Source organism: Pipra filicauda, unplaced genomic scaffold (assembly GCF_003945595.2).
Source record: "Pipra filicauda isolate LSUMZ 115617 unplaced genomic scaffold, ASM394559v2 scaffold515_size390069_pilon, whole genome shotgun sequence".
Taxonomy (NCBI): Eukaryota; Metazoa; Chordata; class Aves; order Passeriformes; family Pipridae; genus Pipra; species Pipra filicauda.
Window position 1 is genome coordinate 144,217 of NW_024104660.1, and position 72,089 is coordinate 216,305.

Sequence of the window (72,089 nt, forward strand, 5' to 3'; positions counted from 1 at the left end):
TGCTTTAGCAGTAACAAGAAATATTTATTTTAAACAAAAATATTTTGGAGATGGGGGGGATTATGTTAATTTCTTCTATACATACCAACCCTTTGCAAAGGTGCTGGAACAAGTTGCAGATTAAAACCATGGGAATAATTTCATCAGTGAAGAGATGTATCTTAAGCTGCACAAAACCTAATTTGCATCCTTTCTTTACAGGACAACAACTACAGAAAGAGTCAGCCTTTATTTGTATGAGGTGCTTGCAGACACTCAGAAAAGCCTTACTGCTGGCTGTTTGGGTTAAAACATACAATAAGATCGTGGAATTGTGGAATCAAAGAATTGTGGAATATCCTGAGTTGGAAGTGTACCACTGAGACCATCAAGTCCAACCTGTCCCTGCACAGGACACCCTAAAATCCACTACGTGCCTGAGAACATTGTATAAACATCCCTCAAACTCCAACAGCCTTAGTGCCATGACCACTTCTGTGGGGAGGCTTTTCCAGTGCTCAGTCACCTTCTGAATGAAAAACCTTTTCCTGATATCCAACCTAAGCCTTCCCTGACTCAGCTTCACGCTGTTTTCTCGAGTCTTGTCACTAATAAACTTGCAACATGCTTGACTAAAGTATGGAGTTAAAAGTGAAAAATTGTCACAATAAAGGGTCACACGGAACCAGAAATGACAAAAACATACTAAAAAACCCAAACCCACTCTTGAAAACTCTGTCCTGCAGAGGGGAAGCAAGCCGATGCTCTTGGCCACAGGAGCACTGAGGAATGGGTCTGGGAAGAGACATAAATCCAGCCTGGCTTCCTCCAGTGGCTCTAGTCACAAACATACTGCAGAATGCCCAGCTCCATGTGCCAGGCACAGGACTGAGCCACCTCCAGATACATCCCAGCCTCTCTGACTCTGCAGATGTGCCTTGTCAGCCTATCAGCCACATTTTCAAATTCTTTCCTCCCATCCAGCCTGCCTTGGAGATTGCCTTAAAGACTAGTGTGGGAATAGCAAAAGAGAGGTCCTGACATGGACTCTCATATTCATGGGTTATTGTTCCACTCAAGCTAGAAATTGCAGTAATACAATGATACAAATGAAAGATGGTTCCTTAATAAATGTTTAGTTTTTAGTCCACACTTCTTGTCAGTGAATTCTTTAGTACTAGTATAGGTGGTAAAAAATTATCTGAGATAGACAATCTTTCTGTTGCGGGCTTGTACTTATGAAATTATCTGCTTATTAATGATACTCTGTAGAATAAAACTCTATAGACATTAAAAACCCCGCAAAAAGACCAAAAGCTTTGTCTTTTGTCTAAATGATGTATAATCACACTCATCAGAAATATTATTATTCACTGCTGAAAGTGTACTTAATTTGAAAATGTGTTTCACATGCTGCCCTTTCCAAAAAAAATTTCATAATAGTTTTCAGCAAAATATTCTTTCTTTGTGATATATAGTTTCATTTTATTGAAAACCTGGGATTGTTTCTATTTTTTTTTTTTAAGAGAAACATTCTATATCATGAGTTAATATTTTATGATTCTGCTTTGAAATCACCTTTTTTCCTTGCTAATTTGACCTTATATTTAGAAAATCCCTTGGGCCTTTATTTATTGTCACTCTATGAAAAATATGGGAAAAAAAGGAAGACAGAACATACTTCAGTGGACTGTTTCCTTACTGCTAAGCCTGTGCTTAAGTTATGCTGAAATGGACCTAAGATTAATTCCAGCAGAAAAGTAAAAAATCGTGAATTACAAATGTGTAATAAATTATTTAATAAATTATTTTGTTCATCAGATCATTCTTATTGAGATGAGCACAAGTATCTCTGAAAGGTACATTCTGCAAGAGTTTGTACGAGTAGAGTTTGCACAAGAGTTTAGAACTACCAGAGAGAAATGAACTCAAGTCCAAAATGGAAATTTATTGAAAACTTAGGTTTAGTTCATATTTATAAGCACTTAACAAGAATCTACAGATTTTAAGATCTGCCCAAGCATGTTATTGCTGTGAGAAACTATCCCAAAACTTGGTGAACACTCTGTTATTTAACTCATCGCTTTGTTCTTTAATTGGAAAGCTCTTAAACATACAATATGTCAAATTAAAATAAAATAATCTGTTATTTTTCATATTAATAACATAATTATATTGTAGCATTATAAAATTGCTTTCAGTCTAATTATGTCTAGGCAGAGATTACAGGTAATTAATATAACAAATAATTTTGACTACAACTAGCAATAATTGCTTTCTTGAAGAATTTTCTAAAACCTTTAAGCAATTTTGTTACTTCTACACACAGTATTGCAATAATTCTTTAACAGTTTGTAATTAATTACTTAAATAGGTAATTAATTGTTACATTGAATTGCATGTTTGAAACAGAACAAGAACATTTGCAGTCAGAACTGTTGGTGAGTGGCTCCTTTGGTCACTGGGTCTGGAGCCCCAGAGACTCAGCCAGGGCAAGAGCTCACATTTGCTGTTCTGGGAACAGGGAACCCATCCCACACTGCTGCCCTGCCCCATCCCAGGGGCCACAGGAACCAGGGAGGGAGTGAGACTGAGTGTGAGGGGGTGTGTGCACAGCCATGCACTAAAGGGTGTTGGGCAGCTGTGAGCAGAAATGTCATTCCAAGGGAAAGGGTCCAAGAACATGCTCTTTCACTTACAAGATCATTAGTTCTGTGAAATAATATGGGAACCTCTGATATACTGTATTATCTCAGGGTATGGCACATTAAAATACAGGTCTGTGAATGGCTGTCATTTGAAAGCCCATCTAGTGGCATGTTTTATACCCATCTTATCAGTAAATCTCTTTTTTTAAAAGATACGTGATCTAAAATTTAAAAGTAAAATTTAATTTCCTCTCCTTACCAAATACTATGCCTCAGTACCAGTCTCATGCTTCAAGATCCATTTCACTAAGGGATCATTTTCATCTTTTGTACTCTGTGTTGCCTCTTTATGTCAGATATTTTTGCATGTTTTATGTTTTTGCCTGACCTTATTTCAGCTAACACTGAAATACCAATTGCTGATGCAGCTACCAGTCATGTCTATCCCTTCCCTAAAGTCTTTGTGACCTACTAATCAAGGTGAAAAGGATTTCATAAGTCTGAGAAAGAAAGACCCCTTTAAAGTCAGGGTAAATTAGGCAACGTAAATTAATTTAAAAAAATCGTGATTCTCTTCCTGAAATGAAATTTCTGGTACTCTGTAATAGATGTACAAGACAATATCATGTTACTAAAACATCTCTAACAAAGCAGTACAGGCCAACATGTCAGCTGAGCATCATCCAGAGATGTTTATAAAGTGAACTAAAACTGTTTTCATTTCTTTTTCTCTAAAATTTCAGTTTTATGGTTTTGTAACACCACTGGCTTTATTGGATGTGGAGGTGTTTCACAAAAGGCAAGGTTTATTTTGGGACCTTAGCATGATTTTGGACTCCTATACTTAAACCATTATATAGATTGTTATTGTTAATATTATTACTAAGCTAAACAAAATCTAAAACGGCTCTCAATTCTCTCCACAAACACTAGAATTAGAAAATCAAAATGTTCCTTTCAAAACATCCTACAAATTTTGAGAAAAATACACAAGATTTACCAGAATAAAACTCATAATCCTCTTTCCCTATGCTGTTGTATTAGTGCACTAAGCCAAAAATATCCTCTACATTCTAAAAAGAGTAAGTATATTCTGAATCCCAGCCTGAAGGTTTAATGTGGAGATACTGTTTGAGATCTTATTCCTGTGGAAATTGGGTCCAAGTTACAACAGCTTTGATATTGGAAAGTGTTCCTCAAGTTCTTACTTGCAGGCTAAATTGGGTTTAAGAAAAACCTTCTTGGGGAATTTATTATTACATATTGCTTATAAAACAACATCCCATAGTTTTATTTCACTAGCTTGTGACATAGAGAAATCAGGCAAGGATTAGCTGACTATAATACCAAACATATTAGAACAATCCCTTTGTACCTGACAGCAAATTGCAAACAGCAGCTCTGATTCTCTAAGCTGTGGAGTTCATATTTCAGAAGTGCTGAAATATTCAACAGCTTATTAAGACTTGATGCTTATTGTTGCCTCTGATGGAAAATGCAGTATTCCTCCAAATATTAGAAGTCCCAGCAAGGGCTTGGTGATCTGAGAACAGAAATCTTGGGAATTTTGAAGTGACCTTATTAAATTAATAAGCATAACCAATGAACTAATGAAAACTCTACTGTCCTCATAGACATGCACATACCACCATCTCCATGTAATCCCTATTTTGGCACTCAGTACAGGAATACTTGCAGTTTTGTATGCATAGCAATGTTTGGAAGAAGTGCTTAAAAACTTAATAGCATCTTTTATCCTTTGACTTGTGCAAAAGGCTTTTGCACAGGGTGTAAAATACCATACAATATAAGTAAATGTAGTGCAACTAAATCAGTTGCAATGATTTACACGATAATTTAATAATCTAGAAGTCAAATATCTTGAATGTAAAGCTAATAAATGTTAAAATTGTGATGAGAAGCAGCTTCATTTCTAGCATTATCTCGTAGACAGAGATGAACAAAGCCTGAAAAGGCAAGGGATTTCAGAAAGAGAGAAATAATATTCTATTTTGATTTGTTCTTCATTCATTTTCAAGAAAGTGAGTGTTGCTATATTGAACAAAGAACAGGAAAAAACAGGCATTTTTCAGAATACCTGCACAAGTTATATAAAAATTTAACATATATCTAAAGATTGAACAGAGAATTATGCAAATATAGGGAAGATTCTCCTACTTTTTTGAGGATGTCATATGGCTGCCTGTGCACCAGGCTTCACAGGCTGCCCTTGCCAAAAATGTGCAAAGGCAGAAACACTTTATTTCTGTTCACATTATCAAAATTTAGTGGAGTTGAACCCTTCAGGAAGGAGTCCTGACAGCTTCCAGGACCACACTTCAAGCAGTGCAATACTGCTGAACACAGCTGATAAGCAACATCACAAGCCTCCCTGGCAATGCTGCTTTTCTGTGGAGATTCTGCTTTATGTACATTCACTATCTTACAACACCTGCATCTTGTGCTACTATGCTGCCATTTGTGTTCAGGTAAAAAGGAGGAGTTTGCTTTTTAGAGAGGAAACTGTGCTTTGAGTCAGTCTGGGCTATAAATCCAGCCACAACTACAGATGCATTTTGCCTCAGTGTGAATATTAGAAAGGTTATGAAATTATAGAAATATTATGAAATGCCCATGTAACGAGACACATAAACAATGTAATATGGAAACTTTTCTTAATACAGACATTCATTTATTCCTAAATGCCATTGAAAGAGGCTGCAGAAACATTTGAATTATTTTTTAATGCATCAATGTATTACAGTACCTTTTCTTCTTTTGTTTCATTTAGCTAAAAACTACTTAAAGACTGTTTAGAAAGAGAAACACGATGTTAGAAGTTGAAATGAAGCCAAGGTGTGCCCTTGTTTACAGATCTAACTGCCATATGAAGAGTACCAGGCACCTGTTGCCTTGAGCTTCATTGAGATTCATTGTGTTTATTTTGTTTTTAATACCAGAGGCAAAAGAACGGCTTCATTTTATAATAAATCAGAACATTTTTTCACACAGTTTGAATGTCAGTATTGCAAAGGACGACCTGCTGTGCTCTTCCCAGCTCCCAGATGCTTTCTTGTTACATTCACGGATAAGTGGATGTTTCTTCCTCGTGGGTCTGAAGAGAATTTCATAAGAAATCTATCCTCTGTTTTAAGAAGTTGGTTAATGTTCCTTTCAGTATAGGATGGAGATCTCCCCCCCAAAAAATATCACTTGGGGGAATATTGTGTTCTCCACATCCTGCTAGATCCATTATCATTAGTTAGAGCAGGTAAGCAGATGTGCAGGTTGCATAAGCTCAGGACAACATTTGTAAAGGAAAATACAGACTAGACTATACCATTCTTATTAATTTGCACACATGCTAGACTTGTCCAAACACATTAGGTGTAATTGTCTCCCTTCCCAAAGATCTCTGAAGCAACTGTGGTGGACCATAAGGTCTGGAGAAGAGGTAATTGCCAGAGCAGCTGTCATCGAGCAAATGACTTAGCTGAAAAGTTTGTAAAGGCCTCTTGCCTTTCCTAATAGCCCTCTACAAACTGCAGCACTCAGCTCCACGGTCAGACTGCTGGTCCTGGGTGAGCTACAAACGTTGCTCAGGTGGGATTAAATTTTTACATTCAGCAGTGGCTAATCATAATGGCCAGTCCTTGGCTGTTGTATTTCTGTTCAACATAACCATGTCTATTTTGAGTGGCTGGTGAGCTAACACTAGGCAGGCCATAGCACAGTGTAAAAGATCATTCTTTTGTGTAAATTCAGAACAGTTATAATGCAGTTATTGGGCTCAGTCTAATTTTGATTTTTTTGGCAAAGCAATTAGATTTAGGCCAACTGTGGTGTTTAAAAAAGGATCAAATCTGGGGAACCACAATCAGTTTAAATGACAAGGCAATTTGCAATCAAGCCTTAGGTGTAGAGAAACTGTTCTTACATGCCTTTAAATGCTAATTTGAAAACAGAGGCATCAATTTCAATTTTGAGAATGGAATGTCAGAAATAACTTATAACTGGACAATCTGACTAACAATTTAGTCAGATGAGGTGGGTTTGAGATTAGAAATTTAACTGGTTTCTGGAATTCCAGTTTTTCCACTTTCAGGACAACCTGTTCCTAGTGACCAAAGGACTCTGTAAACATTTGCTGAGAGTATCCCTGGCACTATTGTCCCTTGATCCATATTAGTCATTAGATCTATTCCAGCTGTTTTATAGGCCAACATTTCAGTGTTCTAGAGCTCTTGAAATGAATTGGTGCACAAGTGAAGCCCCTCTAGTCTACAGGGTCATTGGAGAATGCCTGGGAATGAAAAACCCTGAGGTCAATAATCCCAGCCTACAGAGGGTAGGTCCAGTTCACCAAACCACTGGAGAAAGGGCTTGCTTAAAGAATATCTTCCACATCATCAGAAAATCACCTCAACACGAAGCAGCAACATCAGCTCTCTTATTTACTTGTATGTGGTATTACCAACAGCAGCATGTCTTTATTTAGGCAGGTGTAAGTAATTAAGACGGAAATCCTGAATTGATGTAATAGACTAGACAGGATTATTTTTTTCTGGGAGATACACTCAGCCTGGAAGTTTACATGCTGGATTTGTAGCTTTTTTTCCCCCTACATTCTCCCACAGCCCCCTGTCTTTGCTTGGTTAGTTTTGCTGCTGTTTCCCTTTCTTTTGGAAGTCCAGAGGTTGAATAATGTCTGTCTGTTTTGTCATTGAAGACCAGCAAGATACAGATGATTCCCTACAGCGACTATCTTCATGTCTTTTTTTTTTCTTGTTCCTCATAAAAACCCCACAATTATCTATCTGGATCACAGACTAGTTATTAGTTGTTGTAACATCTCTCTATCAGGAGTATAGAAGACTTTTTAGTCATGGCACCTGTTTGATTACAGAAACACACAACTGAGAAAGGCTTGTTTTTATTCTGGCAACCTTCTGTTGTCCCAAAATCAGTAGGGACGTCTGTTTTAAAACACACATAATATACTACTATTTTGTAGTTACTTACTTTCTTGCTTCTATCAAATGTTTCACAATGTTTGGTATTTCCTCAAGTCCCATTTCCTGGGGTAATGTGATTATGTGAGACTCCTGGGCATCATTTAAGAAAAATTAATTTCTTTTTCTTTTAGCTTAACAGACAAGTGTAAAAACATGACCCAAGTGCATGGTAAAAGCTGGAAAGCCAAAGGCAATTAAAAAGAACTCAATGTTTACTATTTAAAAAATAAGGTTCTTTAAATGCAATATTAATGATTTTTGGAAGGACAAGAACATTTTTTTTCAACACCTGGGACAATCAGTTTGACGTGGGTATAATTGGAGTCTTACAGTGTGTATATGCAGAAATAGATCTAAAATTAACAGATAGTGTCCTTCCATGTTTGTCTGTTTTCTTAGCTTCCTATATAAAAAATCAGTTATTTCTGTTTGCTCAGGGAAATGATGTAATTGCTTTGTACTTGTAAAATTAAAACCCTTGGAAGTTGAACTTTTTACAGTATTAGCAAACTCTTTTTAAGTTATGAGATTTTAAGATGGCAGGTAATACATCAAAATTAGCAATTATGTTAACATAAATTTTTTAAACTTTCTTTAAATTCATAGGGGAAATAATTATCACTATTCACTAATAACTTCATTTATTCTTACTTTATCTACCCTTGAAAGGGCATCTGCTTTTTCAAGGCAGATAAAGTCTGCCCACAGTCTTTTCCTCACCTATGCATAACAAATACAGTGAAAGTAGGATGAAAATAGCCTTCTCCTGAGTCCTGTGGACTACTTTAGCAAACATTTAACAAATATTTTTGATTGAATCTGTAGCCAGTGTCCTCAAATAGACAAAGATATCAGATTAAGGTAGCCAGGATGCAATAATTAATATCAGAGGCAAAAGAAAAAAAAAAAAAGGAAGCTCATCTCAATTCCTTTATAAAGTACCAAAACATCAATTCATATTATTTGTGGTTAAGGTTGTTATCTTTATTTCAGTAGTATATGAAAGTAGCCAAATATTCAGTTTCATAAGCATGTCAAAACGCAGACTTCACTCCTAACTTAAACCATCATGACCATCTGCAATAAAAATCATTCTCCCTTTGGTTTGCTGCACCATTTTTAAGCTTGTAGACTAAACATTCAACCATTGCAAGCAGTCAGCAGCTTTATTACTTCTCCTGCCCCTGCAGAGGCATCCTGGATTCAATTTGTCTAAGTACATCAAAGTATTTTAATTCTGAAGTACCCCAAGCATTTTGGAAAGTTTAAAGGCTATTTGTCTTCTGAAATGTTTGAATGTAAGTTAAAATGAAAATTGTCTTGATGATTTTTTTCTAGTTTAAATGACTGTCACATTTCTGTTCTGAAAAAGCCCCTGAAGCTCCAATGTACAGTTTCCTCTACCTTTTTTCCTCCCGAGTAATTGTAAGTGAGCCAGTTTTAAGTTACGTGGTCAGCTTGGCTTCCTTCATTCTGAGAGTCCTCTATTCCTGTGGAGTTCAATGAATTCAGCACTTACTAATGCCATCAATTTGTCTCCTCTTCAAGCTTTTTTCCTCCCCCTTTCTTTAGCACTAAATTGTAAATAAATACACAGTCAATGGATCCATCAGGCTAAGATTGCACGTAGCTAGTCCTGGGCTAAAAGTGACAGGAATATCTGAACTGGTTAAACAGTATTCAGCAAGCAGAAAACTAGATGAAATAGGGTTATCTGGCCAAAACAGTCACAAATCAATTTTATTTGAAAATACATTAAGTACTTTGAAATATTTAAAAAATTGTGCAACTAAATAATTGGTAATATGGTAGAAATTTACTGACATTTTTACCTGTGTGGTTTTTTTTTTTGTTGTTGTTGTTGTTTTTTTGTTTTGGTTTGGTTTGGTTTTTTTACATTTATTTTGATTATTACATGTAGTATTAAGTCAACACCTGGATAGGCTTCCTGATAGCATCTTTGTCCATTCAAAACTCCTCCAAAGTCACAAAATTCTCATGATTACACACATATGTTTTTGCAACTGGGTGTATGATTTAGATATCATAAATATGTATGCATTCAAATTTACTTATAAAATCATTAGACTGAAAAGGTCTTGTGAGGTCAGCTTAGTCCATTCCCCACACTCAGGACAGAACAAGCTGGGCCCGTGTCATTCCTACCAACGTCAGTCCTACCAGATGTTTGTCAAGAAAGAGACATCGGCAGGATCAGAAGGTCACCACTAAAATTGGGTGTTCCAGTGAGGCCTTCTCTCTAAATTGGGATTTTTTTTCTCCTAATGTGAATTATCCTAAAATGTAAACCCTGTTACTTTTAGTTTTATTAATTAATAGCATGCATAACAAGTTATGAGTTTCCATTTTTGAGCACCTTTCTGTGTACTTGAAGACAGTTCTTACATTCCCTGTCATCCTTTTCTTCTATGTTGCCAATGCCCTGTTTGATCAATCATTATTTCCAGCTCATGTGTTGCAGTACTTTGAATTCACTGTTCTCCTATGCATCTGAGTTTTTTATACCTTCTCCCCTCACTCTGTCTCTCTCTTGAACGTGTCATCCAGAGCTGAAGCTCAAGGGGAAGGACACAGGGATACCTCTGAAGAGTGTACTGATTTCTGCTGAGCTTTTCTCTTTGTCTTACAAGGGATGCCACAGCAGCATGGATTATACTGCAGCCTACAGTCATTTAAGCAAATGGAAATACTGAAATATGTAAGTCCTAATTAGAGCCAGTGAATAAACTTATTATAAACTTCTGTTTTATGTGCCTTAGAATGAAAAGTTCTATTAAGATGAAATCTCACTTCTGTAATTTTTATTTTTTTAAGAGGAAAAGGACAGGGTATTTAAAATTGTAGTGCCATTTTCCCTCCCAGGCTGGTAAAGGGTGCATAGTGTTTCAGTCCCACAATATTAGTTACCACAAAATTACAGACTTATGAGAAGAAAAATGTAGCACAATAAGTTAAGGGATGTTTAAATATAGCTCTTATTTTATAACTTGGTACTATATTCCCATTTTAAAACTGCCAATGAATCACTAGGAATTTTCTTTTTCTTGCTGATCCTCTTCAAGACCTCTATGAATAGCAGAGAAAACAACTTCACTGTAATAAAAACAGGGGTTTGTTTTCTTTTTTTAATATCGAGGCATTGGGTAAAATGAAGGTCATTGCCACAACCTTTGAAAGAATAGAAAGAGTAATTTTCCCCCTTTTTCTTCTTTACTGGTTTTCAATGCAATGTGAAAAATCATTTTTAAGTTTGCCCATCTGTTTTACATAAAACCTTAGCTGACCTTACACAAAGTGAAACAAATGCACAAAAAGCTTTGCTGTTGGGCTCTTGCCAGTAAGACAGAGCAAAAAGAAAAGAATGAGTAAAGTTAGATCCTGCTCTGGTGTAAATTAGCCTAGTTCCAGTGGGGACTTAGGTTGATTTATACCAGCAGAGGCCGAGGCTTGTACTTATAAAAGCCAGACTTAGACCCAGCCCTGCTACCATTGAAATCACCTGAAGCTTTGCTGTGGATTTCTGTGGCAGAAGGACCCTCCCTGAAGGAGGCACATTTGGTACAGACAAACTGTCCACCTCCATCTAAGCAGCTGGTGGCATTCAGCAAGTTGAGGAGAAAGGTTGCAGTGTAAATAACTGGGATTGGGAATGTGCAGGTGTGAAGTGAGGCTTGAGCTGCACCCTGACTTTGTGCTGCTGCTGGACCGGGTGAGCTCGAGCACATCCCGGGCTGAAGAGATGCTCTGCCATCAGACTGGAAGCAAAGAGATTCTCAGCACACAGCAATGAGTGCTGTGCCCATGTCCTGCTGCATTCCTCCTGTTAGTCTAACCCAGCTCATGCAGCGTCATCATATGGAGCAAAGAGAATCCCAAGGAAAGGAGAGAGTGCCATGTATGGAATTAGACGAGGCGTGCAGAGGCAGAGCACACCAGAAAAAATACCATCTTATCCTGCACTTCAGTAACACTTCTGTTAATGTGTCTGAGGGGGGAACTATGGCCATTATATCAACACTCCAATCTAATATGATTAATGAGGATAAAGTAAGGTTCAAGCTTTTAATTAAAAAGGCAATCATAAGTTACTGAACAGTGAAGGTCTAGCTAAGTTTCTCAGAAGTAGGTTATTTAATAGAATGAGATGCCCCAAAGAGGCAATGGGCCAAAAATCTCTCCTGAGTTATATTTTATATTCAGGTACTGACTTTGATTTATAACAGAGAGCAGAACTGGATCTATACAGAAATGAGCACATGTATATGTGTGTTACAGCATGCACGTAGGGTGAGGTCTACATTTAAAGATTGCCTAAACTTCCCATTAATGGCCAGTTTTTCCTGTTGCTTGTTAAATTGCCATACTTCTCAGAATGAAAATTCTTTGTAGAATAACTGTCACACTTTTCACAATTTTTCTTGTGCAAAAAAAAAAACCCAAGAAACATTGTTTTGACAAGGTCAAGAACAGACTTTAGGAAAGACTGTCTGCAGACTATAGACTTCTCAGTGAGTTTTAACATTGGGATTGAAAGTGGTTGCTGTGTACTTATCAGAGATCTGCCTCTTTCCTCGTTCTTATTGAAAATAGTCCAAGTTTGACTCTGTCATGGATTTCAGTTCACCCATGTCCAATATAGATTTGACAGAGGTTGACACATTCTGTAATTTTGTCACTTTATGTTTCAATTAACTTATAATGAAATGTACAGTATAGCTTATCCCATACATTTTTCTCTGGCCTCTGAACAGAGTATCCTCTGTCTATCTTTGCAATGTTAGAATAAGATGGAGTATTTGCAATTAATGGCCGGGGGTTTTTAGGAAAAAAAATTACTTTAATCATCTACATTCTTGAATACAATGAGTGTACCATAAAGTATATGAATACAATTGTTTTACCTGAATGAATAGTCCCTCAACTACAGTGGTTTTTTGACTAATAGTGTCAAGAAAAGTGAAAAAGGTAAGCAAAACATCCAAAAAATAATTACAATTGGACCTCTGGAGAAACAAAATTTTGGGGGCAATAAAAGTTCCCTTCTCTGTGAACCTGCAGGTTTTATATTCTTATCCATTTCTATTCTATCTAAAATAAGTATGTTAATCATTAAAAGGGAAAACAACTGCTGTAAAAGACCTTCCACTTTGTTTGGAATGATAAGATTTGTCTGTAAATTAATCTCAAGACTGAGTGAAATGCCTGGCTTTCTTTTGTACTATTATGGTGCTATTTAAATTGGGAAAAGTCACTCATTTCCATACTGAAAACATTTTAGCAATCAGAAAATATGGGGCTGGAGGAGTGGAGAATTCATGGCAAGAGTTAGAGACTTGAAATCACTCCATTTAGGACCATTTTTCATATATGAACACACTTTCCCAGAGAGCTTCCTATCAAGCAGAGTAATTATTCACCTAGAAAAAAGTCACATATGGTAGAAACAATGAATATAAGGAAGGAGAAAATGCAATGGATTTCTGTCACCTACCAGACTGTGGAAGCTTTACCTTACCATTTCATGTCTGCTCCCCTAATTCAGCAAAAGGGTTTTTGGTTCTCTTAGCAAAAGAAATAAACATTTGAGATAAGAAATGGTTTATAGAACCATGGAGCGGTCAGCTCGTCTTCTAACCTGCCTAAGGTAGGTAACCTGGGGAGCTGGGCCTTCTTCAGACACATCTAATACCATGTATCAGCAGGCTTCCAAAGGTATTAAATCTTCTCTCCTAAATTAGGGGATGAGCCTGTAACAGCTGCCTGTAGTAATAGTTACAGGGGTGGCAATGGCAAATTTTGCAACACCGGGAGATGCTGTTTCTCAAAAAGCCAAGCTGTTATGGAGGAGCTGATGTTGGCTGCTGCCCCACCGAGGGGCAGGGATTGTTGTCTCCTGCTAAATTTGTACCCCAGTGTGAGTGGGGATTTACAGCTTCATACAGCTTTTGTGTGAGCTGATGCAGCTCTGACCAGATGATGCCTTAGGAAAGGATTCCTGCCGGGCTCTTCTGGCTGCCGGCCAAGCCCTGCTCCTCTGGGTGTCTGTGAAATCTTCGGAGTGGCTCTTGCAACTCTGCTTCAGCAGCTTGTCCTAGATATTCCTGTTGTGCTCCTGAGCTAGTTTGTGATTTGGTGTGAGAGAAGACAGAAAACATGAAAAGCTAGCAGTTCTGGAACTGCTCTCTAACAGCATTTAAGTATTTGATAATACTTACTGGAGCCATTCTCTGCTATCTGTTCTTTTTTTTCTCCATAAAAACTATGAATAACCAGAGCAATAAATTGTATTCCTGAATTATTACACAGGACCTTCAGGTTTAGTTATAGCATTTCAGAAAATACCATTTGGAGGATATTTCTTCCCCTCTTGGCCCAGTTCAAGTCTCTTCAAGAAGCATTTGACTATCTTTTTTGAAAAGCATTGTGGTACTCCCCTCTTTTTTTTTTTCTTTTTGTTGGGTTTTTTTTTAATGGAAAAATGGAAGATCTAAATAAATACATTATTCCATTTTAGTTAATTTAAAGGATGCTCCAGCCACTCTATCCCTGCAATAAAAAGGGGAAACACCATACCCTGAGAAAATTTGTTGAATCTTTGTCTCTCATGACCTCCACCCTTTTTCTCCTTTGTTCCCAATTTACTGGTGAGCTACAAGTACCACAACATGTTACAATCTCACAGCCAATTTCAGTTTATTCAGCTGTCATAGGTAAAGTTATTTTTTCTTCCTACTCAGTCCTTATCCACCAGCTTGGGAAAACATTGTTTAATACATGATTAGCAGACTACCTGTAGACTGTGGCCATAGGATTCACGGTCAAGTCATTCTGAGTGACTCCTCCCTCAAAGTCTTTGGACTGTGTTGTATGATCCGTTTCACTATTGTTGTCCTAGTTTTTCTGAAGAATCCACTTTGCTAAATCAATTGAATTCTCCTATAAATATGTGAGTGATCAAATTCTTAAGGAAAGATTGTTCCAAGTGTAGCAGATCTTGCAGCAGACAAGCAGACAAGACACATTTCACAGAAATGACAAATACTGTACTAAATTAGACCATTGCACACACATTTGGTCACTGAATGAAACATCATGTACTGACAGATATTCCCAGACAGTTGTCACATAAAGGTAATCAACAAATCCAATCACTGGCTGAACACCAAAGAAGTCCTTAAGGGTCATTTGCATATATATAAAAATAATTAAAGGCAATAGTTTTCCTGTTATTTTTGTTCATCTTTATGATGAACAAATTTTACCTGAGTAGCTTTGATCTTAGCTAGAAAATTTAGGTCTCTGGAATACAGACAATAAATAGCTGACTGCTGAAGCATGCATATGAGTTGAATCCCTGTGGTCTCTACAGGTGTCCCTACGAGGCAGATGAAAATGACTAAAGTTAAAATAACAGAAAAATCAGAAACCTAGTGTAAATGAAAGAGATTTCTATTTGTTTTGCCAAAATTTGCTTAAATTGCAAGTGACAGTGCTTTAAAAGCATGCTGAGATGGAGCAAGGTGCTATTTTTTTAAGTGCTGTAGGGCATTCTTCCAGTCATTTGAGGAGAATGCACTACATACTCTAAAAAAGAATATTGTATCCATTCTTGTAATGCAGGTTCATTAAGCATCAGATTGATTTATTGTATTGTTTCCTTTATAAATTATTTTCATTATGTTTTATCACAGTACATGACTACTGCCCTAAGGGAATATGCAGGAATGAGCTGAATGGCAAGCGTAATAGACTGCTTTAATTAAAATAGTGTAATGCATATTTCAGTGCTATTAACAAAAACAAAATTGATTTTGTTTTCTGGGTAATTGAATATATTAAAGCCCAGGTGCTGTTCTTCTATAGCTTAACCCTCTGAGTTCAACTTCATTTGATGCTTTGGGCAGGAATTTCAGAAGGGGACTTTTTCTCTGACAGTGATATTTCCTTCCTTTTTTTTTTTCCCACCTGGTCCCCTACTTCATGTGTGCATACTGTTACTGAAGAAAAGGAAAGCACAAACATGAATTGCAACAGTGAAAACCCTTTGATCCTTTCCAGGGTCTTTGAGTGAGCTCCAGACATTGAGGACACTGATCCATGATAGAGAAAAGCCTATTATTCCTCTGCACTTTTTAACCCGATGTTCTGTGGAGACAGCAGTCATCTGCTACCATAATTCCATTAGTTAATGAACACTCCAAGAATTTGTCCATCATAAGAAAGACCCTTTAAAATTACAGTCAATCAATGACACCTACTCTTCTAAGTGGTTTCCTTTTCCCCTTTTTCTCTTGATTTATATCGACTATGAGTCTTTTTTATTTCCTTTACCCTCCAGATACCAAAAGTTTACCTTTTATCAAGAAGATGCATTGTGCTAGACAATGACAGACGCAGGCAAAATCACGTTAATGATTTCTGAGTAGAGCAGTCAAATGACACCAACCACCCAACCTAAAAAAATGAACACAGGGCTGTGCTAAATGACCTATCTGTCCACGAAAAAATCCATTTCGCCTAATGTTTTTTTCTACCACACCCTAAATACCAGAGCCTCCCTCACTTACATGAATGGTGTTTTCAAAGGAAACAGCTACTTTGCAATAAATATTGTAAAGAGTGAGGTGTTTCTTATTCAGCTATTATGGTTCCCTGGACTTTTATTGCTTGTCAGGATGGCAAGTTGTATCATCAGATCTGAGGTGTCTATTGTTTACAGCAGAGATGCTTTGGGTATGGTAGATCTTATCTCCCATTTTATGGGGTGAAAGATTGTGGTTTTCCAAGGAAATAGTAAAAGTCTCAAAAGAACCACAAGAGGTGGTTCAGCATTTATAAAGCCTGTCCTATTTCCCAGGTATATGCAATTTTCTAGAAAGGAATGGTATTGCGAAATTAAGAAATAGTAACTGTAATTTAAGCCACTCCTTTTAAATGGAAAAAAAACCCCCCACAAAAACACTCCAACCATTCTGAAGCAGTATGAACTATGGTAATGTCTGCCTGGGATATATATATAATTTAAGAATAAATCAAATGGCTGAACTGAAAAATAAGTCACAAATTCAAAGTAAAGAAAAGCCAGACTGCACAAAAAGAGTTACTGCTTCTCCATCCAGTTACTCTGGGGATACTCAGACAACACTAATCATTGTAGCAGTCTGAAGATGTTCCCTATAAATCCTATACCTCTTAAAATAAAATATGGGTATCTTCTTTTCCCTGTAAAAGATTTTCTGTTCAAACTCATTTACTGAACAAGAACCTTTTACAAATGATGGTCCTGCTTTTACAACAGAAGAGTAGGCCATAATTAAACTGGTGAGTCATCAGTCCACTGGGTTTCATAGGAAATCCCTTATTACTTTAAAGCACCTGCTGTAGCTCTTCGACTCATTTCCCATAGAAGAGTTGCAGATACAGATTGATTCCAAATAGTTCCCATAAAAGAATAGACCAGTGAACTGGTTTTACATAAATTTCAGACTTTATAGTTTCTCTTCCTCTGCAATTAATGAGATCTGGCTGAATCCCCAGTTACTTCTGAGTCGTGATTTATAAAGCACAAGTCTGGATTCAGACTTTTCGAAAATGATTTCCCACATTTTAATGCTATTAGCTCATTTCTTACAGGGCATCTCTCCATGTTTCTTCTTCTAGGAACTGGTCACCTTTAATCATATACAAGATGTGCTTGATTATTAACAGGAATGTGTTGAACTGTAATGAAAAGTATTTAATACTGCAACATGACAAAATTACATGTACATTGCCTATTTCTCTATTTTGATAAATAGCTATAAACTATTTAACTTTTCAATATTCAATATTAAATTTAATCAATACATTAAAACCAATCTAAACTATAACATTCTAAGATTGACATATAATATACTGTAGATATCAGCATTAGATAGACAAAAACTATTGTTTGCTCATTTACTATATAAAATTTTCAGAAAAATATATATAAGAGAAGAGAAATCACAGTGATTAATTTAGATTCAGTGAAGAGATTACATCAGAACAAAATAGAGAAGATATTTTGAAATAGGCCCAAATATTGCAAATATGTGAGAGGTTTTAGAAACTAATTTTAAGTGCTGCTCTAAATAAACAATAATAATTAAATAATCCTAAACAAACTGACAATTTAGGCAGATTAGAAATATTTCAGAATAATGAAAATAATATTTTCATAGATAAGAATATCATAGAGCCAGGATGTAGACAGTTTATCTTTGGAAGAAGAAACAAGTCTTCATTATTCATGACCAAACACAGTTTGTATCATTTAGATTGAGGTATTTTTGTTCAATACAAATGTCCTGTATTAAAAGAATAAGGTCCAAATTTTAAAGCAATTGCTTAAAAAGTAACATGTTCTTACTGTGCAAATAAATGCAAGTAAAAAAGGAATCGAGAGTTTCATGGAAAGAGGTGAGTTTAGAATTAATAAAAATCTAAACAGCAAGCAACTTGCAGGGCTAATGCTCTGCATTTACAAAACTCAGGGTTGAAGACAGTTTTTATTTTGAGTATACATTTCACAGCAGCTTGGAAGTAAAATAGAAGGGGTTTTTTTTTAAGGAATAACATGAAATAGTTTCATTCGAACATGTGGGCTGGGAGCTAAACTTTTGCACTTTTTTTTAGGTGCCCCATGTTTGTGAAGCACAAAAGATAATTCAGTTTGTTCAGAAACACACTCGAACCTTTCTGGGTCAAATCTTCACCTTCGGCAGGGAACATTCCCATTGAAGTCAACCTTTAGCACTTTCTCTTCTCAGCCATCCAGCTCTGGTGTATTCTGTGAGAAATAAAAGTCCTCAGATGTCTGTCTACAGTGTGTTCCACGAAAAACTGCTGCAAAGAATAAAAATGGAAGCAAATATACTGAGCAACCCAGGTTGCTTTAGCAGGCTCCCAGTTTTTTTCACCACTGAAAAGAAGTCAGAATTCACTCAGGAGTAGCCAGACTTTAATGTGCTTCACCAGTAGTAAGTCATATAATAAAACTTCATATTTACCTTAGATTTTTTTCATTTGAAATGTTACACTCTTGTCATTTATCTTTTGTTTACATTTTTATATGTCAGTCTTGAAAACGGTTGTCCATTGGCAAAGTTCACGTAGGAGTAACCGTGCTTGTCACACAGTCACCAAGGAAGAATGTGGACAGTGGCCAACAGACAATATGTGCTATTAGGTATCTGTTCAAGTCTTTGTAGTCTCCTTAGAGGGTAAAGTCTTCAAGATTCAGTTTCAAACTTGTATTTGCACAAGTTGTTCAGTGCCCAGCATAGTGTGTGTCATTCTTTTGAAATCATTAACTCTTCTCACAATATATTACATTTCCACCACAAAGAACAGTAATCAAAGATTAATAATGTTACAGTTAAAGTTTCTGCTACTGGATGGGACATTTTCTTCTATTCTGTGCCATTACTGAACCTTGTCCTGCCTTATTTTTGTTCTTAAAAGTCATCCAGCCTTGCTTCTCTCAAGTCAAAATGTCTGGCAAATATAAACTATCTGCTGCTCTCAGACAAGCTACTAATGTAACTTAATTTTCCTTAAATAGCTTCTGCATCATCTAAGTTCAGCTATTTCTGTCTGCTAATACTGTCTGTGTGCACTGACGTGTTCATTTATAGCTTCTCTGAAGTCCAATCCATGCCAGCTAAATATGATTTTGAAGGCTGAGGTTTATGCAGCAGTTTTGGCTCTGAACCAGAGCTGGGACTGGACAGCTGGACAAGAACTGATCTTGCAACACATTCAAACATAACTGCTGCAAAAACCTTAAAGATTTTCCTGTATCAAATGAACACAGAACTGAAAAATAATCATAATAAACTATCTTTCAGAGAACTGCATGAAAAGTACTGATTTTTTTAATTAGCCTTCTCAGTCAGCCAAGGATGCACATTCTTTTCCTCCACCTCTCTTTTTTTAAGGAAAGTGAATTCCAAATTTGTCTGTACCATTATGGATCAGGCCCTCATTAAGTTAGAGCGCTGAAATTAATTTACCCGATATTGTGGTAATCCAGTAAACCTCTGATCCTTATTGTAGCGGTACTTATGAAGGAAATTAGGTCACAAGCAAGATCCTAAGTCCTTGTATTACATTTTACCAATAAGATCAATTTTAAATCTTAGGCAATGAGTCTAGGAAAGACTTGGAGGATTCATCTCTAGGCTAAGGTCAGGCCAACCCTGTGAATGTCTGACATTGGCAGTATTTCTGACACATTTGCCTAAGCTATTCTTAAAGCAATGGTCTCATAACCACCTTTTTGGTGGAGTTAAATACCTATTAGCCTTTCAGATGAAATATTTTCCTAGGCTGGCCTGCATCTTGCATATTGAAGTATTCACTATTATTTTTATCCCATTCCCAGTACAGGGAACAGCATATATTATTTTCTCCACTAAGGCAAACTGCTACGTATGTATGTGAGTTGTTATGACTGTCCCTTCTTGTAGACAAGCCCAAATCTTTAACTCTTGCATCTGTTCATATATTTTTCACTTTGCTTTTAAATCTCTCTACTTGCTTTAACACTCCCATGAGAGAGCTTGTGCTCCTGGTCAAGAAATCAGAATCAGTCCAAAGACTCTATCACAACACCTTTGCAACCATACATTTTGTGTCTGGAAATAGTAAAAAAAAAAAAAAAAAGAGATGCAAAACTTAATGAAGAGCAAAAGTAATAAAAAATAGAATCCTTCATTCCCTTCTTCCTCAAACAAGGTCCATTCCTTATATGCTGGGGCAAAAAATAATTCTGATTATCTCTTAATCACTTTTTTCCACAATTTTATATTTTTCATCACTGTTGTGATGCTTTTACCCCTATTTCAGGCTTTTATCAATCAAAAAGGCCTGCAACAGTTTTAAATGCCCAGATGAAACCAGCAAACAGAAGGAATTTGGGATAAACAAACTGACACAGGTCTCCTTGCAGCCACCTCAAGAAGTGTGAGGGATTTATGGTGCTTTCTGTGTGGTCTGAATGGTGCTGTGTCAAGTGCTCCCCTGAAGAGCAGAAGCAGACAGGGAAGAAAAGATGTGTAAATCTGTCCCCTCTTCACTATCTTGGCTATTAGTTATCTCATTGTTTTCAAGAAACACAGTCCAACATCTCAGCTAAGGTATTCTAATGCGTAGACAAAAAAAGAAGTTATACAGCTTCAGAAGGATGAACCATAAGGTTGATTCCTCATCCAAACTAGAAATTCATGTGGAAAACTAATATTTAGTGGATTAAATTAAATTCTTGGTAGCATAAGGTACAGAAAGAACTATTTATTTGTCCATACATTTAGAATAACCCATTCCTTTTTGTCTGACTGTGTTCTCAGGAAAAGCAATTTGTTGTGTTCTTAATGCCCCAACAAAATTTCCAAAAATTTTTTTCCTTTTTTTTCCTTTTTTTTTTTTTTTTTTTTTTTTGTTAATTTTGCATATAGTTCTTGTTTTTGTGTTTTGATTTTGGGCTGGGTTTGGTGGTGGTTTTCTGTGTTTTTGTATAATTTATATATTTATATTAGTTTATATATTTTTTTGGAGTGTGGTGGAACAAGTAACTATTTCACAACTGAAGAAAAAGCAGGAGGCATTTAAAAATGGAAAGGTATGTCTTAGCAATGTATTATCTGGAGGTTTAGAGAATGGATTCAATTTAAATGAAATGACAGAAAGCAAATCTGTCAACATATCTGTGTTCTAGTGCTTCTCTGAGTCATGCAACTCCCAAGCTATAAAGAAAAGTTACAATGAGACACTGAGGGATAAAACACAAATAGTTCTTTAAAAGACACAAATTCAAATTTTACTTCTTGATAAAATTACTACCCACAATAACAAAGGACAATTATCACTATTGTGGCCAATTACAGGGAGAGAATTGTACTTCAGGTTACACCCACTCCTTCTGTATTTAATGTACAAATATATGAAAACAATTGCACACTAATAAGTTATAAAATATTAAATTGAATGCAATAATTCATAATCCAAGATAAGATACCAGGCACATGAAGGAGTTTGATGAACTGGCAAGTACCTGTATCTACAGCTAATGCCCATTTGTCTGTGAGCCCAACGTGACGTGACATGATTCCCAAGAGCACTGGCTTTGTTTCCTCAATTTTCTCAGCTTGACCTTCAGCAGATTAACATGGCATCACTCTAAGAAAGCTGAAGGAATGTAAAGAGGGGGTGTATGTGTACATTAGAGTAAAATAACGTATTGTACGTGGATTAAAAGTAATAGATTGTGCTCAAGTGTATTTACATGATGTTTTATCACTTCTTGAAGGGCTGGAATACTCACAGATTTTAATCCTTTTGTTTTGGACCACGTGGTTACAAGAAATTTGCATTTCATCCGAGATTAACCAGGTTTGTGCTAATTCACCTTCAGTAATAGGACAGTTAGACAAAAGTCAGAAGAAAAAAGTCCTAGTCTTGGACCATCTCACCCCTGGACAGATCCCTCTCAAAAGGCAGAAAAGCACAGTGGAGATTACTTTCTGGAACTGTGATGTTCCTCCTGGTTTCAACTGGAAGTTGTTTTCTACTCATACAGATGAACACATTATTTCCTTCCCACTTTACCCACATCTTTCTGTGACTTATGAGAGTAAATTTTTCTCATGTTTACATACCAGATTCTTATAAATGTACACTTATATCATGTAAAATACAGTCTTCATAGGAATGGCATTAAACCAAAAAGAATCTCTTTGCAACTTTATTTCCCTTCACTGATGTGGGATGCTCAGAGCTGGCTGCTTTACTACAGAATATTACCTTGCATCCATTTTATCGCTTTTAAAGTCATTTGAGTAAACACAGACGCTTTACATGTATAGGATTGTAATTTTCTTTTTATTTTAAAAGCACTCCCTGTCAGAGGTAGGACAGAAAAACTCAAACATTCTGAAAAGCCAGTATCTGTTCAGAAGACATCAAGTATTAACGAGAAGTATTAACACACCAACACAGACAGGTGATTTTCCTTACCCTCTTTTTGCAAAGTGTGTTGCTTTGATTAAGATGATATGTAAACTTATGATCAAAGAAAATGGAACTTGCCCTGTACCCTACCAATATGTGCCAAACTCTGTTCTTTAACTGGAGAGGGGTAGTTTCCTCTAGCATCTCACTGACATCTGTACAGGGTAGATAAGTCTAGAAATGTCTTCCTCACAGCTCAGATGGATAAGTGTCATGGTTCTACATGAATAGAAACAGGCCTACCAGGATCAGGCATTTAAGAAGTGGACTTTTGTCCTCTGGAACAAATTTATACCAAATTTTTGCTCAGAGTTTAGTGAAAAACATCTCAGTAACACGTATCTCTCCTGCACTCCCAGACACAGGAAGATTCTCAATTTGAACAGTTTTGGAGGTAGTGGTGTATGTTATACACTAAGTGATAGTTCAGCTATTTTTGCAGGGCAGAAGTCTCTCTGGCACTTTTAAAAGTTCTTCTGCATAAGGCTCAAATCAACAGACATCTTAGTTCTTCAAAAACAGGATGACAAAGACTGCAGCTCTGGCTTGATGCAGAAGGCATGCAGCTCTGTGGGAATTCCACCTCTCCTGCTGCTCTGTGTATTTGAAAATAAGGGTCTCAATCTTGCCCAGAATGGTATGGATATTGTTAGCTTTCACCTCTAAACCTCTGAGCTTGAAGACTGAGTTTTCAGTTGCTTGAATGACAGTCGAATTACTGTATAGGCTTATTGTAATATTTATAAACAGAGCATTTATTCTAAGCTGTAAAATAACTACTGAATCATTTAATGCAATGGTAGAAATAAAAGATGGTAAACTGTATTCCAAGCACATAAAACACAATTAGAGATGCAGATTAGCATTGAGGAACAAGTTCAACGAGAAACCAAATGAATCAACTTCAGACAAGTTTCACTAAGGGCTTTGTGATATTCAAACTTCAGCAGTGTTGTTCTTCAGAAGAGATAATTAAAGAATTAAGTCATGGTATCTATTTGCCAACTCACTCTGGCACGTCTTGGTCTGGTATCATGCTACTCACATACCCATTTCTGTTCTAAGTATGTCAGCTAATTTGTCTTTCACTTCTCCAAAGAAAATAAGGTGAATTAGGAATCATGGTATAGGGATAATTGTAGCTTATACATCTTGCAGAAACAGTTTCTATGAGTTAGAAGTAGTCATATCCTAAGCTGATATCTATCTGTGATAAAACTGCAATGGTTTATTCCAAATAAGGATTCTAATCTTTGCTTGTAAATGTCTTTGCCATGTGTGCAGGCTGAGTTGCTATGCAGGCTCATGCACTGCTAAAAGGCAGAAAAGAGGACTGAAGATTATTTTGTTCACTTTTAAAATTGTGCAAAATAAAAGTGGAAAGAATCAACAACATTTTCATCAACACCTGACATTTTGTTGTATGCAAATTCCATTTCAGGATAAGGATCTATCTGATCCTGGTCTATCTGATCTTTCTTGATACCCTGTTGTGAAACAATATGTCATTGGAATGAGTGAAATTCAAAAGAGGCAGGATGGAAGTTCTGTCATTTCCACAAAAAAAGAAAGAAAAAATAACAAGCTAAAAAATGAAACAAAAAAATGAAACAAAAACCCAAACCAAAGCAAACAAAGAAACAAACAAAATGCCCCCAACAAACCACAGTAAGACAGATTTCACAGACCGAAACCTTTAAATTCAATTTAACAATGCATTTAAGTAAGGGGTAATGCAGGAGCATATCGAATATAGTGATTCAGCAGAGCTGTTGTCTGGAAGTATAGATAACTATTCCCACTGTGCTGTCACTTCCTGTTAAGCTACAAAGATGCTACTGAAAAATTATATAAGCAGTTTTATTGGTAATAGCCTCAGTGAAAATAGAGTAGAAACAAATTTCTTTATGCAAGTGTTCAGCAAATGGGCATGAGTACTGAAGAGTACTGAATTAAAGACACTTGACTCAGGTCTCTGTGTTGTACTGGCTATTCTTTCTGATAGAGCCCAGCAATAACACCCATGGAAAACTGACCCCAGGCAGTCCCTGATGGCACCTCAACCTCTTCCGTTGGGTCAAGGATGAATGTGTAAAAGAGAGAAGGATGAATGTGAGCACCAGTTTTGAGTATCACTCTGAACCCATCAGTTGAGATGAATAGTTTGTTGAAACTGGAGTATAACAAGGTCACGAAACATAAGTCCATCTTTTTGGTCTTGATTCATTTGTGAAAGATAAGAATGTTAGGACTCAGGACCAAAAAATTGTTCATAGTTTAAAACAGACAGAATACCTGGAATTTCCTTCTGTGGAATTGTCTAAATTATCTTAAAAAAAAAATATTTCTTTAATAAGTACTTGGCATGCTCTAAGCCTGCTCTCATTGCTGTCATGTAATGTTTTTTTATCAGATATAAGGTTTTTTTATCAGCTTTGGTGATTTTTTTGGAATTAAAACAAATACATTCAAAGAAAACCAGAACAGAATCTTTTACTCAGCAGTAGCTTTGTCAGGTACAGTTTAATTCCCTAATCTTTCCGAGGTAATTGCTTGTTAAATGAGTCACTGTACCCCCGGGTCCCTCAGGTTGCTGTGCATTGCTTAGACAGGATGTATCTGTTTACAAATGTAATATAAATTACATAAATGAAAATAAAGTATATTTTATGTGTAACAAATCATAAATATAATGACAATTTTTTCTCCTGCAAGGCCAAGGGGAAAATGTGAAGTGTGCAGACAGATTATGTTATGAATAAAGAACGTATTAGACTATGAGACATTATTTCACTCTTTGAACTTCTGATATTCTAGTTCAGAAGAATAACAATCTTCTGCCTCCTCTCCACATTATCTGGCAGTTGTTTTCTTCAGCTCCTTACTCCACAACAAAAAAATCACTGTTAAAACTACTAAACTACTTAAGTTTAAAGTTAAACAAAACTAAGGTCTTTGTGGCCTAGGAAAATATCAACTCTTTGCATTCATGTTTTAGGCTAGAACATATAGCTAAAATCTGAAAATATCCCAAAGGAAAAAAACAAAAGAAAAATTGCAGTAATTGTTATTTGAAATAGGATAGGAAAAAATGTAGGTATCTTCACATTAGCCTGAAATATCTGGTGTACACACACACACACACACACACACTCTCACACTATCCTGTCATTTCAATTCAATATTAAAATACCTTTGCTATTTATTTTCACAAAGCCTCCTGGAACTTAAGGTCAAGCCCTGATGCCTTTTTTTTTTTTCTTTTTTTTTCTGTAATAAACACTACCTAAAACAGAATAGATTTCTTTAGTAGGATTGAAAATATTTGTGGCAAACTTCATCTTGTGCGCATTAGGGAAAAATATACCAAACCAACAAAAACTGTAGCACTCGAAGAAACATCTTCCAAGATTTTTTTTTTAAACTCCCCTCCCTCTTTCATTTTCATCATGAAAAGAACCTTGACAGAATAAAGAAGCCAAGTTACCTAATATAAACCTGAAAATCTATAGTCTCTACCTGTCCCAACTTGTACAACCACAGCTGAGAGAAACAATATGCAGGAAACTATGGATAGACATTAAAAATTACAACATTGATTTTTTTTCCCCCAAAGCCTGTTCTCTCCAGTTTTCCTCTGTTTTCTCTATGCTACTTTTCCCTGTGCTTCTGCCTCACAAATACTGAAATTAGAAGTATCAGTCTTGGTTCTCATGGACCTCATGTCCTCCTCATGTGTTTTCTACACGTAGAAAATAACTTCAGAAAAAACATAGGAAACAGGATACAGAGGGAATTTTTCCATGGATTAAGTAGAGATATTGAGGTTATAGGACATTTTAATATCCTCCACTTTCATTTCAACTAGTTCCCCACAGTTCCTGGTTGACTTTTTTTTTTTTCCACCCTGATGCAAAAGGCTTAATATTGAGGTTTAATATAAACCCTAGTACTTTGAAAGAAGGAGAAGGGATGATCAAATTATGTAACTGCTTTGCTTTCTCATAGTGAACTTGGACCAATTGTTTCTAATCTTTACTTAGCTGAAGGTCTGTTGTGCCTTTTCGGACTTGAATAGGTATTTACTGGGTACTTTTCCACCTCAAACTTTTCAATGAAAGCAACTTTCCTCCCTGTTTCTTTTATATCCTTGGATCATGGTTACAGTAATCCTACTGCAATAGGGAGAGGAAAGTCTATGGTCTCTGTCTAATCACCTGTGGAAAAGCAGTAACTCAGTAAACTTTTACCTTCTTACTCTTAAAATCACATGGACCTATTGATAATGCTCCTGTGCACAGCTAGCAAGATAGGTTAGATGGTCTCATATGAGATCTCAAATAGTCTCCTGACTCAAGTACAGAGTGCATATAAAGTGTAGTGCTTGTGCTCAGATGTCTGTCTGCCAACTGCATGATGGTTTTTCACAAATGATGTTCAAAATCACTGATACAGAGAAAGGCTTTAATTGATTTCAGCGGCCTCTGAACCATGTTCTCAAAGGTAGAAGAAGAAAGAGAAAAATTTAAATGAAATAACCTGTCTTAAAGTTGCTTAAAACCACACGTGCACACAGAGGTGTTTTTTTAAAGTAAAAAAGCTTATCTGAGTTTTTACGTATCTTTTGCTTTCTTTCAGAAAATCTGTGTTTTCTAGCCCAAGTATCCTGGGGTTTCTTTAAGACTTGAATACCTAAGGCATGTTGAAATGGGACCTAATCTCCTGAATCACCCAGGCAGCTTTGTCAATGCTCACTTCTTGGTCTTGTTCACTGGGAAGAGGCTCAAGCCTGGTCAGACAACTGCTCTGTGTCCTGCAGTGTTCTGTCAGCACCTGCCTCTGGCTGCCCATCCAGGGTACTGGTCCAATGCTGCACAAATCCTTGGGGATAATTTTGCCTGTTGAGCTCAGCACCATTTCATGATTTTTCAGTATAGGTCCTTGCCTTCTGATTGTACTAGGGTTTTGCAATCTAATTTGCTGTGTAGTACAAGCCTCATTGACTATGGTAGCAGAAGCCTGGTATTTAAGTAAATTAATTGATAATTATTTCTAATGTGCAGCAAAGTATTTAAAGGAAATTTGGATTGTTTTCTTTATTGTTGCTAAAATGCTATTCAGGAAATTTAGCTGACACTAATTTTAATTAGCAGGATATTATTCAGAACTAAAAAAATGCATGAATAGTACTATTTTTCTGTTGTTAACAAAACACATATATCTTTTGCATTTGTTTTTTGAACAGCCTTTTTCCTTTAAAATGTGCTCTTATGCTGCAATCTGGTGCCACCTATTCTTTTGATTAATCACTGAGTATGTTAATTTTATTTAATTTCACCATTTTTGGACAGAATAGTCAGCTCTCTTATTCAGAAAAATGAGCTAATTTGAAAAAGCAAGAACTAATTTCAGACAAATGCTTCCACAAGATGATTTCCTAGACTTGTGCATGCCCTATTTCCAATGACTTAACAATCACATTAACTTTCTGCTGGCTTCATTGCATTGCTGGACAGGCTGATGGAGTGATATAGAGATGGTGTTCATCTAAACCACAGTCCAGCAAAGCAGTTCAGTGTATGAATACCCTAAACATATCTATACTTCACTAAAATCTATTCAACTACTCGCAGGTTCACCTCTATGTGTGCTTTGTTGGACTGAAGCCACAATTACCAATCTGCTAGAGTGGAGCTTAGTAAAATATATTGAGAGGAACCATCTCTGTGAATAAAACTAACAATTTGGGAATGGGTTAACTATAAAATTACTAGAATTTAATTTTCTCTATCATTATAGAGAAGGATATTAAAAAAACTTTCCACATTGGGCTGTATAGTAATTCTTGGCTGGCTTTTGAGAAAGCTGAATACATAACTCACCCCATGACCTTTCTAGTGCTTAATACATAACTCACCCCCATGGCCTTTCTAGTGATGTCTGCTCTCAGTCTTTTGGTCTTTCTTTATTTTAAAAATTCTCTCTGTCTTTCTTGACATAATTGTAGACCTACAACATAGTGTGGTGTCTTTCTGAGATCTCTTAAATGGTCTGTTGCTATTTACTTTCTCTGAAATGAGTCACAAATGCTTTCATTCATGAGAGTCATTCAACATTTTACTTGCTTACCTTGAATAGGGACATGGTAAACCAGGATGTGCTGGTGCTTTATGGACTTTTTACCGTAGAATCTCTTCTTTTCCCTAATTTTACAGAACTCCCTTTACTCCTGGTGATATCTCATGGCTACTATGCATGCAGCTGGTGCTGTGAAAAGAAGAACAGGCTTAGTAGCAGTTATCCAATATACTACGACTTCATCAAGAATGACAGAGAAGGTGGGAGATGTAGGAAGACTACCATTTAAATTGGTTTGGAAATTATTTATTCAAAATGGTTATAATTTGAGTGAAATTCCAATATTCTGTCTGAGATTAATTTTATATATTTTCAAGTGACCTGATGATTCCATACTCAGCAGGCACTGAACATATATTATATTTTTCTTCTCCTGTGCTTCTGCTTCTCTCTGAGCTGACTTGTAACTTGAACAGACTTCTTGGATTTCACACAAGTATGCAGTAATATAAGTATGCAAGTCAAGCTTTAAAATAAATGGCAAAATTGAACTTATTTCCCTTACATGGGAGTGGGACATTGTGGAGAATCTTCAGTCATGCTCCTTCAGTGGACATACAGGACAGACTGAAATATATACTGAATGATTTTTTAAATATTAGGTTTAAATTAGACAGAATGGAAGAGAGCTCATAGAGTAGCACCTATAATATTATATATTATTGTTCTTCTCCAGCACACAAACTGTAATGAAATTATTTTCTTTGACTTTAATAGAACTTAGGTTAAGAAAGATATTGTTAACTAGACAATTACATCCTCCAACCAACTGTACCTGTCCTTGAGAAAGCATCATAATGACTCCACTATTACATTTCTGAATGAATTTACACCTTAATTTTTCCTTGTTTTAGGTGGCTGGATAAACATTAAAAATAGTGTGAGTTAGTGAGACTCAGAAATAAGGAAGTACTTTCTCTTGTCAGAAATAGGCATCAGGGCCACCCTGCCTCTGGAGTCTGTCTGTTTTCTCTCATCTGCTGCTGTTCATCCCCTGTTGAGCACACTCACTGGAGTCAGAATAACTCAGGAGGTGTAGGTCACCTTCTGTGTCTGGGCAAACAGAGAAAGCTGTGTTCCTCCATAACTCCTACTGTAGCTTCATGCTACAGCAGTTAGAGAGATGCTGACAAAGTTCTGAGACTGTGAGGCTGAAGGATGTGGCTCCTGTGTTCCACATGCTTGGTCAGGCTGAAGCCTCTGGAGGTCTGACTGCAGTGGCAAAGCAGAGATTTGCTCCATAGAGCCCTAAAAGATGTGACACTCTCAGGAAGATGTTATTTACAGACAGGGTGAATAAGAAGGGCCTCAAATGAACCAAAATCAACTTCTCTCCCTTCCGCTTCTTGTACTGTCTTTTATAATAAAGTTGCCAGGTTTACAGATAAATGTTTCTTCATAGAGAAACTTGGGAAATTCTTTTAGTAGAAGAGTGACCTCCCTTGGAGTTTATGAGATTGAAAAACTTTACATAAACTATACCTCACTCCACAATAGCTCATTATACTTCCATTTTATTTAATTTAAAGCAGTGTGGTTTATAATCAATGAAGTTCCTTTGCTGAAGAGAAGGAGGTTTTAGCTTCAGAACAAATACACAGCATTTTTTCATTTCCTTAATCTTGTGCTGTAGGTGGTCAGTTCCAACTGCTGCATTTGGCACTGGAAATTTGTTTAGTTTAAAGCCAAGTAAAACAGACAGAGAATAGCTAAATTGAGAAATTGAATTTAATATGTTAAGTATTATGCTGCAGTTTATGTAATATCAGTGTTCCCTAGAGTTACATATTATTGTTATAATGTTCTCTGACACAGATTGCTATGAACCAGAAGTGATTAAAGGGCAGGTAGGAACATTAGGTTTGCTCTTGGGGAAAAAACGTCCTCAAATATGGTATAAAATTAATCTGGTTGAGGAATATGCTACTGCAGAGCTGTGGTGATGCAGTGATAGTGGCTACATGTGGTTGAGCAGCATCATGACTGGCAGGGTCATAACTCACAATTTGGGACAATACTGTCAGGATTACAAATGGCTCCCAGCTTTTTCTTTAGTACTGACACTGAAAACTACTTAATGACCTTTACAGGAAAAATAGAGCAGTATTTAGATAAGGACAATAGTTTTTAATATCATTATTTTTCAGGAATTTGAGAGTGCACAGTGACAGGGCCATATTCATTAGCATTCTGTTCAACACACATTCAGAGCTGATGTCCCCGGCAAGGAGCAGTACTGGCAAATAGAGCAGCACAACAGTCAGCTGCCAGCCTGGCATGGGGTCCCTCTGGGACAAAAACTATCACCTTTCATTGCAGTGCTGCACTGGTCACTATTTATGATGTGAACAATAATCAGTTTAGTGTTGTGGGGCAGTCTGAGGACTTTCCTGCACCTAATAAGTTCCGCAGAACATGGCACAGTTTGTCCTGTGCTGGCAGAACTGCTAAATGGCTTTGGTAGAACAAGTCCTGGGACACATTTTAATGCCTTGGATGGCCAAGCCTTCTCATGGAGAAAACCACATTGATCCATTGACTCCAATATAACCACGGAGCTTCCAGGATCTGAGAACCCAGCCCAGAACTTCCACCTTTTCTGACCCCTCTATAACTATCACACTTACACAGTTGTTTAACAGAAAAGCTGTTTGGTTTATGTGCTGCAGCAGGTGAGCTGCCACTGACCAATTCTTCTCAAAAAAATGTGAATTTGGAACTAGGTGTTTTGCTGCTACTTTGCTGCTTAGCAGTGACCCTATATATCTGAAACATTTGTGCACAACTAGGGAAACTCCCTGCTTTCAAGGAAAACATCAAAACTGTTCTGGCTTACTACAAAGGTCACAGTCTTGAGGGAAGTTCCTCCCTTTGGTCCTAGGGAACTGTAAGCCTAACAGGGGTTTAATGGGGGAATGGAAAGTTGACTCTGGCCCTTTTTTTAAGGGGATCTTAGTGTGGTTCATTTCTGGAGTTTGGATGCCTGCCTCACAGACCTGTAACTGTTCAGAAAGTTCATAAACTGGAAGAAAGTACAAGATGAAAAGAAACAAATCTGTCCAAATTTAGTATGACTAAAAAGTGTTAACTCCAAATTTATATCACCATAACCATAACATCATATTCTAAATTTATATTATCAGCTTCTCAAATATTAATTTCCTTTAAAACCAAGGATCTATGTCCACTTACTCTGAGTTCAAAGACAAAAATTCTTGTCATGTCCGATGAGAGGAAAATTGGGCCCAAGTTTGCTATTTCTTCAGAATCATTAAAATGTTAAATGTTATAAAGCTTTTATTTTTTTTTGACATCTAAGCAGAATAAGTAGATGAGCAAATGATTTTTCCAGTTAGCTTAGAAAAATACTTGTCTTTTTAATATCTGAAAATGACAGCTTTGCAGTTCTACTCTCATTTTATCCATCACTTCTAATTGCAGAGTAGAGTGCTACTTTCTCGACTGCTGTGGTCATTTATTCCTCTACAAAAAGGGTGGAACAGACACTGTTTAATTCTTAAACTGCCTATGTTGAATTCTTGCCTTTTGAAAGCTGATATTTATTTTACTATAACTGTGATATGTTTCCTAATGGTTATAGTTACAGAGAAGAGGAAAATTATGGTGCTAGTTAAGACATCAAAAAATGTGAAAGTTCATCTTGCTTTTATTTTTTAGTCTTTTCTGTGCTGAACAAATAGTGTTATCCTCTTTCAGTAAAATTTTAACAAGAAGCCTGCATTGGAGTCCGGGAAAATGATCATCTGAAGAGTAACTTATATTTCCAGAAATCAGTAGACTCTTAAAATATAGATAGAAACACCAGCTAGTACATGCAGAGCAGCATTTGAAAGTCTCCTCTCACCCCTGCCTAGAATCAAATGACTTTGGAAGAAAAGCTTGAAAAAGGAGAAGTTGCAACGTTTAAGAAAAAAATCACTTCAGCACAGTTCAGTGAAAGAAATAATGAAAATACAGAAAGATATTCAGAATGGCTTTACCGAATCAAATTCACATTAGCTGATGATCTGGTCATATATAAATATTTCTTACAGAAATTGTATGGCTATCTAATGCAGGGGTGGGGCTGGCAAGAAGGAGATGATCAGGTTTATATGTGTGTGACAGTACAAGTTTGCTCCTGCTATTTTGGCTGTGTACCTTTCCAAAGGGGAAACCCTCTTATCGATGGCAGTAATTGAACAGTAAAAGCTGTTCTCAGCCCAGCTGGGATTAGTTTGCATAGTGCAAAGCTGAACAGGCTGGGACAGTGGTTGAACAGGGTTATTAGAGAGGGTGCATTAACTTCTAAGTCTGTGGCTCCATAAGTCTCCATAAGTCTCCATAAGTCATGGAGAACCTAGGACAGAAGAAGGAGCAAGAGCAACCCTAGAGATACCCCAGCTTATCTCAGGAGAAACAGAGGAAGTTCAGTACATTCTTGTACCAGAGTAGAGCTGGTACAAAATACTCTTTCATTGAAATTAATAAGTAACTTTATTCCCTTTGCGTTCACATTTGTGGTGCTCTTACAGCAAGCTAATTCTCCACCTTTTGTGGGTTTAATCATAAGGAACATTGATTATTTGGAATGTAATGCCACTGACTGTTCCTATTATCAAGGCTGAACCTACAGATTTGAAGTTGCACAGCTACTATGTTATAAGAAATGTGTTGGTGTTATTGTTTGGCTTATTTTATACATTTTAAATTAGGAGTTTCTGAGTCAGATTTAGGTGTACATTTTCTTGCTTCTGTTTCTTGACAATTGAGCCCATAATGAGCTCACTATCAACCAAAACTCCCACATTCCTTTTAGCAGGGCCGCATTTCAACCTCTTGTCCCCCAGTTTGGAAATATATCCAGGATTGTACCATCCCAGGTGCAGAATCCAGTACAATTTTTCTCAGTAGAAATTGCTTCACATAGAAAGAAGCAAAGAGTTATATCGAATTAGTTATCTTCATTATTTTACACAAATAATGAAGAAAACATTTTCCCAAGCTGTGGGACAGTAGGGGATGACACTTACTGTGAGTATTTTGTTTCAGAGCTCCCTGCAAACCTAGCATACCTGTTTACTGCTGCCTCCAGACATTTATTGATGAACTGATATTGTCTCATCGTTATCCTGACATTTATAGTTCCTTTTTTTAGGATAAACCACATCTTTCTTTGTTTAGATTTTCTAAAAAAATAAATACAGCAAAAACATTTTTCTAATTTGGTCAATGGATGTGTTATGATGATGTGTTTAAAATTCACTGTGAGTCATTTTGTTGATGTCAGTATTATGAAATACTCTATAAATTAAATTGTATTGTATTGTAAACCTGTCCAGTAGATCAATGTATATTATGAAGTATCAAACTAATTTATTTCATCTTCCTTTTAAATGAAAAGCTAAGTGGTCTGACATTGGATTATTTATATGAAATAATTTTTAAGGAGAGAATTTCTTTTGTGGATAAAATAGTAATTAAAAAAAGGAACCAAGAAAAAGATAGCTGAAAGATTAACAATAATTTACTCTTTTTAAAACCTTATTGGATGACAATTTTACAGTAGCAGAAGAATGAGAGAAGAAGGGATATTATGGCACTTTGCATATTCTTTGTGTCAGGTACCAGATCTCCTGGTGTGTTAGTGCTGAGACACTGACAACAGCTCAGGCCAGGAACTGAAGCCCTAATGGAATGATTGCACTACTTTTTGCTAGGATGAACTGTGTGCATACATACACCTGTGCTCATCATGCCCGAGTTACAGAGCAGACTGAGCTCACCCAGCTGTCCATCACTGTTCTCACAGCACTGCCTGTAAGATGTTCCAACTGACTGGTCAGCTATTTTAAAAAGAAGTTGATCTAACATTTGATAAACTAAACAAGTAGGATAAAATATCTGAGCAATACAGAAAGGTGTTACTTCTCTTGATACTTTCTTCTATCTGAGAGAGTTCACTGAGATGACCAAGAAACTTTTAAAACTTTGTGCCAAAATTTGATGTCCTGTTAACTTCGAGGTGATGGTGGGGGCTGTTTTCTGATGCCATCCATGTAAACTCTTTTGCTGGTTAAATGTAGAATCCATTTGTCACCTCAGTTCAGGCACAGTGACAATTATATAGTCAAATAGCTGCCTGCAATCTTTTAAATCTCACAGGTACGCCTTCCTGTGCTGTTAGCACAGTTACCCAGATTAACTAGACAAAATGTTTTTAAACATATGAGCTACAGTTACTGTATTAGACCAAAAGCTGCTGCTAGATTAGATCTCAGACTGGCATGCTACTGGTACAGCTTGCTGAAATGAAATAACTGTGTTTGGAAGCTTTCTTTTTAAACAGCTCAGTTTTCAGATCTCTCAGATTGGGTGCTTGCCCCAGAAGTAATTTGAAATTACCTAAATCATTTGCAATTTCTCTGTACTTTGGCAGCACTGTGGTAAACATATGACTCTTGCTAAGTCATAAGATACAATGTTTATTCTGAAACGTTTTGCACTTTCCATTTTAGAAAATCAGATCCTTGTATGTTGGCATTTGAACTGAACATGGCGTACTAATTCATACCAGGAGAGTCCTGAATTTGGTTGTTAAATGAGAGGGCACCTGGCTGGCTCTTACTTATGTACAAAGGAAAGTGCATTTTAAGAAAAATATTCACATTTAATCTTTTTTCCTGGAGTTGCAAATGGGTGGGAAAATGGTTGAGTCTTCACAGCCCTTCCTTAAGCGCACAAGCAACAAAAGCCAAGTATTCAGGTTTCTGTATCCTGTTCTTTCAGTATATTCTTATTTCCATGGTTATGAGCTAGGAATTACCTTTTCCTGTTTCTTTGCTTACATATCCATGTTGCTTCTCCAGGTTGTACTTAATCTGTTATTTTTTTGCTGAGACATCTATGCTGTCATATCTCCCTTCTTCCATTGCTGCAAGATCTCCATCTCTAGTTTCCCTAAATTTCAAAGTCCTCTCTCCAAATCATTTAATTAAACCTGTTTTTAAAATATGTCCCTCAGCAATTTTGACTTGATCAGTCTGACCCCTCTGAACCATCAATTACCTTTGTTTTATCAAACTAGGTTCAGGCTTCCTACCTTTATCTTAAGACATCTTAATTCTTTCTTTCTGTAATATGTCTGTTTCAGTCTTGCAGACTGAGATTTATTAGAAGTATTTAGACATTTTAAGATGAAAGAATGTGCCTGAATATTCAAAACCACCACCTACCTAATTCCCACTGTGAATAACAGTCATTCATTCTCCTTGTCAAGAGGATCCACAGTCCAGCCTTGCAGACTCCTTCTATGCCCTCATCCTGGATTCTCTCTTCTCCTCCTGTCAGGAGCCTGGTTCCTTCCCCTTCATCCTAGAAGGCAACAAAATTCTTTTGGGACTTTGGAAAAATGTCCATGTTTAGCTCAAGAAACTCAGGTTTTTCATCTTTTACTCTCATCTTCCAAGTCTATTCTAGAGTTCAGAAATAATCCTATCAAAACTTCATCAAAGTCAGTATGATTTCCAAAATATTCCAGTTTGGGCACAATTTCAGTTGGAGTAGAAAACTGAAAAAAATTTGACTATTTCCATAAATGCCATTACATACATTAAGTACATATGAAACAGTAGCTGAATTTGGTATCTGTTTACACACATCAAATCATCTGAAATATTATGTCATCTTAAATATTATGAAGTCAAACAGGGCTTGAGGGTTGGTTGAGTAACAGTGTCATGAATTTTAGTAAGGCTTGATCTTAACTTGATGCTCATTATAAACTGTCTGTGAAAAAAACTAATTGAAACATCAGGAAATGGTCAGAATGCAAATGAAAAGCATTAGAAAAAAAAAGAAAACATTTTAATTAACTTAGAATAATGCCTTAGTGTGACTGGCAAATTAAATGGCTGACACAGTTTTTTTATTTGAAACCATAACATGATTATTTATCAAATTAATTAATTTTCTGTTGACAGTAACATTAACTTTTAAGTTACACATGAAGACCTACGAATAGTTTAAAATGAGGTTTTAAGTCATCATTCCCTACCCTTTGTAAAGAGAACAGTTTCAATTAATATAATTATACTGTACTTTTGGTAAAAATAGATATAAATGAAGTTAAAAGTAGACCTTTTTGAGGTTTTTGTACTTTATCTGATTTCAGATATTCTCAGCATTTGTCAGGCCCTGTGAAGAAATAATGGATATTTCCCAGACATTTACCATTGTATTTCTATGTCATTTGTTCTGTAGTTTCTCTCTGGTGTATGTGTGTGCCTGTGCATTTATTCTGTCTGTGAGGTCTTGTCTCTCCACATATCAGAACACTTATAGACTCGGGTTGGTTTTTCTCTCCTGCATGACCAGGAAACCATATGATGGTGCTGTGGAAAGTGATTAGAAATAAGATGGCCTGAAGAAATTGGAAGGAGTTGGCAGGAGATTTCCTCCAAAATCCATGTATGCCATTGTTTTCCACGCTTTTGAAACTGATGTCCTGTGAAGTACAATTGCATTTTGAAATCTGCATTGCAATACAATATCTATGCACCACACACTACCAGAAAATCATTTCCTATGCGGAGTTGCTCTTTCAAACTTGCCAAGAACATTTCATGTTTCTTAGACCTCTTTTAAAAATGCTGGTTTCTAAAAGCACTGAATGAGAAATTCTGAAATATCTTGCATCTAAGCATAATAGATGCCATTTTCCAACGGATTGCAATTCTCTCGCTCTCCCAAGGGCCATGAATTGTTGAAGACAAAGGAGAGAACCTTCTTTGACTAGCAGAGAAGACCTCTAATGACCACTATTATTTTTCTGGAAGGCCTTCCAAAAAATCCTTCCAAAGAGCCACCAGAAATATCAACTGGTCAAAACGTAAGCCAAAATCAGATTGCTTAGGTACATGCTGAGAAAAGCAGCACCAGAAATAGAAGGCAAACAAAGAGGCTGTTGAAAATTTATTCACACAGAGATGCTGGAAGAGTTGTTGCTCAATAACTGAAAAAAATACTTTTAAATTTGGTTACCTTAAATTGCTTACAACTCTATGGCTTATCTAGAATTAAAGCTGCTTTAATTTGATTTAGCTTACTTTGCTCCCAAAGCAACATTAAACTACTTATGTTCATTTAAAATGTTACTAAAATGGTTTATCTGCAGAGAAGTCTAATGCATTTTAACTAATTTGCTGCAAAATTTAGTTTAGACTTAGATAAGCTATTTTTTGCTTCTTACGTGAAAGAAATTCTGACCTCAATAAGATTCAGACTAGGAACATTCCATTTTGTTTCTACTAGAATGGACCTCAGGATGAGTTAGAAGTGTACAAATAAAAGCAGTTAGTTGTGTGATCCAGTGAAAAAAGCCATTTTGTTCCTGTGCAGCCATCCTGGGCCAAGAGCCAGTGGCCCAGGACCATGTCCAGCTGTCTTTTGAGTACCTGTAAGAATGGAAACTCCACAACCTCTGTGGTCAGCCTGTGCCAGTCACCCTTGGTCCCTCTCACCATAAAAAAGAGGTTCAAGATGGAACCTCCAGTGTTTCATTTTTTGCCCGTTGCTTCTCATCACTGGACACCATGTTCTTTACACTCTCCCTCCAGATACTTATATGATCAGATAAGATCTCCCCAAACCCTTTTCTCCTCTAGACTAAACAGTCCCAACTCTCTCAGCTTTTCCTCACAGGAGAGGCACTCAGTCCCTCCATCATCTTTGTGGTCCATCCTTAAAATCTCTCCAGTATGTCCACATCTCTTGTGTACTGGGAAGCTCAGTACTGGACACATATGGTGTGGTGTGGTATGATCTCACCATTGTTGAGCAGAGGGGATGAACCACCTCCTTCAATGCCCTGGCAACACTCCTTCTATTGCAGTCCAGGTTACATTAGCTTTCTTTACATCAAGGTCAAATTTCTGTCTCCTGGTCCACCAGGACCCCTGAGGCCTTTTCTGCAAAGCTGCTTTCCAATCAGGCCCCCATCATTATCTGGGTCTTCTGCACCTCTCACTAGGTGCAGAACTTAGGACTTTCCCTTGTTGAAGTTCGTGAGGTTCCAGATATCAGCCTGTTTCTCCAGCTGGCTGAGGTCTCTCTGGGTGGCAGTATGTCCTTCTGTGCCTTGCCTCCCAGTTCTGTGGGGAGAGACTGCTGAGAGTACACTCTGCCCCAAAATTTGCTTCATTTTGGATCCCTCCCTTTGTACCAACTAAAGAATTTTTGCTACTTTTAGAACTTTTTCAAACCATAACCTAAAGTTCGAGGTCTGAAGTGTTGTTTAGAAAGTCACTTTAGGCTATAGAAACCTGTATCTGATATGTGGGGAAAGGGAAGATATAAAACAGGTGCTAGAGAGCTTGCACTTGCCATAATTTTCAACACTACACGTACACCTTTATAAATACTGAAAAAAATCAAGTTACTCACATCACTGCTAAATACTGATTCAACTACATAATTATGAGCACTCAGGGTTGACAGTTTCAGCTTGGATATTTATCTGAAATAGATGAATTACTCTCTTGGTTCTGCAAAATAGGTTCAGGCTATACAAAATAGGTGCAAAGGTCTCAGAAAAACATTTTCTTTAGTTAACTCTAGGATGTTTGTACTTCAGTTCTGGTCCAGGAGAGAAAAAAAGTAAATGAAACACTTTAATTTCTGTTTGGGTTTCAGTTTTGGTGAAACACTGGACTGACTAATTTTCATTGCTCAGGCATACACACACTGTATGCATAAATATATCAAACCTCAGATATAAACACAATGTGTCTGCCAAAAAAGAGATCTTAACAGACCTGTCAAACCTTAAGCACTTTGCATAAAACCTGAGGCATCTTGCCTGACCTTCCCCCACTTCTGATGCTTTCAGCTCACACCGCTGGGAAGACACTGCCTTCCTCCTGCTCCAAGAGCGTTGATGCTGGGCACAGCTCCTCACATCAAATATGGAGAGCTGGCTATTTGGCTGCAGTCACCTGTTGAACTCCTGTGACTTTGGAATCTCATGGGCTGGGTTAAAAAGGTGCACTGACACCACAGCTCCTGTCTCTGAGATACAACAGCCCCAAAGAACTGTGCAGAATCCAACTTTGCAGAGAAACATTGATTAGCTAGAACAACTGGAAAAACTTGCTGAAGTAGATGGTATTATATAATATATCTCTCTGTCCTTCCATCAGTCAAAATTAACCATGTGCTACTGTGATCCAAATCTAACTGGAACTAGAGTTCACAGCATTTTGTAGAACACAGTCTATGGCTGATGTAAAAGGTGCCATGGTGTCACAGAGAACAGACCAACCAAAATCTTCAGAAATAAAGCACAGATAGAAGAGAATGGTTGCCTATTTGACCATTGCTGATACGGTTTGCATTCCAACAGGTTCTTTGTATATCAGGAATATGTCATTCTGTGTTGTAAGATGAGTCATCAAGTGTGATTGTTGGGGGGTAGTTATGTGGAGTCCTTAATATCAGTGGAGGTCTAATAGGTGTAGGGCTTGGCTCAGTCCAGGTTTAGGGCTTTACTTTGTGTCTGTCAGAGTGCAAAGTGTAACTAAATAAGAACGATAAGTTTTACTGTCTCTATTCCCTTCATTTTGCAGAAGTTTAAGTGAAACTAGGTGAATCAGGCCCTTTGTGTAATGTATAACTTCTGTGTATTCTCCGGTGAGAGATATTTTCATGTAGGAAGTTGAATCAGCTGAAAACTTATTAATGTAATTCCTGTTGAGACATGATAGAATTCCAGTTACCCACCTAAAAAAAACCCATATCACTTTATGATTTCTACACTCTTGCTGCACTGCAAGAGGTTTATTTGTCAGTGAAAGCACAGATACATCTGAGTATGTAACAAACAGAAAATAGGCTACCCCACCCTTTTCAAAAGAACTAATCAAGTACTATGAGGAAAATAAATGTAAATAAGATATTGATTAAGAGCTAAAAGGATTCTAATTATATTACTTTCAGAAATAATTTAATTTAACCTAAACAGACAACTGGGAGCAGATACTTTGCCTTAGCATTTTTCAAATTGCTAATTAAAATTTCCAGGAGGAAATTTAAATTTAGTGCCCAGATTTTAAAGATAAATAATGTTTGCTTCTTTTCATTATGAATTTATGAAGGTTTTTGTAGTGCCAAAATATAACATTGCATGAGCATTCTTTTAAAAACAATCAGATAACATGGATGCTCTATGTAATACACTGTGAGTATAAAGTAGTTTTTAATCAAGAAAAGCTGAACATTGAAATGTGATTCTGGTTGCATCTGTTGCTTGTTTTCATACAGATTTATATCTGCATTGTTTATGGAATTGTTTAGAGACAACTGGAGTTTTGGTAAGATAAAATCTATTATATTGAAGGGGCACCCTTCACTGAGTGCACTCTCCACTCAATGCTACTGAGTGGAAATTCTTCTATTTATTGGAATAGAGATTAATCCAATTCTTCATTATCTACCATAAAGACTTGATTCAAAACCCAGTGAACTAAGTGGGAATTCACCACTCTATAATTTTGTACACTGCTTGGTTTTCTGTGCTGTTTCCTACTTTACATCCCATTTTTATTAGACTTCTGATTACTTGCATAAACACCACCAAATGGAATGGGATTAAAATAGTAAAGATGCACAACATTTCAAAGGTATCTCTGAAGAAACTTTCACAATCATAAATTCTTTACAGAATCTTTACACTATTGAATTAAACTTCTTTTAACTTCTGTGGTTGTAGAGGGGAAGAAAAGTGTCAAATTAAAGCAGAACGGATGTTATTGAGCTCCCTGTCACTTATGACAAAATAGGAGAAGAATAAACAGACTTCCACTAATATCCTCTAACACTAGATTTAGGAGCAGGAGCAAGGACTCCTCTTTATGATAATGTTGGGGAAAGGGGAAGTTGCAGAACCTCCCTGAAGAAAACTGTGGCCAGAGGACCTATGTCCCCTTGGCCAGTGCTTCCACTCTTATGCCATTATGAGCAGGAAGGTCACAGAGCCTCTGACATGCTATTTACGTGTACTTTGAAACTGTTTCCCTGAAAATTGTGCAATCCATGTTTCTGTGCAGGGGTCAGTTTCCCTGTCCAGTCCTTGCAAATTTTGAAGCAGTTTCAAGTAACTTCTCAAACAACTTGACGAGTAGATTGGGGGGATTTAAAATAGGAAATTCAGAAAAATGGACAGAAACCCTGTTAGAGCCCCTAATAACGTACAGCACAATTTCATGGATTGCTAGATGACAGATGCAAAGCAGAGAAATGCTGTGATTCCTTCAGTCTATGAAAAGCTTTGTTCTGGGCTCACTTCCCTAGGCACCAGAAACACACATCTGAGGAAACCAGACTTCACAACGGTGTTGCTTATGCAACCCATACAACCCTCCACACACAGTACTTCTGCAAGAGTAAACTTTAAAAACGAAACCCCTTTTCCCTGTGTGGGCACAGAAGATGCAAATTTGGTGGGCCAGAATCTCAATGCTATCTCCTCAAATGCCCTTTCTACAACTTAATGCTTCCTTTGCACTTTGAAGTGGTTGTACTTAAGCTCCTCTGTGTACATACAAAACGCTCTCTCAGGATGAAAGGTAATATGAAACTAAAGACTCCAATGATAATAGTAATGCCTGGAAGAAAAAGGAAATAAGAGATGCACTAATATTCACTGTTAATGATTTCAACTGATTACAACTTCATGAAAAATGCATATTTATGCATTTACACAAATGCACAAGTGTGCAAAGACTGTGGAGACAGGGAGAGCTCACTGGCTGCTTGTTATGTGCTTTGAGCACACGAGGCTGCAATGCAAGCAAATGAGAATGACGTTGAAACATGATGTGTAAGTTAAAGGGAGTCTTTGAACTGCTTTATGTTCAGTGATGTACGGAGAAGCAGAGCTGACATTTACAAATGGAAGTTCTATATGTGCTGTCTTCATTTCTTGACCCCGTCTGCAAAGCTATCCTTTCCCTATCCAGCACAGAGGAAGAAGAGGCAGAACACTGATAGGTAAACTGCACTCTCTTTGGTGGGCCCCACTCTACACTGTTACCTTTTGCCTGCCTTCCTTCATCTAAGCTTGAAATATATAAAATCTGGACACATAATAATGTATAAGATACTGCTCCTACTTTATTATGTTTCACTAAGAAAAGTTTTATTCCTGTAAGTTATATCTCAATTCAAAATGAATATTGCTGTAAACAGCTCTTAACCCAGTTCAGTATCTTACTTTAAATTAAAACCAAAGCCAGCTGGGCATTTAAATGTTTCTCTTGATCTGGACAACAGTGCAAGAGTTTTCACTCTAATATTAAAAGTTATTTGGTCACTTATAACTTTTTTCCCCCCAAAATATTCACCTTCTCAACTGTAAGAACATGAAAATAATGTTCTAAAATAATGTTCTATAGGTGTTGTGAGGAAGAATAAATCTGAAATTGTGAGATGTTTAGGTCCTACAGTTAAGGCCACAGGAGTAGGTCAGGCAGATGGTAATTACCATAACTGAAGACTGTAGTACTTCAAGGAGTGCTCAGCAGTAAAGGCAACAATGCCATTCCCATTTTGTCCTTTGAACCTGATCAACTACTGCATGAAGAATCTTCAGAGGAACTTGAAACATACGTTCCTTACTCAGACAAAAGAACTTTAAATATGACTATCGTACCCCCAGGGACAACCTAGAGCTAACACAGTCATACAATTCATTTTTGATCTATCTGAAGGGAAAATAAAAGTGATCTAAATATTGGCATATTTTACTCTAAAGCAAGCTTTCTTTGGATCAAAAATGTGCCTCTAAGGGATAACAAAATAAAAGTACCTCAGTTTATCAGTCAAAATGCAAACTTCATGAAACGTGATTTATTAAAAACCAATGTATTTATCAGACTATTCCATTTGTTTTGTAATTCTGAATAAACCTCATTTCTTATTTAGTTCCTGATTCTGTACCTCCATTAATAGAGGATGATGAATATGTATGCTTGCAATTTCCTTTGAAATCTGCACAGAAAGCAGGAGTGAACCCTAAATTCAAATAAATCACTGCAAAGACTCAGAGGCTGACAGGTATGTCTTGCCTGAATGTGCCCGGTTGCTTGCACATGTGTCTACTCATTCATGTGGCTGACAAGGTATCATCTTAACAGCACAGAGACAACAGCCTTTAAACTGTGACCCAGATGTGGACTTTCCATAGAGGCATTTAATTTCATGAGCTTCTTTTTAAGGTGAAGAGAGCAAGGCTGCCAAAAGAAAAAGGAAGAAAAAAAATGTGGATGACATCAGTGGGGGAATATATATCCCATATTCCCTGAGGTTTGTCATAAGGTTTCAGTTCTTTGCTGTGAGTTGAATGAATCCTACAGGACAGACTTTTTTTGTTAAAACACTTTTCCTCCACATTTTTGCTGTTTGGATGTTTCTCTCTAAAAGTATTTTAATGACTGATTCAGTTGTGTCAAAGCAACAAAAGCAAATCAGACTCATGAGGGGGATTATAATAAGCACTAAGGTGAGGGTTTTATTCAAACGCTGCCTTTTTCTGTGCAACATATGCTTTTTTCTACTGCTGAGGTCACTTAAGCATAGGAAGAGACATGACTATCCAGCAGCTGCCTAGCCCAAAGCTACCCCACCATGCATTTTCATTCACAATTCAGAGCAAAGGAGGCAAGTTATACCTCTACTAAAGCATCCAGCCTTTCAAATTCTTTTAACTGGGACTGGCATAAGTACAATTGCCAAGTGTATGCCTGGAAATACTACTAGCAGTGTTTCCCAGTCTTTCTGTAGCTGAGAAAGTCTTGAGAAAATTCTCATGTTTCCTGCTTCACAGGTAAGGTGATAGGTAGGCACCCACGAGCAAGGTATTTGCATACTGTTACACTGAATAGAGGTTATTTTTCCCTCAGAACAAAGAACCATGTAGGAATACAAATCTATATGTTCATTAGTTATGTCACCTTGTGAGTGAGCTGACTAGGTTAAATATAGAGAAAATATTAATCACACTTTCCTTATTAGAGTGAGGTAATGCTTGCCTTTCTTCACAGAGCCCTTCAGATGAGAGGTGGGAGGAGATGACTGTTTGGTGCCATGGGATCATCTGGGAGCTGGAAAGATACTGGGTTGAGGGAGAGGTTGTGGGATAGTCACTGGGAACCTGTGATGGTAAATATTTAGGTTAGCACATTCTTGCAGTGTCTGCAAAATCCTGAGGATGGGATCTGCGTGGAGATGACCTTGAATTTAACTGAAATTGCTTTGGTTGAAAGAGATGCAGTAAGATGGGCAGGGAGGATAGACATGACGCCAGGCCCTCTTGCCTGAAGCAATGATTGCTGAAGGCTTTGGAGACCAGAAAGAGGTTGAAGATGTTGGGGCTGAAGAGTGCAGTGGATTCATGGGTGATACCAGGGTGTGGTAATAAGGGAAAGTACCAGGGCATGATAATGGTGGTGGCGGTATTGGGACGATACTGGGGAGAGTAGTGGGGAAGAAAGGCTGGCAGTTCCTGGGCAGGTGGGATTGCAGACATGTGAAACCTGGTGTAACCCACATAGCTGATGTTTTTCTCTCTCTTACAGCATAGCAGTAATGATGAAATTATCTCTGGGTCAGATCAAATGAGTGAAAGGGGCACAGCCCCTGCATTTGTACTGAAACTGTCACAGGGGAGACAGGAAGAAGCCTGGACCAAGCCTGCTGCTTCTCCCAGTAAAGAAGGTTCAGAAGTCAGGACAGAATGTAGATGACCAGTCTGGTATGACTAATTAACTGAAATACCTTATCACATTTATGTTAGTGTCCCAGTACTACCAATAACATGCCCTGAAAAATATGTACCTTAAGGTGTCTGTCCTGCAGTCCTTGGGAACGTGATTAATAATTACTAGTAGGTCTTCGTAGGTCTCAGTAGGTTAGGAGGTAGATTAGTAGGTTATTTAGTAGATTAGTAGGTAGACATTACCAATTAGTAGATAATTATGCTAGTTAACGATAATGTGTAATTGTGGTTACTTATTGAAACCCAGACAGATATTTTCTAATTGCTTAATGTAACAGAAACTATGTTATGCAAATTTCTTAAAATGATGGCAAACTGCAATACCGGAAGTCACAAGAAATGCTCATGAACCAGCAGAGGTTCAGAATAGTGTTTGCAAAAAGATATACAGAGCCTACTCTCAAACAGTATATGGATCACAGAAAACTGGAATTTATTCAGACATTATTTCTGAACAAAAAACCTACTGACAATCCGTGAGTAAATTATTCATGAAAAACTATTCACCTAGTCCTGGTGGGATGGATGTAGTAGTCTCTTTGCCATTTCAACTCTTTGTTCTTTCCCTTCTGCTGATGAATTTCAACTTACATGACAGCATGTTTTGAGATTTTAATCTTCATGCAGCAGCTAGTGATCTGATTTTCCACTGATGGAGTTATAGGGGTGAGGAGGAAAGGAATTTCTCAAGCAAGAAGGCTATGTGGGTGAGCAGAGTCAAACTCATGGCTGTCAGTGTTCTTTTGCTCTGCACAATTGTGCTGTACTCGTGCAGCAACCACAAACCTTCCAAATATTTCTGTGGTTATTTATTTCTCCTCTGTCTTCCTAAAGTTAAAAGATTCATAGCCAAGCAGAAAAACTCTTTGTATGTGAGCTAAAGAGGGTAAAATGTGCTCTTCAAGTGTATGATGGCTGAACTAAGGCCTTTGTTACTGAGACCTGTTTTTGTTCTATATGATGTATAAAACAATGTCCTTCTTTCTTTTTTTTTCTTTACTTTTTTTTTGGCTTTTGTCTAGACTGTTTACCACCCTACAGTGTGTATGATTGTCATTACAATCTGCCATTACATTTTCTCTATGCACTTATCACTGTATTCTATAGACAACAACTGTCAGAAAAAGACAAAAAGAAATACATTTGAAAAACAGCAAATAAGAGAGATATAGTATTTATGAAATAAGGGAGCATGTCAGGCAGACCTAGTAAAACAAAAACATTCATAAGAATCACTTTCTGAACATTCACACCCATGTCCTCTCTTGGATGTGGGTCATGGAAGCAATTTTAGCTGTCACATTTCACACTTGTGTATTATAATGGAACTGAATTCCCTGCTTATGCCTGAATTGTGAAACAACAGAATTATATTCTACAAGTATTATTTGTATGCAACATCTGTGTTACTAAAATTTTCATTTGTCAATAGCTTTTAATGTTTTTTAATTAATCTTTATCTTCCATATCTACTAACAGTTGTTACAATCTGAGCCATTCATATCACTTTGCAAAGCTCGTTTGAGACCAATTAAGATCACCAAATTAAATTCATCTTTTATTCTTGTTCCTATGACATTACTATGATGTCATAAACTAATGATGACTCCCTCAAATATGAGTCTTGTTTTTTATCCATAACAATGAAAGATCAGCTATAGTGCTATCTTATATACATTGTATTTACAGAATTAATAGCCCTGCTGCTCTTATTACATAAATAATTCTCAATGTTAAACTCTGAAACCTTGGCTAGAGAAGAAAAGGAAATCAGATACCCAGAGAAAAATCTCCTTCAAAGGTTTTGGAAGACCATAGAAAACCTTTCAGGAATTTCAGATGGTTCAGTACTCAGCCTGAGTACTGAAGAGTGGTGGATACTGACTGATGTTTGTGTGTGCCACCAATGGAAAAGGTTAGATGCAGAGAAATCATTAAACTTCCCTTTCCTTATTTTTTTTTTTATACTTAAAATCCCATTAATCTTCCATCTATTCTTGTTCTCATTAAAATTCTGAAATTACCCTAAGCATTACAAAAAACAAGATATGAAACAGGTTCAATTCCAATGGAAACTACAAAGCAAAATTAATCAAATATTTACTTTAGTAAATGGGTGTTTGATGGAGTATTTAAACAAAATATCTTGATACTCGAGAATGCATATGAAGTAACTGCTGTGGCCACTCTGAAGCCACGTCGTTGTTCACAACCACCCTGACACAGCCTGACCACAGACATTCCTGCATCTGATATGTTGTGTGACCCTGCTTTTCTCAGAGTCCACGAGTTTTGCTAGCATGAGATCATTCCTAAAATTACATTTTTCCTCTGTGTTATATCAATGCAAACCATCCACTGGTCAGACTATGTGACCAACACATCTGTTCTAGAGCAAGCAGCTATCACAAGTATCGAGGCTATGCTGATGAGAACACAGCTGCGTTGGGCAGGGCACGTCTCCAGGATGAAGGACCACCGCCTTCCCAAGATCTTGCTTTACGGTGAACTTGCCACTGGCTGCCGCATGAGAGGAGCCCCGAAGAAAAGATACAAGGACTCCCTGAAACAACATCTCAGCCTTGGCCATATTGATCACCATAACTGGTCTACTCTGGCCTCAAATCGGGAGGCCTGTAAACGCAGCTGTCTCCTTTGAGATAATGTCCCTAAGTTCTGCTGTCTTGTTGTTTTGGAATCTCCTTTCTGATGAAGTGAGATATCAATGCAAACCATACCAAGGCAGCCCAAATATATCATTAACGTTTTCTACAATATGTTAATGATTAATATTTTTTTTATTTATTGTAATCAGATAATGTCCCTAAGTTCTGTGTCTTGTTGTTTTGGAATCTCCTTTCTGATGAAAAAAAAGTATCGTGGCACAAACAAGGCCACTTCAAAGCTGGATGATTTGCTTGACAGAACAGACTGACATTAGCAGTGAGTGTAAATTGCTGAAATGAAGGCTATAGAAACCTTTTAGCATATTTCAGACCTGGCTACTATCTAAATAATTAGTTTAAAAAGTTGCCTTATTGGAAAAAAAATAAATCTAACTTGCATCTCTGACATAAAAACCACACAAAAAAGACAAATTAAAATATTCAAAATATCATCATAGCTTAGTGTAATCTGCAGAAATAGGGATGTTATGTGGTCTTGTGGGGCCCTGACTGCAGTATAATTGAAATCTGATTATTCTGAAATAGGACACTGCAGCCTATTTGATAGTATTAATTAAATGAAAACCTCTGGTGTAAGGGGTAATTTTGAGTTCTTTCAACACGTCTGAGAAACTCAATAATCACCACTTCAACACATTCTGGAGAGTTTAATTGTGATGGTGGGACACAGATAGACTTTTGATATATTTCTATCTTCAGTGGGCTCAGACATTCACTCTGAAGTCCAGACTAGCTTGCATACAGATCCAGAGTTTGTGACTTGTCCATCCTGTCTAGAATGCACAAACACAGGGCTCAGAAATCAAGCCCAGAACGCTGGCTTGTGTGGAGCTTGAGGGCACTTTAATTCATTGTAAAAACAAATATAATATATAATATTTATTAGAAGCTAAGCTGCAATTATTAATCTCTCCAGCACAGAAGTGTACAGGGATTCATGACAAAAATATAAAAGAAGCCCATTAATTGGAAATGGTAAGGAAAGAAAACAGACACTCCAAATGTATGACTCAGATGGAAACTCCAATGCACAAAAGGGCTACTCTATCCCACTACAGTGATGCAGCCATAAAAAAGACATGTGTGGTAGTAGTTAATAGAAAATATTGATGACCATGACATAATGACCTGGAGAATGGAAAGCTTATGAATCAGACTGACCTGAAAGGAGACAGTGGATAAGTCTGCCTTGACAGTTTAGTTTGGAATAGGAGTGCTCTTTAAAAAGAAGCTTCCAATTATGTCCTTTTGCCACTCTGTGGTTTACTCTTTGGGAGTGCACAGACTGGATTCCTTACAGATTAAACCAGAGTTGTGGTTCAGGAATGCACCAATGTGCTCCAGTTACTAGTGGGCATTCAGTCCACAGGATCAACCTATAATTAGTACAAAGTCAGGCACCAACACAGGTAAGTGTGGGTGTTGAGTCTTTAGCACCCTTCCCATGTGCATAGTACGTGCAAGGAAAGGCCTTTGAAACTGTTAGAGCCTTATGGAGTTGGCTGGTAGTCCCTGAATATTCTCACTGGTTTGAGCCAAGAGTGCTGGGCTGGGGCTTCTTTCTGAATTTTATGTTAAACTGGTCACTTCAGCTCTCACCTACAATATGCTAAACAGTTGAAATGTACTTGACTTTCAAAAGTAAAACAATGGAAAACCAGACCAGAAAAATGACATTATCTAATTGACTTAAATAAGTGAGCTGGAACTAAGACCATTAAGGATGGTTTAGCTCCAGGCAGCAGAGACTAAACATTTGAATAACTCCAGGTTTGTGACTGTGGGCAGGGCACTTTTTTTGTTCTTATCTTTCAGAGTAGCATTTTTCCGGATCTTTTTCCACAGTCAGCTGATTTTTCAATAACTTTGTTGTTCTGATTTTCCAACTGGGCTTCACAACTACTTTTAATCAATCAGATTAATTAGAAAAATTAATGAACCTGAATTGCAATAATATTTAGCCAAGCTCTATGAGTACAGTGCTCCCCAGACCTAAATGACTGTCTCATACAAAGATCACAGTCCACTGAATATCATTTAATTATCAACTATAGACAGTAGAAGTTTGTTACCTTTGCTAACCAAGCACACCAAGCACATATCAAAATAAAACAAAAAGTTTCCTGACTGGAGTCAGTCTGTAATTATCACAGAGATTGAAGCTTTAAAATATAGTTAGAGATGGGTGCAATTTAAATGTTCTATGATATCACATCCAAATACTGTTTCTTTAAAAATGTTAAATTAATAACTATTCAAGTCTTAGGAAAATTGAGGAACATCTGATTTATAGAAATTTGAATTCAAAGTAAAATATGTGATACACAGACAGTAGTTGAAATCCTTATATGCACAGGTATACTTATAGATGTGGGGGGGGTAAGAAAAAGGAAAACTGCTAAATTCTGAAAGCATGGAACCAGATCCCTGTCTGGTACATGAAGTACACCTTCTCAGTTAGGAAAAAAGGTATCTGCAGTCTTGTAAATTTTCAGTACATTTAAGTGTCTTCAGAATAGCCATTTGATTGCAATCTTCTAAAGTCTATCTGGGATAGCTAGAAGCCTTGTTAAATTATTTACAGATCACAGAAAAGAATTCAGTGCAGGTATAACCAAATCCCAGGCCAGGGCTCACTCCTGAACTCAGATTCCTGCACCCCTGTGCAACAGCTTCATTTGAAGGCCACAGTTTCCATAACAATGGCACTCGGAGAAGCCTAATTTACACATTGCCACTGTGACACATTGTGTTATTCCTTGGAACACCAGGGTGCATTGCTCATGTCACATTACATTTGTGACACAATTAAAGTCACTGGCTGAGTCTGACACAGTTTTATATGATTGTCACACAGTGTAGATTGTGTACTGAATGATCTAAAAAGTGATCAGAAAAAAAAAAAGTAGTCCCAAAGCTGGTCTGGGTGTGAAATAGATGCTTAAGGTTAACTTTGTTAACTATGATATGGACATCTATACTGTATGAATGTCTACCTATGTATAAAAAAATAGGCATATGTGAGCATGTGGTTTGTTACAGACAGATTTTTTAAGTCTCCACCACTTACCACTTGTGCTGACCCTCACAGGACACTTTCCCTGGAGCCCGTTGAAGACATAAATGAACAAACCTTCACTGCCAAGTGTAATCTGACGGAATAAAGAAAGCGAATTACCATTAAACCTCAGACAAAACTGCCAATCCCATGGTAAATTATCCTGTGGAAACATATCCCCAACAAAATTAGGGGAGCCTGCTGTTCAGAGCATTTGAGGCCATTCTGGCCACAATATGACGTTTTCACACTGGTGAACTTTAGGCCTCTAACATACGTGATTTCTGTTGCAGGAAAACTCCTTACGCAGTTAACATGCTCCAAGGAATGAACCAGAGCATCTATGCAGAAGCATATTTCTAAACAATGATTACACAGGGAATCAAAAGTCCATATGTAGGCACTTAGGTTATATGCCCTAAAAAACCCAGTATGAACGACATCAATACCAGAAATTGATCTATTAAGAAAATCTCATTTAGAATGATTTTTAAGTCACTTTCTGAGGTGCAAAAATTTTTTACCAAACTTTAATGTAAAATTCTCTGAGGCAGTATGATGTCAAGTTCAAGTAAAATCAGGATTTTAGGAATAATACCTAATTAATAATTTCTAATACCCAATTAATAATTATGACAATGGCAAGAATAGCTTTGATCCTGCAGATAGCTAGTTCCTTTGACAAAAACCAGAAACTATTGCAGTGCTTTATGGAACATGTGATTTAGATGAAGTTGTTATCTGCCATATATCAAACTTCTGAAATTTAATCCTAGCTTAGCTGAAGTTGTTCAGAATTTTACATCGATGTTAACACAAGCTAAATTTTACTTCTAATCTATTTGTGATTAATAAAATCTTTTTTTCTTTGTGTACAAAGCAAACTAAAGTAGAAACGTAGCCAGTTTTTACTTTACAGATATATTTCATGCCATTTCTATCATACGGCAGTCAACTGAAAGAATATACATATTTTCACAGTGGACAAACCAAAAAGGACACAAATTACTAAGATTTTTATTTTTGGCATAACTAGCACTATTTAGAACATTTTTGTTGCTGCTTCTGTAATACAGGGATCAATACATGAAGATATTCTGCTACTACTGGGTCTTAAAATAGCACCAATAGTTAATTTTTGATAGTGAGAAAGTCAAGGTTTAAGAATTAAACTAAGCTAATTAATAACTAACTATTATATAAGCTTATTATATAACTAACTATAACTAATAACTAACTATTAACTAAGTTAATTAATATGCTTAATTGATAATGAGTACTTGATTAAAACCCTTTGAAGCCCAACATGAAACATTTAATTTATGCATTTCAAAACTATGAAGAGCAAAACTCTTCAAGGTAAATAAAAATCAAAGATTTGATATAAAGTTGAGGGTTTGAACAGAAGTTCCATAATACTGATGCTGAACCAAACTTAGAAACATACTTGTAGTTGCCTTTTCTGTATGAAAACAGCACTTCATATCCATATATTTCTGTTGAAATTGATGCCACCATCATGCCCCTCTTTGTGCTTTGTGAGAAATTACTTTTCATGTATTTCACAGTGTTTATACTGTTAGAACTGATGAGAAAGAGAACCAGCCTAGAAGCTGGTTTAACTTATGAAGTTGGTTGAAATAAGAGTAGTGATGTGTGTGTATCCATGTGTTGCTTATGCTCCATACACCTTTAAATTCTCCCAGTCACGCTCCGTGAATGCTTGTCAAGAGTTATCTTTGGTTCCCTTCACCACCAGCACAACCTGAGTTAGTGCAAACCAGGCCAGTTTCATGCACACAGTACAATCTCATACAGATGGGCCAGTTGGAAGCAATAAATCTTCCCTACTCAGGAAAAAGTATTGGAAGGAATTCAAATATTGGAAGCAATAGATCTTCCTGCACTTGAGTTGCACTTGGGCTAATAATTATAGACAGAGCTTAGTAGATTGGAGAGAGTGGTTGGAGAAAGGCAATCTGCCTCAGGAAAAGATATGTATGAGAGAAGCACGTATGCAGGAGTGTGTGAGAGCCTCTGCATCACATTCCCCAGCACTGCCCATTCCTGATGAGACTACAGAAAGACCACCTGGATCTGCACACTTGATATCCAGCCATTAAAATCAGTGCTCAGATTTAGCTCCATAGGGAAATCGTGGGTGATACAGGACTCTTATGAGAAATGCTGAGTTCAGTGAAGTTTAGCAACTGTAGCCAGTTTTACAGTGCTTCCATTTTTAGATATAATACTTGCCAAGCAATTCTAAGCCATAAAACTTGAGTTGTATAACAGATATTAAGCAATATGGAAAACAAGGTAAGTACTCAGCTCACAGCTTGTCAGTAGTGCAGTTGCTGCAGATAGCAGGTTGTAGGAGCAGCTATTTGGCCTCTCCCTTTTTTTTTAAAGTAGCAAAACATGCTGTCATATGAGAAATGATGAATCAGCTGATTATAGATGATCAAATAGTAAGGAAAATTAATCATATATTTTTATTACAATAGCGTGTTTCCAACACAGACCTTTGTTTTTAAAAGGATCTGAATCAATGTTATTCTTTTGAGTGAGTTTCAAACAGCAAATGCTCTTACTATTCTTTTTATAATGAATAAATACTTTTTGTTTGCAGGACCAGAATGAAATGTCTTCTTCCTAGAATGTAATAGAGCTTGTGCAGGGAAAGACTTTTAACAACTTGTGTTATTTTAATATGTATGCAAATCCGTAAATCCACTGTGCTTGCTAGCTTTAGAAAAGAAGATAGACTTTACAGATATTTCAACCAATTAGTACAGATACAGGTCAAATATGTGAACCTGCAAGACAGATGTAGGAAAAAATCAGGATTACATGTACTGTAAGGCTTATCCAAGTTAATGGCTTTGTCAGAGGGGAGCAAGTTGAAGACTAGGTTAGACATAAAACAGATCAACTCTATTAATCTAATTTAAAGGTTTTCAGAGGAAATAGAAGAACATTGATGGATTTGTTAGTAGGATACCAAATCTAAATCCCTTCCAATCCACCACTGTTATTTTAGGCTCAGTCTTTAAAAATTATTCAGCTGACTTTGTGTGAGTTTGATCACTTTGTCTTATCTTCAAACTACCTATATTATTACAAAATTCCTAAAGTCTGCTTCCATAAATAGACAGACTGATGACATTCCCTACAGGGAATATACATTGATCTATTGTTAAAAGTCTCCATTTTTTTTATAAAACTATATAAATTGGCATTTCTCCAGCAGCTGATAATTCATAGGCTCAATAAGGAAAGGAGACAACTTTGCAAAGCTGTGTAGTGTAAAAAAGAAAAGCGTTTTCCCTCCTCTTGTTCCACAAAACCACTACATACAAAGAATTTGAGTATCCTTACCTGTTAGTTAAGAATAGCAACAGTGCAGACACATTCTGAAAGTGAGAACCTTGGTAGCCTGGGTTTACTGAAGGGTGAAGTACTGTTACTGTGACAATGGTTGGTTCCTTTCCAAATGTGTTTTTATGTGGAGGTAGTGAAGGCAATCAGCCTTTTCAGTGATGATTTACTGGCGTTTCCTTCAGGGTAATCCTATCCTTTCTTCTTTGCTTGGTTCAGGGACACATCAGTGACTATTTCAGGCCAGTCCAAATGGAGTGACTAGTCTCCCTTTCATAAAACTGAAGCAAAGCTGTGTATGAGAATTCAAGCCAGGACAGAGCAGGAGGCTGGGAGTTCCTGTGTAGTGCTTAAGACCAGACTTGGAAGCCCATAGTCAGTAATACCTGTGCTCTGGCCCTGCCATACCAAAGTCAGTGTTTAGGCCTGCCCTGAAACCTCTTCTCCAGCCAAACCACTTAGCCCAGAGATAGCTGGGCTTACCTCTGGCCGGCTTGTTCATATATTAAGGTCTCATTAAACTGTAAATTATATAAGCAACATTTTCTGGTTCCCTATTTTAAGGAACAGTTTTCTAAGCAAAATTAACTCCTCCATTTACAAGGGATGAGGTCAACTGATATGGTACAAAAGACTGTGCTTTCAAGAGCACTTTAGTTCCATTAAGTGAGATACAGTAATAGACTAGGAAAAGCTTATGAATGATTTTCCAGTTGCATTCCTTTCACTGTTCCATTTTCTCTGTCAAACCTGTGATTCTCAGAAGAGGTCTTTACTGACAAGAATCAAGTCCCACTGCAAATGACAACTGTATTTTCTCGATTTCATTAGCGTCTCCAGCCAGCCAGCAAAACTGGCCACTTTGTAGTTTGTCATCGTCTCGGAAACTAATTTAACACTGCCCTATGAAATGACCCCTTACTAGAATGTACTGTATAACTGGCATGGCACATGGATTTTCCATCCCAGATATGGCAGAGATCATATAATCATAGAGGAAATAGTCAGAGTAGTGTCACGTCAGTCAGGGAGGAGGTTATTTTAACTCACACCAAAAATGCTTTGTGTATGCAATACAGAGGAGCATTTTCTTTCTCCTTGGGCATAAGAGTCAGTAGTTTAAAAAGAAATCAATTATACACACCCACTGTTCATCAGTTGTCACCTCATCACAGGGTGAAAATTAGTTTTAGCAGTTCACTCAAACTGGGTGAAGGGCAGGCTGCAAGGATTTGGAAAAGCCAAGTGAAAGTAAAACAGATACAGCATTACGAGACAATATGTGGGGCCACAATTACACTTGGTCTTGGGTAATATGCTGCTTTTTGATGGAAGCATGTTTACAATGTTTGTAAGTGGCATTCTGGGGAGGGAAACAGATGCTTGATTCATCCTTACATTTCCAGGGAAATCTTGAGGCTAGTTTGAAAGTTTTTAAAAATTCATTCTATTTTTTTGAATACTGTGTTGAAATTCTGTATTCATCTAAAAAGTTGGGCAATTATATCATTGATATGAGAAGTGAGCAGAGGGTTTTAACTGGAATTCTATAGACTGAAAAAAAAGATAATTAAGCAGTAGCCTGAATATTCAAAAAAAATTCTTTGAGATTTGGCATGTAAATTAAAATTAAGGGGTTTTAAGTGTGCTAAAGACAGATTGAGCATCTCACGATACTGACAGCACCATCAATAATATATATTATCCAATAATATTATATAAAATAGAATAATATAAAATATACTCCAATTATTTAACTTTCTGGAAAAGTTTTCAACAGAATCTTAAAAACCTATGAGGCAAATATCTACCTCTGTCTTACTTTCCTTCTTTTTATTTATTATGAAGGAGACAGAGAGGTAATATTCCACGTCTACTCATTCTTCTGGTGGAGAGGACAAGCCTCCTATCAGGGTCACTGTGCTATGCACAGTGAGTGACTGTACACATCTAAGGTCCCGTAATAGTAATTCCTTATTGTTCCCAAATAAATCCTAAACAAAAATATTGATATATATTTTCAGATTTTGTGAACTCACTGTGGCATAACAGTGTCATTTACACGAGATGATGTCATCAAATGTCAAAAGATGAGCTTTAGCACTTTTTCAACATCCAATTAGAAAAGGAAGAGGAGCAGATGTAAATTAAGGTTGTCAGTTTAGACCAAAACCAATCAGTACTGGGTTAGTACTCTATGAAGGACAACAGATTGAACTTTTCCAGTCAAAGGGAGATCTGCTGCACTTCTCCATTCACTGTTACTTCATGGATACTCCAACAGGTTTGTAAAAACATGTATTTTATTAAATAAGCATTTCATACAGGATGTGTTGTGCTTTCTAAAAGGTCAAAATGGTGAAGACACAGGTCTCAGTAAAATGCCAGTCATCACTTGTGTGAAAACTTTGCTGATACACGTGTGCATGAGTGTACATTTACCATTAAAGGAGAGAAACTGAATCAAATCTCAAAATGTTCTAAATTTTAAGAAGCAGAAATGTAAATCCTGTTCTAATCATATAATTTGTACTAAAAAGAGGGTGAGGTAGGTAATAATAATAATTTCCTCTCCACTAGCAAAATGAGAAGATCTTAATCAGTGAAAAAAGTGCTAACTGATGAAGCCAAGATTGTAAGTTTTTTGATAGATTAATAATAGAAACTTAAAATCACTTTAGAATGTTTACCATTAATGCAGATAGAAGCAAGACAGTAATAGGAACTACTTAGCAATTCTTTCCTATAAGCATTTAACAGAGTATTGATCAGCTGTCCAGGTATTATCTGTGATTTTACATTAGCTTGTCTGATACTATGTTTCATTACAGCAAATTTTAACCCCAGGGCACTGGGGTATTGGGAACTACTTAGAGTTAGCAGGGAAAGGGAGCAGGAAAAAAGAAAGCACCATATATTTTGTGTGAGCTTTGGGAAGCAGAAAATTCTGACTGTAGATTTCAGAGCAATAATATAATTGCAGTTGGAGGGAAAAAGAAAAAGAAGGCCTGAAAACTGTTCAACATATTCTGTTCCCTTCCAATACAGTTACAAGGCTAATGACATCCAATAGGGTTTGATTCTCATCAAAAGCCAAAAGACCCGTGCCCCTAATTCATCCAAGTGCTTTTGAATCCTTCCACTCTTGTGATTCCCAATTTCCCAATGATCTGCCTGAGGCTCTACAAGAACTTCTTTATCTTTTTGAGCACAGGGTAAGTCAAGCAACCAGAACTAACAAACAGGTAGACTCCCTTTAGACAAGATTAGAGTGCTTTCCTGGCAAGAGCTGAAGAAGTGAGAGATCCCACCCACACTCAACTTTTGTTAAGTGCTGTTGTATGTGCAGAGTCAGGAAGCAGCTACTGAGGGAATCAGCAACAAGTACTAGCACAAACAGAACTGGCATTTCAGGCTCTTTTGTGTTGCTTACCACACTTACTTGGAATTTGGAAAAGCAGAGACATTTACTGACTGAACAAGATAACAGAAACAATTCACAGAGTATGCAGGAGTCCAAACTGTGTGAAACCTGACAACTATCTGAAAATTCACCTTGGTGATTCCACAAGAAGATAAGACTTTGACATGGGAATAAAGGTAATAAGGGAGACTGTGTTAGAGACAACCCTTGAGACTGTCTGAAAAGTGTTAGAAATATCTACCCAATAAATTCCCAGAGAGTTGTTTTGCCACTGAATTAGGTTTCCTGGTGACTCTCTTGTACTTCTGACCAAGAGCAAATGCTGGGAAAGACAAAATAGGGAAAGCATAAAGAGAGCTGGACTGAGCCTTGAAAAGTTTCATAAAGGTTGACACACCCATGAACTGCTCACAATCTTTGTATTTGACAAGTTCTGATCATCTCAACTGTTGTTCCAGCAAAAGAGCTGTGACGGTGCAGAACACACACAATGGTGGTTTGTGTGAGCAAGAGGATCACTGAAAGCAAGAGGTTTAGGGGTTGTTATCTTTAGTTTTGCTAAAACCAAAAATGAGCTAGGTAAAATGTTCTGGTTTATGGGAATATATCACAGATGCTTCATCTGGCTATAGTTTACAGAGAATCTTACAAACAGAACGGGAAAACTGGCATTTTCTTCTTCTTCTTGCTATATTCCCCCATGATATATCAACACTCTTACCTTCTTCTTGGGAAAGCCTCTTCAGGAACTGGTGGCTGTTGCCTTCCAAGTCTGCAAGAATTGAACATTGCTATGTGTGTTGTACTTTAAAAAATTTCTTATAACAAAGCACACATATTTGATCCTTTAAAAAAAGGTTTTATTAAATGTATAAATGTAATAATGACTGCTAGACCATACTAAAATTTTTCATGGCATTTGCTGTACCTTGTGCAGTTTAGTTAACCTTTCCTTTATTTAGAAAAAAACTTTTGTTTTGTTTGGATTTAGCATAATTTAACTAGACTTTACTAAAAACTCTTTGTTATAAACCTTTTTTCCCCTCAGAGAATGCAAAGGTAAATGTTATCAGAGAGCATTTGGACAGAACATAAAAAAGCCTGTTGTATGGTTTGTGATACTACAAAGCCCTGAATATATGCTGGTTACTCCTTCAAGACTCTTGCTTCCTTTAACACTGGGCTGGGGAGCAGAGTTATGTGCCTCACCTAATCCCCACTAATTCTATTGAGGACTGAATCTTCTTATGGACACTCAGAAAGGCAGAGTTCACTCCTCAGTTGCTATTTGATCCTGAGGACTATTGGTAATTTTATATGCTTTTTTTTTCTTTTCATAAAGCTTTTAATAAATTATTGAGTCAGTTATGGCAAGAGTAGGAATTTGGTGTATACCAGATGTTTTTGTGACATCTTGATCATGACTCCCTTGTTAATTTGCATGGTTAGGTGGTGTGCAAGACTGGTAAGAACCTCAGAATTGTTCTGGAACTGTGAGGACAATTGACCTGTGAAACAGAACTGATGCTTTAAGTTCTTTATCACATATAGGACAATTTAGGGGGAAAGTGAGTATATTAGCTTTTGTTACCACACTTTCACATAATCAGCTGGCACTCTAAGAGTATTTTACAGTATTTTACTGTAATGTCAGCTTGTGGTGGTCTGAGTTCTTTGTACAGTGCTCAGATATAGAGCAACAAAAAAAAAGCTGGAAGGGAAGAAACGTTCATTCCAAGGTTTCATTATAAATACTGAACAAATATGGAAAGGATAAATAATTGATTTAAGAGGCAAAATGAACAACTTTTTCTCACACAACAGCCTTGAAGCTGTCAAAAGATTGGCATCGAGGCCTTGAATTCTTCATGTTCTTGGCTTCTCACAGCAAAAGGGTAGATGATTATTGGGGTTTGGGATACAGACAGTGTCATAACCCAGAGGTCTGGATATGGGTCAGCTATCTAAGTGGTTCCGGACTCTGGGACTTCATGCAGAATGGATGTGACCAGCCCAGAAAGCCTCTCTCCACTGTTGTGTAACACAGGGGGTGCAGTCAGTCGTAGCTGACACTACCTGAGCTGTCCTGTACCTTATCTGTTCTCTACACATAAGGTCTGCACCAAGCCTATCTTAAAAGGGAATCTTCTCTCTCTTGACTACACACTGCTGTCACCTAGAGTTCAGGAACATCTGCTTATCTCCCCAGGGGCCTGACAACAAGCCTCGTGAGTCTTAATACACTGAAATTCTGAATACAGAAAACACAGAAGTCAGCATAGTTTCATTCTAAAATGCTAACAGAGGAGTTACAGGTATGCTTCTATGGTATAATCAGCCAACAAGGTGGTGGATATGCATATTAGCCTCTTACACACCTCACAAAGCTTAACCCATGCTTACCATTTCTCAAGAGAGCATCCTAACCACTAGCCTAAGGACAACTCAGTGATCTAGGGATTAGTGGCCTTACCTTTGGTAGCAGAAAAGTTGTCTGTTTTTGTCATACTCAAAGAACAACCTTTTCAAGGACAAGACACTTTGTTGTCTTCACAGAGAGGTGGAATTCAGACTGTGATGATGTCTAGCCTTTATCTCACCCCGTTAACAGGTGAAAATCATAGGCACAGGTTTATCTTGAGTGACCTGATTCAAATTGCTCTCTGAGCACTGTTTGTGGTATTGTAACTATAACACTGTCAAGGTCAGAGTTAGTATCTCTGCAATGTTTGGATGCACCTGTTGAGGCCAGCACGGGCTGCTGCACTGTGCTCTAATTAGCTTCAATGAGAAGCTAATTTGGTGATAATTATCAAAGGATTGTCTTCTCAACTCTAAAAGCAGGACACGTTCATGGCTTCCATATGAACTTCCAGATCTGATCATCTCTTATCTACACAAGTGCAGTAAGGTAGTTAATATTGGGTAAATTACATGCTCGAGCATGTCTTCAGGATAGTCCATAGGATTGCACCTACAAAGTTGTGATCTCTAGTCCCTACAAGTGCCTCAAGGTGAATTAAATTTTACTGTAAATGTCTTTTTCCTTGAGGCCTAATAGAAACCAAAATTTGTGGGTGCAGAACCAGAATTAAAAACCAAACACCAACAAGATGATTCTCAGATTACAGACGATTTGTAGGGCCACAGATTGGATGCAGTCCCAAGTAACTCAGGTCTCATAGGTGACCCTGTGGTGAGCCAGAGGTTGACAGGACAGAGATCTGAGATCCCCTGAGATGTCCTTTCCCACCTGAACTATTCTTGTGAGTGTAAGTAGGTTTACCAGGGGATCCCTGAGAAACAGTAAATATTTACTTGCCAGTAACACTTTTGGATTTACTTTTTGAAGTAGAGTTGCACTTCAAGGAGATGCTGTCCTTACCCTAAGTATAGTTTCCCTATATCCCCACCCCTAATGGGAAGCAGATCATTAAGTTATTTAAATAATTGTCTTCTACTTTCAATAAAATTCTAATCTGTTCAGTGCTTTTCTCTGGAAAACAACTCAGTCACAAACTGAAATGAAAATATGGGGGAACACCATTCACTGGTGGCACAGAAGAGCAATTTGCTGAGCCTACTAATCCTTTCTCCCTCCTTCTCCAGAGAGCCGGTAAAAGATCAAGGCATAGAACCATTAGAAAATAAACAAGCACTACAGATTTTGTGGTAGGTGGGACCATCTGGACCCAGATGATGTCACCCTAAACAATCTGCCATCCAGTTGCAACTGGGAAGGCGAAAGAAGTCTTTTGTGACTCAGAGCTAAAAGGCTGAGATGACAATGGCTTGTAGGCTCCCTGATCCCAGTACGCAAAATAATTGTTATTTATTATTTTCTTATTCCAGATAATGCCGGTGGACGTGGTCAGGCACCACCCTCTCTGTTCACGCTATCTGAATTGTGCCATGTAGTTGAAAAACGCCAGCTGAACTAATAGATGTGTGCTGGCTTTCTCTGCTATATTTCTGCTGACCAATCAAACCACAATCCAAGTTTTTCCTTGGCATTCACACAGACCACTAGAATGATCAGCATACAGTGTTCTGTGCCTCAGGATTTTCTCTAGCAGCAGATGGATCTGCTTGTGCCCTGGGAAAGGCCTTCTCTGTTTATGGCACAACTAAACACATAACCCTGAGATAATGTTGTAAAGTATGTATAATGAAGCAAAGCAGAACAGTTCTCAGCAGCCAACCATGAGTATGATCCAGTCCCATACAGCTGGTAGCATCTTATTATTTTCCATTCTTAAAATACTCTTTTCAAGTGCTGCAGTGGGAAGGGTTGCTTTTGAAGGGCATATAGATTTACTGTTGAAACATTTAAGCTGGAAGCCATGAGAGTATTACCAGGAGTGAGGCTTGCTCACACCCTGGAGTTTTAAGACCAATCTTGAAAATGTTCTGAGCAACATTAGGAACTAACACTTAACTTTCCGTGCAAGAACTGTCTTGTTGGTGTCATTAAGTTTTACCACACATAAATTGTTACCAATTAGGGCCTAAAGCTGCTTCAAACACCCCAGAATGCTGACTGACTAGTGAGAAGGCAGGCAATTCATTTGCAGCAACAATAGAAATACCATAGGATTTATGTGATACTTTGCTGTACTAGTTTTCCAATTGTGTGATTCATAGTCAGAATTAGAAATCACTAAAGAACACAGAAAGACAGAGAACAATGTCAGATATTCATCTGCTGTCAGCTGATGTCAATGCACTGTGCTTCCTGCTGCAAGGTAGTGCTACATGAAGATAGGAATGATCCCAGCAGACCCACAAAATCAATGTACTATGTGAACCTGGACTATTTCAGGTTACAGGTCATTTATTTCTCAGATTCTATGTGAGTGTTTTTGGGCACAAAGTAGAGATTCCAAGGCATACTGATATAAAGTATTCTGAAAGGAATAGGGAAGCATGAATGCCTTTGCAAGATCTTCCTGGTTACTGCTTAGATTATATTGCTCTGATAAAAAATACTTAAGCCATAATGGGGAAAGCAATTCCAAAAGTATTATTATAAAAAAATAATACTTTTACCCTGAGAAATGGTGATATTAGGTGAAGGCATGAGGTAAAAACAGCAGGTGTCAAATCTATTGCAAACAAAAAAGGCAAAACAGTAAATGAAAGAATTGAAATAAAGGCTTCATTATATTCAGTTTATGAGGGTGAAAATTTCCTTTTCTTGTGCAATCTCAAGAAAAAGTCCAGTCTAATAATCTTCCCAGCTAATCACCAAAGCACATTTCTTCTACCTTCTCTTTTTAGTTTTACAGTTTTCCAGTCCAGTAGTTGTTTAAAATACATGCAATTATCTACTCGGTTATCTGTTCTAATACATTGGATACAGTAAATCAATTTTGATTGTACTCACAGTTAGAAAGTTCCAGATGCCTCCATGCCTTAGCTGCTATTTTCCATTTCTGTGCTGGCATCCTGAAGCTGCAAATAAAAAAAAGCCAAGTGATACTTTGAAAGGGAACAGAGATCACAGCAGAGTTGTGTGCATGTCCTGTCTCCTTTACACTGCCAACTTCCTCTTTGCATTCAGGGATCTTTATTCCCCTTAGTTCTTATTTTAAGCTGATAAACATATAGTCGGGTAAACTCTTGTTTTGACTCCAGCCTTCTATTTCTACAGTGCCCCCTGCAATTATAAACCCATTATTATTTTTACTTTATAGATATGCTACTTTGTTTTAAAACAAATAAAAGGTAAGAAGCAAAATATTGTTTCATCTTAGACTAGTTAGAACTTGCGTTATATATCTGGGCAAGGATGTTCCCTTTGTTTCACTGCACACATCACAAGCACTAGAAGATGCAGTACCTCTATTTTTAGTTCCCCAGTTACACAAGAAAGCAGCTACCTCCAGGTTCCTCTGGCAGGTGCACTAACTACAGGGTTACAGAACTGCATCAGTGGTCTTTTTTTCCCTTGTGAAGACTATTGGCTTCAGAAGAAGGAAGAGACCCAGATTGTTCAAGATCCTACAGTAGTTCAGTGGGAGTGGTGCTTGGGGAAGCAGGAGAACAGGTTTACATCCTTATCTGAATCAGAGACATACAATGTTGTATAACTATTTCACAAGTTGGTTATCAGCTTAGGACAGTGGCTATAACTCGTGCATCTTCTATGTTATTTTTATGAATTTCTGAAGTGGACAGTCTATAATGAAGGTTGCTTAGGATTTAGTGACTGAATGTTTGAGCCAAGTAGCAAAAATATAAGTTATTTGTACATGTATCTGTATGGGTATAAAATTTAAGTTTTCCTGGTGGTACCTTTGGCGGGAATGATGCTCATTCTTCTTCCCATCATAAATACCCCCACCTATTTATTAACCTTGTATTAAAGGGTAGCTATCAACTGAATTTGTAGTTTAATCACTTATTTGCTTTCTGTTTCTGTCCCATAAGCACTTATTTTTTCATTTTTGATACATTTCTCAGAAACATCAAAACATTTTTTATTTGAAACTCGAAAGGCAGAAATTTTTCACTTTGAATTTTGAGATTGCATTTCATATGTAAAATATTTTTTGTTGGAAAAAAAAAAAAACAAGAAAAAAAAACTGCACTGAAAAGATTAAATAACCTGCATGCAGAATTATGTTACTACACTAGCTCTGAGACACTGGAATAGTCAAAGCTCCATTGTTCTTGCAGCAGCCAAAAGGCAAGACATGCAACATGCTCTACGTAATACCTGACAACATGAGAACAGGCACTTGGGTCTGCACATTCAGGCTTCACAATTTGGTGTTTTGCTATTGTTTTTCATCAGAGGCAACTCACCTCAAAGAAAAAATCTAGAATGTTGCATTGTATTTACTATAAGTCATTGATATAAACAATCCTTTCATTTTCCGGAAAAAAAGTAAATAAGAATGTGAATAGTTGGGCCTGTTTTGCTGTTGTTTTGATGGGGTGTTTTCTCCTTTCTTTTAAAAAACGGGTACAAGAAAGATAATACAACAGTTTCCAGCCCTTCAGGGGTTGAATTTAGTCCAAACTTATAAGATGCACAGCATCATCTTGGCCAAAACACTTCCTAAATTTGTCTTTTTGCTAAAATGAGGCCACCTAGAAGATTAAAAGCTTTCTTCTTTTTTCTGCCTTAAAAAACATAATTACACTCTAATTTAAAACCCTAATTGAGTGCACTTGTATTGGTAAGATGTTCTTTTTCCCTTTAGGGACAGCATTCCTATTAGTCACACAAGCTGTCTAATCATTTCATGGTCTGTCCATTTCCCCACTCTATACCTTCATTATAAATGAGAAAATTAAAGCATTTTTTTTTTAAGAGTATCTCAATTATATCCTCATAAATTCAGCAACTGAACATTTTATTTTAAATAGTAAGCCACATCTTTAGCCATTGTAAATTATCATTACTTCCCTGATTTCAGTGAACAGAAGATAACTTGCATCAGCTTAGACTCTGATCCATGAAGAGAAACTCAATGAAAAATTTTAAAAGTACATTGTTTTTTCAAACTCAAGAATTTGAAGAACTCAAGAATCCTGGCTATAAAAGCATGCCAACCATATTCTTATCTTTAAATTTATTAACGTTATAAGTTTTTTTCAATAAACAAAAATTGATGAAGTTGCACAAAATAACACTACACAAAATACCATGACTGAATCTTTCTGACTAAGGAGACCATAATTTTTCTTTAACTAGTGAATTACAGAGTTTGGTTGTGTAAGTGACTCTATTTGAACCTTGATTTTGCAGTCAGATCAAGGGGAACCCTTGATGTTCTCTCTTTGTCCATAAGTCTATCTTTGCAATCTTTAAGCTTAGATTTATAGATCTGCTACCTAAGCAATTGGTGATGTTAGTGAAATTCTATAAAAATACAAATTTACAAACAGATCTTACGGTTTTCCGATTGCTTTGGGATGGTTATATCCACTTTGAGTCACAGGGACATTTTAATTCTGGGTTGTTAGGAGCCTACTTAGTTTTTCTTCCACTAAATCACCTGAAATGCTGGTAAGGCTTGGGGAAAACAAGTATGTGAACTTTTAACTCATTTTCTAAAGCTAAAGAATTACTTCCAGCTTCTACAGCCATTGCATAGTCTTTGTAAAATAAAAGACATTTTAACATTTAAGAATTAGCTTTTATTATTTTGCATGCTATGCCTTCAGGCCTTAATTCATAAACATTATCTTTGTTCTAGGTTTAAATCTTTTAAGCAGAAACAAACTTAATTGCATATAGTGTATGGAAAATTTGGGGTTTAGCCACTAATCTGTGGCTTGTAATGAATTTGGATGGAAGGAATTCAAGGCTCTGAAATATCATGTTTCCATTGACTCCAAGAGTTCTAGGATTTCTCAGTGAAAATCACCATTCGCTTAAATAAAAGACAAATTAGTGAATTTTTACAGTTTTTGAAATCTTTAATTTTTCTGTGTTTTTCTTTTGTAAATATTTTTCTATACATACTTCAGAGAAAAAGCCACCAATTTATTGAAATTCATCGCTGATAAGCATTCATCTCTCAATATTTTCTGCACTGGATGAAGAAAAAAGTACAGATCATTGTTACTTCTGTTAATCCTGCTTTTGTTGTCTTTTAGATATAGAAATAAAAGATAAACAGAAATAGACTTCCATGCAGAGGAACAGATCATGTTGGTAAACATGTGCATAACTCAGCTAACATCAGACTGGTTTCTCAGTTTCCACTAGCTGAGGATTTAGTTCACAAAATGTTGCTTTTCCAGTGCCAGTAATTATTATGCCCCCTTCTGCTCTGTCAGATTTGAAACTATTGGGCCTTATCTTAAATAAATACCTTTTCAGGTGGTGAATCTGAAAAGATGGCTTGTTTCAGACCCTGTACCCCCTTCCTCACATACATGGACCCTGAGGATGTTCAATACAATTAAGGAAAAATTCCAAGGCTGCAAGAAAGGCTCAAAATTAATATTATTTTAGAACACTAGCCCAAGGCTGCATTTTTAATTGAATTCATTGAATTTCAGCTAAGTAGGCAACTATCTTTCTGACCTGAGGGAGGCCTGTGTGTTGTAATAACACGAGTGTTATTAACAAAGCAGCTAACAGAGCACTGGAGACACGAAAGTTTAATATTTGTAGATGAAAAGAATACCTTTGATCGATATGATTTCTGATCAGTCATTTACAGCTCGCTGTTATGACCTCAGTGACCCTCACAGTTCTGCTGTATTAGAATTAATTGTCATAATGTGTAATTGCTCTGCGCCAATCGTTACCACACCCGCTGTACAGGGGCTGTTTGTCATCCAACTGTGCTTAATTAACAATACAAAATCCTAACTCTATAAACAGCTTTGACTGCCTGAGTTCATGATGAATTGTTTGCTATTTAGTTGTTATGATATTGTGCTGATGACCAGCTGGCAGTCGGATTAGAAGGAACTGGCTAAAGCCTGTTGGATATTTGTGGTAATGTCCCATGAACGAACCTAGCTGAATGGTTAGGAATTGAAAATGCTGAAATGTCACCAACTAGATATCTTTTGGGCATCCAGTGGCTCCATAAAAGCCATTTAGAGGAACAGTTTAATTTTCATGTGTGAACAGGCTCATTTTGAAATTCCCTTGAAATTCACAGGAAGTACCTTTTAGATTAAGTTTGATAGAGGATGAAATACCAGATGAGCTTGTGTCAGAAGCAGCACTGGGGAGGGAATTCATAAAAAACACTGAGAAGTCCTAATACTCTGGAATATTGTATTTTTTTCCAGTAGTTATCTACATGAAATCAAGTTCACTAGGCTGTAATAACCAGTAAGAGCACGAAAGATGGAATCTGGGTCTACTTTTAGAAATAACTTGAAAACTTGCAGGATCTCTATCCTTGCCACTCCCTTCCCTCTTCCAAACAAACTATAATGTAATTTGTGGGGCCTTGAAATACTACTGTGAAAAAAAACCAAAACACAAACAAACAAAAAATCTAAAAAAACCCAATGAATCAACCAACAACCAAAAAAAACCAAACCATCAAAATTCTGAATTAATAGTAAAAGAAAACAAGAAACATTAGGTGGAAAATGGGCACTTGTCTACTTATATCTCAAGCACACACTTACTTGTGAAACTGGCTCAATCAGTGTTGGGTTCTTGGTCACATCATAGCAACATCTGCCTCTGCAGGTTTTTTCTTGGGAGCTGCAAATGAGTAACAGCTAAAAATGAAAGCCATTGCAGTGACATCACTGTGCAGCCATCACGGACAGAAACGCACATCAACGGTTCTCAACTGCAGTGTGCTTCTAAAACTGAAACCCAGGATTCCTAATAATGTCTATATCTCATTCCTAGGCACGTTTATTATCCAGAAAGAAGTGACACTTCCAATAGCCTGCTTGGATACAACAATGAAAAACTTGGCTTCGATTCCATGTGGGGGAACATGTAAGTGAGAAAAACTTGGAAACATCTGTGAGAGGGGTTTTGACATTGCCTGTTCCTATGTTGTTCCTGTGACATTAGCAATCATCTAAAATTACCACAAATAGGCTTTCAGTCTTGAGCTCCTGGCAAAGAAGAGCAGTTCTGTCATTATTTCAGACTGAATGGGAATTTTTAAGGCAAATAAAGTTCCTGTAAGCCTAGTAATGGCAGTGGCAGGGTATGGAGGGGCACCTTTTCTCCCTGTGCCAGCTTCGAAAGACACATCACCAATCATGTGGCATTGCGGGATTTTTTGGCATCGTCTCTCTTCTCACTCAGGCAGCTCTCATTCTCATTCCAGGTGTGATGGATTCAAGGCACCTGAGTAGCTTCTATTTATCACTGTTATGACAGTACAGAAACACACTACCCAGCTTGGCAATGGCATCCTTGCTCAGCACAGTGAATGTTTTTTAAAGCCTTAAAATCTATAGAAGGTATTAAGCTGTTATGGATCTGCCAGAGAATGCAGTTAAATGTATTCTGTGCATTTCTTCTGCAAAACAGACTATAGAGCAGAATATAACTTTTCATTTATTTCAAATATGACAAGATGACATAGGCAGAGATCATACAACTGAAATCCTGAAGGTTTATGCTGTGTGTGTCAAGCTGCAGTTCTGCATATCTGAAACATGACAGAAATTTAAATTATGTGTTTTAAAATATCAGAATATGGCAACTGTAATGAAAAATAGGAAAACTGTGATGCTGGCTTCTTCATGTAACTTCTGTGTGTAGAAACTGAACCAAACAATAAGGGATTATTGTGTCAAGCTACTTTTGTAATGTGCTTGAAATCCTCAGGTAAAAAAGTTTCTTCCTCCTGATTATTTACTGCTCATTGTTTGTGAATGATCATCTCTCATCCATAACTTAGAGCAGGGTTTCCTATCTTTCCTGATGGACAGAATGTGTATTTTTTTGCCATGACAACCAAAGGCCATAAAGCAGATACAAATTCCCGCCCCACTGGTACAACACTCAGTGGAAGTACTGGTGGTGTGACTGTCCCTGCTCAAATCAACTGTACTGTGAAGGAATTCAACTGATGGGCAAAAGGAATGTCTCACCTAAGGCTTAGGAACAAGGAGAGAGGAACACTGGGAAGGAGGGTGACTTCTGCCACAACCCACTCTGAGCTACTCTTTTATACTGCAAAATGCAGCTGCTCTTTTGAACAATATCACTAATGCAAAGTAGGAAACACACATTGTAATTTTGGCTTGGTTTTGGTGATGTTGTTATTATTACTATTTTTCATGAACCAGTCAAATTTCTTAGGTTAGATAATTATCCCATGGCTTGGCCTTGCTTTCACACTGTGTTGGACTGGAACAGGCGCAAGCGCAGCAGCAAATGACACACTCTGTACTTTCAAGATGGATTTGAGCCAGAATGATTCACAGCTATGTTTAGGAAGCTTTGGAGATTCAAAACACTTTCATAAACACGCATCAGTCACTCATCTACTAGCTAACAACAAATAAGAAAACATGTAACTGCAAAGACAGTATTTGGATATCAATCCTGAAAATATTTGTGAATTGTTCTTTGCCTTATTTAGCCAGTCTTATCTGCATTAAGTTTCTTTACAAATAGTACCAAAATGAAAGATCCGTCTTACTATTCAGTCACAACTATTTTGTGATTCTGGTAGCTTTACAGCTTTTCCTGATGCTTGCATATTTGTATGTAACATTCATTCCTGCACTTGTATAGAAATACTTCCCCTGATTCATCGGTGTAAAGCGAGCTGGCTCATTAGACAATTGAAATTACTCACTCAGTATTTCTGATGCAGTTGATATGTTATTTCTGTTTTGTTTATTGACATTTTCACACCTTTTGAAATAAAACCATGTTAATAAAGTTATTATCTTTCTTGAGATAATTAGTAGCTTGTTGTGATTTTTCCTTTAATTTGTTTGCAGAAGCAGTATTTCCAACAAAGGTCCAATTCAGCAGTTGTCTGATTTCTTCCCTTGATCTCAAGCTAGTCAACACTGCCAAAACAGCATGACTGGGATTACTAATTCAAAATTTTCCAGTATCAACCCAACCAGGCAATCTACATTCTGTAGTTCAGCCGTATTTCTGAGCTGCTTGATACACTAATGTATTTTCATTTAGACCATATTCATGCAAAACACTGAGCCCACATGCCATGCCACCTAGTCAAAAACTCCATGAATTTAAATAAGCCTAGAGAATAAGGTTTCTGAAAAGCAGGTTTTAATAACTGTCCTTTCTATGAGCATCTATTTTTTAAGCAAAGACCCATCCTGTTGTAAAAATACTTGTACATTTTTTAGAAACTTTGAAATAAATTCTGAAGTTTGGACTAGTTTTTAATAACTCTTTGTTTTAGAGAGATTTCAACAAAGGTGGCGGAGGTCAGAAGGTAGTCCTATTTTTTTCAGTATGAAAAACAACTTGCTTGATTCAGCAAATAATAAATTTATTTCTTTTATCTCTCCTTTTTATGATGACAAGAAATTACAGCCTTCTTTATTTTACTTCTTTTAATAACAAAATGCAGTAATGCAAACTCATAATCAGCTTTCAATCTAGTAGCAAGAAATAGGAATCCCATTATTATTATTAATTCAAATAAAAATTTCCATTTCTTAAGAAATAACAAAATAACCTGAAAAGCTATAAACCCAGGTATAATAGTGCTTTACTTAGAATTACTCCAAACAATCTTCTAACCTCCGTTTATTTATCAACATCTCCGGTATAAAGTGCATATTTTTGCTGATCATCTCTCCTATAACAATAGACTTTGTTATATTATGTTAAAGGAATGCCATGAAAAACTGAAGGAGGGTAGTGAACGTACCATTAAACATTGGCAGTCCTGAGATATCTGAATATCTTTACAGATTATCAATATATAATATGACTGAGGGTTAAAGCAGCACACAGTGGTAAAACTGCCCCAAGTGGACGAAAAGAGGTTGTTTAGACACCAAACAAACATATCAGATTTATCACATCTTAACTCCCTAGTGAGAAACATGAACATGCCATTGTCTCCTGTAAACAGGATTGGAGGATAAAAATGCTTTGTTTTACTCTTGGGTTTTACTCGTTTGGTCTCTATCAGGTCAAAACACAGAATGAGAAAAAATTGCACTGAACAACCGTATAAATACATACCCTTGATTTATAGGACGAGCACTTCTTTTTTATTTATATTTTGGCCATTTCTCTTAACTTTCTTGAGATCTAAATTAGTACCAGTCAAAATTAATAAGACCATAGCTTAAGGCTGTATATCATCTTACCAGGTTTGAATCTGACAAATTTTATAAAATAGCTTCTTAGACAATTATTAATATATGTCATATCAGAACTCTGCACATTTTGTTTCATTTCATTTGAATTTAGA

General features: G+C 36.9%; 1 long non-coding RNA gene across 1 annotated transcript; it reads right to left on the reverse strand.

The window, feature by feature from the left end:
- Positions 1-28,828: 28,828 nt before the first annotated feature.
- LOC120324405 lies at positions 28,829-51,475 on the reverse strand. The gene is made up of 3 exons (XR_005565690.1): positions 51,420-51,475; positions 36,067-36,205; positions 28,829-28,960 (listed from the first exon to the last, which is right to left on the reverse strand). It is a non-coding gene; the product is annotated as an uncharacterized LOC120324405 (long non-coding RNA).
- Between the last annotated feature and the right edge of the window lie 20,614 nt (positions 51,476-72,089).